The sequence below is a fragment of the Cupressus sempervirens genome, chromosome 8, assembly GCF_028749045.1.
Source record: "Cupressus sempervirens isolate cs-2001-9-10 chromosome 8, ASM2874904v1, whole genome shotgun sequence".
Classification (NCBI taxonomy): Eukaryota; Viridiplantae; Streptophyta; class Pinopsida; order Cupressales; family Cupressaceae; genus Cupressus; species Cupressus sempervirens.
The window spans coordinates 399,130,439-399,202,527 of record NC_143125.1 but is presented as its reverse complement, the minus strand read 5'-3'; the positions used below and the strand labels follow the sequence as shown (position 1 = coordinate 399,202,527).

The window sequence follows — 72,089 nt, the reverse complement described above, 5'->3', positions numbered from 1 at the left end:
TTAACTAAACTAAGTACATCGATTTTAAAGAATTATTTGAAAGAAAAAGTTAAATATCTTAAAATTTTATAAACTTCAGAAACTTTAAGAAAGTTATAACTATTATTTCGCAATCATTTAAATAAACTGATAAAATATTTAAATTTTGAGATCTCTTCAACCAATTCCATTTCTATCTTAGAATTAATATTTTTAGAAGAGAATGGTGTTCTCATAATGTATTGCAACAATACTTCAATTCATTTTTGTTCTTTTTAGTGGTGCTTAATAAGCTCATCATAACTTTTACACATAAAAACTATTTCCCCTAGTTTAGGAGGAAAGTTAATATTTTTCTAACTCAAATTTGATGTCTAAATATGAATTGTAAAAATATTATTAATTAATTGAATACTAAATTACTTAATTTTTAAATAAACATAATTTTAATATAATTTAAAAAAATATAATTATCTCTTTTTACATAATTATAAATTTACTTATCCACTTAATATTATAATATATTTTTAAAATAATATAAATCTACTTTGAAAATAGTAATTAATTATTATATATACATACACTACTGTTCATTATTTTTTATTAAGTTTTATAAATCTGATATAATATTTCCAATATATTTGTGATTACTTACCTTCATTTTTTACAACAAGGATAAAAAAGAAAATTAAAATCGAACTAAAAAGGATAAAATTTCAAAAGAAACGTAATATGAGTAAGTGTAGGCGGGCCTGTCAAATCACATGTAAGTACAGGCAAGTCAAATGATCATGTTTGCTACAAATTCAAAACTGACAGAAAATGAAAATAACGGTACTAACAACACTGACTATAAGCCAATGCAAATATTCGACTATTTAGCCGGTGCCTAATAAATGAGTTCCCACTACCATATGTTTCGAGATCGAATGCAAGCTATAGATGAGAGAGTATTTATTCTGAGGAATTTATAATATTTAATAATGACTGAGGTATAAAAATGTATATACATTTTTTACACTTAAATGTATTCTAGTACAACATTTTGAACGTGTCCAGGCCAACCACATTGTTTTTCTCAAAACCATCTCCTCTTTCTTTCACACTTTTTGCCGCTTAACATAAAGTTGTGAATTCAAATGGCATTTGGAGTTTCACTAAATTCTATGGTGGACAAGCTAGGGGAGAGGACCCAATACCCGAGCATGTTCCAATGGTTGTTATAGGAGTTCTTAACTAAATACCTACACTTGCTGATTTAATATCCAATATTTTTTACAAGATTGTATCAATAGTTGTGACTTTAAATTTGTTCTTGTTAATGAGACTACCCATAATTGAATGAATGTGTCCCTTTTCCCAAAAACAACCAATAGTGTGATGCCACATTAGCTGCACAAGTATGGGGGTCTCTAATGCACTACGATTGGTCTCAAAAAATTTTGGGGCTGTTTTGGACATCTTGGCAAAAAGCATGTTGATGTGGCATCATATTTGATGATGTGGCTCTAAAATCTTAGTTATAAGTAGGGGACTTGCCAAGTAAGCTACTATAAAAAAATGGAAGTGATTTGAAATTTCCACATAGGATTTTGAGAAGCGTGAAGCTAGGGTGCTCAACTACTGGGTCCTCTCGCCTACCATTGATTTTTTAAAGTAGACTTCTAAGGGCTAGACTGGATTGTCCCCTCCACAATAGAAAATGGTTACCTATTATAGGCCTTGGATTGTTTAGAGTCTTCCCAGGCTACAACCCTAGCTTCAAGAACGCTTCTCTTACAATCACCAATGTCAAAATGCCTCAAGCTTTTCGAGACTTCTTCCTCAAACTCCAATTGGAAATGATTTTATCAACAAAAGTATATTGAATACATGACGGCAGGCCTTGAAGCTCTAATTTAGCAAAATGACATTTTTCTACTTCCCTAATGTCAATACCAGAACCATGTAAAAGTCGAGAATGAATGGAAGGTGAATTATGACAACTACCACGAGCATCCTGCTGATGCTAAGCATGAGTGATCAGTGATAATTTACTGGCGTCAATTTTAGCGAAAAAGTTCTTGTTTGAAAGAAGCTGCATAGGAAATTTCAATGGGCTCTTATTCAGGTGAAAGCCTATGGGCTAACTAATTAAAATATGGTGTCTTATTCTAAAATACTATGAAAGGATAGTCACATCGGAAGCAGTTTGATTTTAAGTCTGGAAGATTTTGTATGTCAAACTACATCTTCTTGTAATAATTCATATTTTGTCTTTACTAGAGTAAGCTACCTATTTGGTACTCAACACCATAAGTGCCGATTTTGAGAAAATAAAATTCAAAAGTTGTGATACATATAAAACAATATTGTCATTTGTCTCCTAATATTTATTCTTTCAAATAAAAAGTATGTGAAATGTGCACATTGATATGTATGTAGATAAAATGTGGAGTGAAGATTGAAGAATGTATTATTGTGAAATATTTGAGAAAATAAAGGTATGAAATAGATAGATATATTGAACATATTTTCCATTGAGATGTTTGAAGGTGGAATTGTTAGTTTGCAAAACAAATAGAAACTTGTTGAAAGATAAATGTTTAGCGAATTATCTCTAAATACTAAAGAAGGTAATAATAACCAATTGACATTTGATATTTGTTGGTCATTGTTAACACAAAAGTTTGCATCCCTGCTTGAGGTATGACCCTAAAATGACCTCGTGTAACATGAAAACAACCTCCAAGTGTGGGACTTGCGCTCTGAGGTTGAATCTTAGGAGAAGGCCGACTTTCTTACAATGAGGATGCACCTAAACTAACATTTTTGAGGAAAAGGGAGAAGGAGATGCTGAAAATTAAATTTCTCAAAGGAAAAGGTGATGCATTGGATTTAAATTTGGCTACAATTTTTGCCTACAGAAGCACAACACATGAAAGAGATACCCAAATACAAAGATCTCAACTCTCTTCTATTTCCTAGGAATCCACATGCAGGTTTGGAATTGATTAAATGCTGAAAGGAAGGGTATTTTCACAATACAAAAATTATCAATATATTAAACACAACTTATAACTCTAAGAAGGAGGAAAGAAACATTCAAAACAAGGGAAAAGACATGCACAAATCATGAATGGCAAGACAAAGTAAAAATAATAATTTCATTATTGGAAGGCAAAAGGAATACAGTTGCAAAGCTTAAGGCTATTGCAAAAATACCCACTGAGAAGAACTCTACAAAGCTGCCTTTTAAAGAGATCAGGCATACCTCAATTAAAACAATGAAATCCAAACTTTAACTACACTGGAGTTATAATTACAGAGTGTGAATCAAGAAAGAAATCAAATAAAATAAAATTATGTACACAAATCTTCTTATGAAGTGACAGAAAATGAGCCAATAAATGTTCATACAATCAATAAAATCATGCCCATACCCTCTACAAGTGGATACACAACAAGGAGAGGCCTTTATGTCACGTGAAAAAACTCCAAAAGGTAGCTTGACCATAAATACCAGACTCCCAGGTTGTAAAATAGTTAGCAAAGAAGTTTAACTCTGGCACAAAACTGGCAAACAGTTTCAACATGTGTACCATCACAGCACACATATCCTCTCTGCACAAAAGACTTGCAAAGAGCATGAAATTGTACTGATTGCAAGGTTGCAACATGAAACCTCACAATAGAAAGTGGCCCTGCGACCACATGAAACAAGGATATCGCAACATCACAAGGCTACAACTTCGCACTATCGAAAGAGAAAAAAATTGTTCATTCAATGATAAATTCATTTAACATGCAACTCTTTCAACAAACAAAATTGGAGCGATCGCAAGATTGCGACTTGAAAACTCCCTTCATAAATCTGCCCTAAGATTTTGCATGGGCACAAAACTGCACTGCAGTTTTTGACTTGCGAATGTTGAATGAGTAGATATACGTTCATTCGAGATTGGACTCATTCAAGATAGCTCCTACGACGCCCAAAATTCTACTATATTTTTGTTCACTTGGAAATGCCCAAAATTGCACAACTATTTCTGGCCAAAAATTGTAGAACTTATCCCATGAAAGATGTCTCTGATTGGTTATCCGTAATAGGATAAATGGTGACAAAAATGTCAGCATTTTTGGTGACTCAGGGGGATTCTTTTTTACTAAGCATTTTATTAGTGGCCTTGAAGCAATCCACCGGGCATGGAGTCATAACATTAAAAAAGCATGCACATCTCTATTACACATAAAATTAGCAACTCTGTAACTTGGCAAAGCTACAAAATTTTTTTCATCTCCATAAGGGATATAGTTGTGCTCATGCACTTCTTGGAAAGATGGAAACATCTAATCTACTATGTACAAGTATTTAAAAATTAGAAATTAAACGAAGCTATTAACTGACTTGTTGAAGTAGTTGCCCTTCCTTGCAAGTTGCTTTTTTCTTTCACGCATGTGGGCAGCTGAAAATAGCACCAAGCATGACAAGCATACTGTTGCAATTTGGAACACCTTCCCAATGCTAAAATAATGATGCTTTCCAACATTGGGACATTGTCATTTTGAGCTACACTTACTTGCTCCTTTTTGAACTCACCTTCAGGCTCAAAAGTAAGCATGATCAGGGGCAACATGTTGATTTGTTGTACAACTAGATGCCTTATGGGGCATCCTCTTGATGGCTTCAAGTCTAGGAAATCATCCTTGACCATGTTGTTGTGCTATGTAATGGTGGTAACCTGCTAGTTTGGAAGTGGCTTAGCTTTAGCTTGTGAAGATAAAATCTCCACCTATTCCTCGTGTTGCTCATGAGTCACCTCCTTTAGAGCTACCGGTATAGTTTGAGTCTCCACTTGTTGCTGCAACTCATAATTATTTGATGAAAGAGCATATCACCTTATGTCCAAGGATGAACAAAATATTTCCAGCTCATCCCAAAAGTTGTCTCCATCAGAATCCTCTTGCTCTGTTGCAGTAATATGCATACGATGAAAGGAAACCTCATGCATATTAGGATGTTCTTCCTTAATGACGAGACTATCCTTGAGGCTCTCTTTTCCATCCTCCACATCATGGAGGATTATTTTTTGCAACAAATGATTTTCTTCTTTCTCTAGCAGCAAATCCTCATCTTCCTCTAAAGGCTCAAAAGCCAACATATGCTCCTCAAGAAAAGGAAAAACCTTATCTTCTTCTTCTTCCTCAATAAAAAGAGGGAAGCTCTTCAAATAAGAGGATGGAATCCTCTTCCTTATGCTCTACCTCCACCTCTTTTTCCTCCTCAACAGGCTGCAACTCCTCCCATGATAGCTTTGTTTCCTTTGTTTTACTCTCCCAAAATGACATATTAGGACCATCAGGAGTACATACAACCAGTCTACCCTCAAAAAGTGAAATGGTAATAGGTATAGAAGGATAATGAGGCCATTTCTTTTGTATAGGGAGTGGAGAAGTAACATCAACATGCTCTTGTAATGGAGGGGGCATCTTAAAGCTAGGAATGCCATATTTTGGAGAGGGAGTTGCCTCTACTTCTTTGATTTGAAAATAAGCTAATTAGAACCTCATTTCCGCTTCTTTTTTTAGCAACAACTTGCCTTGAAAGTTTCTCCTTAATGTGTCTCTATTATCTCTCCCTCTCTTCTTCTTGTTCCTGTTGGAGATAGTCTCGGTATGCCATCTCCTCATGTTGTCTCTCTAGCTCTTATCACCTCTCAATCTCATCAAGTTTTCTATTTTAGGCCAAAAATTGCTCATCCCGATCATGAAACCACATGTCCATTCACCTACTTCATTCATGAAACTTCATGTCTATTTTTTTTTGGAACTCCAACATCATGTCTTCAATCCTTTTATATGGGGATGTTAGGACTGGTGTAGCAGAGGTAGGAGAGTAAAATTTTTGTACCTACTGGCTATAACCAACTTAAGGCTAATATTGGAATTGATGGTATGAGTGATAAGGAATACAATTTTCATGATATGGGGGAAAATAGTAGTCATTTCAATGAAATGGGTCCGTGATTAAAACTTCATAAAAGCTGTAAATTCATAGAAAATATTGGAAATCACAAAAGATCAAAATGATCTTCACATACCAGCATTGTTTCCTTTTGAAACTAGTAGATGTGCAATAGAGTCACCACGGTGTTTGATGAAATGCCTTCAAAGGTTGTTGGCACTAAGAGTAACATCCAAACTCTTAGTGAATAAAGATTGCAATGGCTATAAGCAGACTTATGTAGTTGAATTTGTGTGTCCCACCGGGCGGTGCCAAAAATTGTTGATGCAAAAGTTTGCATCCCTGCTTGAGGTATGACCTTTGAAAAATCTTGTGTAACATGGAAATAGCCTCCAAGTGTGAGACTCACACTTTGAGGTTGAATCTCCACAGAAGGTCGGCTTCCTTACAATCAGGATGCACCTAAACTAAACACTTTTGAGGGAAATGGAAAATGAGATGCTGAAAATTAAATTGCTGAAAGAGAAAGGTAATGCACTAGATTGAAATTTGGTTACAATCTCTGCTTACAGATGCACAACACATGAATGAGATACCCAAATACACATATCTCAACTCTCTTCTATTTCATAAGAATACACATGCAGGTTTGGAATTGATTAAATGCTAAAAGGAAGGATATTTTCACAATGCAACACTTATCAATAGATTAAACACAACATATAACTCTAAGAAGTACGAAAGAAACATTCAAAATAAGGCAAAAGACATGCACAAATCATGAATAACAAGAAGAAGTAAAAAGAAGAATTTCATTAATGGAAGACAAAAAGAATATTGTTACAGAGCATAAGGCTATTGCAAAAATACCACCAAGAAGAACTGTACAAAGATGCCTCTTAAAGAGATCAGATATTACTCAATTACAACAATGAAGTTCAAACTCCAACTACATAGGAGTTAATATTACAAAGTGTGAATTAAGAAAGAAATCTGATAAAATATGATTGTGTACACAAATTTTCTCATGAAGTGACAAAAAAAGGGCCAATATATATTCATACAATAAAGAAAATCATGCCCATACCCTCTACAAGTGGCTACATAGCAAGGACAGGCCTTTACGGTGCGTGAAAAAATTCCAAAAAGTAGCTCGGCCATAAATACTGGCTCTCGGGTTGCAAAATAGTCAGTAGAAAAATGTAACTCTAACACGAAACGGTAAAATAATTAGGACATGTGCATCATCGCAGCACACAACTCCTCTCTGCACAAAAGACTTGAGATGTTGTAAAGAGCACAAAACTGTACTGATTGCAAGGTCGCAACATGAAACCTCACGACAAAAAATGGCCCCATGACCATGCAAAACAAGGATACTGCAACATCGCAAGGGTGCAACTTCGTATCGTCAAAAGAGTAAAAACATGCTCATTCAATGAGAAACTCATTCAACATGCAACTCCTTTGATACATGAAACTGCACTGATCAAAGGATTGCAACTTGAAAGCTTGCTTCATAAATTTGCCCTACGATTTTGCGCGGGCACAAAACTACAACATAGTTTTCGACCTGTGAATGTCGAATGAGAACATTTTTGTTCATTTGAGATTAGACTCATTCAATATAGCATAAATGGCGACAAAAATGTCAACAATCGTCTTGTTGGGTCAGTTGAAGCTTGCCAATTATATGCACTGTGGATATGTTGCGCTCATGTTGAATTAGATGTGATGTTGATGTGGGCGTTTGGATGCTACTTAGTTGACATCCAATATTGCTCTCTGAGTTTGTAATGTTTGCAAGAGCCTTTGCATGATGTAATGATTTTGATGGGTTTAGGAATGTAAAGCTTAATGGTCATATGACTTATTGGCTTCTCATGAATCTCCATTTGAAAGTTTTATGTGAATGTATAAATGGATGTATGCAGTTATGTAATGTATTATATTGTATCAGATGCTAAATAATAAAGTTATTTCCTAATGGAGTGTGGACGTAGGTAAATTTTTTTAAACCACAATAAGTATTGCATCTCTTGTTTTGTTACTTTTTTTGTTTTTATTCAATTTCTCTGCTCAATTTAAATTTACAATTGGCATGAGCCATGGTGAAGTACATTGAGCTAAGATCAAGATGTCGTGTCCATTGGTGAATGATGTCTTTCACCTCTTGATGCAATTGTTGCTACAATTGGTGAAGAGATGGAAGAAAATAGAGAGGCCAAGAATCAAGAGGAATGTCTTAAAAAAGAAATTTTTATTCTAAAAGAAGAGGTTTTGATGCTAAAAGAGTTGATTTCCTATATGGAGAAGGAAACAAAGAAATTTGTGAAAGTGTGAAAGTTTTCTAAAAAGAGAAGAAACAAAGAACTAAAGATGGAATTAGTTGAGCTCCATATAATTCTTACTAAGTTGGGAATTGATGAGGAAAAATGTGAAATTGAAGAGTCCATAAGAGATGGAGCAGTTGGAATTGAAGATAAAGCTACCGAGAGAATTGAGCCAATGGAAATGCCTATGCTTATTTAGGTTGCCAAGTATAATGGTGGTGGTGAGAAATCATGTGATGTCAACTGGAATGGTGGTATTGTAACAACCGAGGAAAATGGAAAGGTGGATAGCCTAGAGGCTTTGCATAACCTCATTGATTTGGGGATCTTATATGATGCACTAACAAATTATTATGGCATGGATTTCATGCAGAAAGAGGAGATTATTTTCAGTTTTGAAGTTGAAGATGTTATGTTGCTAAGCATTATTAGTTCTTATTTACTTTGGAGAAGATTGATTTGAAGTGTTCATGAACAAAGCTTGGTGAAATTGAAATCTTCAATGGACCTAATTGTGTTGTAAAGAACTGGAAACACAAGGAATGTTGTAAAGCATGGTTATGCCCATTGGCTTCAAGTGGGAGATTGTGCAATGTGAAGCCCAATGGTCACATGATTGTTTGGTTTCACATGACCCTTCACTTGAAGGTTGTATGTAATGTATAAATGGATCTCTGCAGTCATGTAATGTAATGTAATGTATTGGTTATTAAATAAAATAGGGATTCCCTATTGGAGTGTGGGCATGGGCAAATTTGCCAAACTATGATAAATATTGTGTCTCTTGCTTTTTTTAAAAATTACTATTCAATTTCTTAGCTCGGTTTAAATTTACACTGATAATGTGTGTTCCAAGTCAGTGTGGAGAATTAAAATGCCACATCAATTGAAGTCCCTCCAAACAAATATAAAGTCCTTGCAGTGTCAAACAATGCTTGTACATCATTTGGCTTGATCCAACAATGCTTTTGCAGAATGTGTCAATACAATGTGTTCAAGTTAGCTTGGACCAATAGTGTCTATACAATGCAATTTCTCCAATTTTCACATATTTGATAAGTGGATAGAGGAATTCTCAATAAGTGTGCAATAAGCACTAACTAAATTGACAAAGGCTTGTGACATCATGCACATCCTTCATAACTAGGTGGAAAGTCCTTGATTGAAGCAACTTGCATCAGGAGGGTTGTTGACTTGCATTTGCTCCCGAATAATGAGAAAAGTGTTTTCTATTATTATCACTTGAGAATTATTTTTATTTTCTTATTGTAGTCACTCTCTTATATATGTATCTATGTATGTGCTATAAGAGTTATTTCCTTTGTCTTTTCATTTTTCTCTTGGGATGTTCTTGAAGGAAAGAAGAATGGTGCATTAGGTATGCTAATGAGGCATTTTGCAGTGATCCTAATGCAATAGATACAAAGTGGTCTTGTATCTAGGACTTTTAGTTGTATGTTAATCATGCTAGATGATGAGTCTATTGGAGCCAGATACGTTCTATGATTGAGATCATGTAAGAAGGACATCATTTTGTGACAGAGGGAACAACTAGAGGTTTTTCTTCAATTGACTTCTAAGGATCTTGTTCGTGGTGACTAAGAGGGAGTAGACTATTTTAAAATGACTTTTCTAAAGAATAGGGAATTGTAGCACTCATTGAACTATGATTCACATGATGAAGTTCCATTTGTGTAAGCCAGATGGCCTTTATGTGGATATCTTGGTCATGATATTTGTAGATATATGGATACTTGTTGGATAAAGAAATAGTCAAGAAAAGAGCTTGATGCAAGCTAAAAAATAAAGATACAACTTTTTGTCATGGGGTTAAAAGGTTGATATTAGATTCATGGACAGTCTAATAGTTCATCAGAAGAAACCTTGAACAAAGAGGTCAAAAGCTAGGTATTTGTTTAATAGTTTATTCTATGTGAGAGAGAAGTTTGAGGTGAAAGCCCTTATTCCACACTCTAATATGGTTCATGGTGGATGTCATGTGAGTGACACCATTATAACACTACATGAGATAATTTGTAATGATTTTCCTTGTGTCTATGATATGAATATCATTGTGAGGTAATGATATCACAATGATAAGACACATGTACAATAATGATATGATTTTAGGATCTAGACAATTATATGCTACGTGCAATTGCATAAAGGTGTACAAATACTTAATGTCTAATGTATAACTAAAAAGACATTAGAAAAAAAAAAGCATGATCAATAGAAAGAGAGATTTATATCACCAGAGATAGAGAAAAGAGAGAGGAGGGAACCAATTTGATTATGGAGTTCATCTGATCTATGCGGAACACGTCTCCATGTCTACCTTAACTAAGTGATTGATGTATTATTGATGCTCCCAAAGTTGATTTACAACATATTGTAGTCCATCGGCAAAGCCATTATACAATTCCTGACTTGAACCACCTTGCATACAAGCCCTCAAAGGTGCAAGACTAGTTTCTAAAGAGCAAGAAAGACTTTGCTTTAAAAGGCTTTACTACAAAGAAAAAGCATCATTACATCACATTCTCCTTATTTCTCCTACAAGAATTCTTCTCCTAAGAATTCTTTACAAGAAATATAATACTTCTCTTTTTTCTAGCAAACTCGGGCCTCTTGGATTACCTTTGGATCCTCTCTCTAAATGGTTTTATAAAAGCCATAAGGCCCATTTTATACATAAAAAATTTCCATAATAGGATTAACAGTTATAACAACAAAATAATCCTATCTTGGTATATGAAATTTCATTCATAACTTCCTTTTTTATGGTCAATTTGTAACCATCCATGAACAATTGTTTGTTCCTTCATTTTTGGCTTGGTTGTTAATCAAACTCGGCCAAGCATTGTTTAAATAATAGACCGCCCACTTGTATAATAACTACCATGCATGGTGTAGTGGTCAACATTAATTTTAGCTAGATGGAGGTCACAAGTTCAACCCCCACCAACCATTTATTAACATTGCTTCTTTTCTATTAACAAAGTGGAGTATAATATTAGCAAATTGGTATGAGTGGTGGAGTGGTGCAGGTTCAACCCCCACCAACCATTCATTAACATTGCTTCTTTTCTATTAACAAAGTGGAGTATAATATTAGCAAATTGGTATGAGTGGTGGAGTAGTGATCTTGGCAGATTTCAATGAGGAGGTTAAAGTTTTGAATCCCTTAACCTTTTTTGCTATAAAATCACCTACCCATGTGCAATTTGTGAGTGCCACGTGTCAAAGCCACATTGTTTTTTACATTTATGAGCATGCCACGTGTCCAAATGTGACTGGTGAAATGTGCCACGCCACTTTCTCTATCACATCATCATGATGACATCAATGCTAACGACATCAGAGTCACATTTTTTTTTATCTCAAGCTTCAAATTGCCATAACTTCCACATATGATCTTTGTTTTTGACGAAACGAATGTCAGTGGAAAGCTCTCGATGAGATCTTAAATTTGAAACCCATTGTTGACCACTTTTGAGATGGTCAAATTTTCACCTTTTTGATGGCCTTTGTACTCGATTTGACCAAAACTTTGACGGGCTATAACTTGAGCAAACGAACTCCTTTCAAGCCCATTCAAGTTGCATCAAGTTCATGTTGACGAGTTCTTTAATTTGACACTACTTCTGAGAGACTTTGGAACACTTTAATTTTTAGTGGTGGATCCACTTGGATCAACTATTACTTTCTTTGTGAGGTGATGATCTCACAATAATGGTTGAGAAATTTAGTATGGTAGGTAGCGCATGTAGTGGTACTTGAGGACATTGCATAATGGTAGATATCATAAATCCACCATAAAGGATAGTGCATGCAATGGTATCCAAGGACATGATGGTATATAGAACTCTATAAGGTGGATAATGCATGCAGTGATATCCAAGTTGGCACTAAAGGTAAAGATGTTAAATCCCTTGAGGTGGATATCGCATATGACAATATCCAAGTTGTGCCCTAAATGTAAATATGTTAAATCCTTTAAGGTGGATAGCGCATATGACAATATCCAAGTTGTACTCTAAAGGTAAATATGTTACATATGTTAAGGTGGATAGTGCATATGACAATATCCAAGCTCTACCCTGAAGGTAAATATTTTAAATCCATTTTAGAGGATATTGTATACGGTTTATGGTGGATGGCATAAATGGTGTATCCAAGGACATGCCCTAAAAGTAACTTTCTAAATCCACTATGGTGGATATTGCACATAACGAATATCCAAAATTCAATGTGTTATTTATAATGAACCATAAGGATTCATTTATTATGATCGAGGGAGTGTTGAAGGTAGCTTCAAGAGGCTTACATATTTGATTCACAATAATGTTTCAAATAATCCGAAGTATTATTTGAAACATTAATAAGTCAATTATTTAATTATGACTTATCCAATCTCTCTCTCTCTCTCTCTCTCTCTCTCTCTCTCTCTCTCTCTATCTCTCTCTCTCTCTCTCTCTCTCTCTCTCTCTCTCTCTCTATTATTAAAAAAAATACATTTAATATGTCTATTAAAGGATAGTAGTAGTGAGAACCTAAATAGATTTCTTCCTAGCTAAGAGGGAGTGTTGATGTTATTGTAACCGTGGTTAAATTTCTTCAAGATCGCCTAGAGTTTGCGAATTATAATTTGATAATTATTGTAATACAATAATTATATTATTGTACTATATAATATAATATATTTATTATTGATTAATAAAATTATTATATCAATAATTACATTATATTATATTATATTATATATAGTAACTATTATATTGCAATTTATAATTATATAACTAATAATTATTATGTAATACTAATAATAAAGCCGATAGGCTTATATGTGGGATCTTTGCTCCCAGTTTTTACAAATTTCACTACAAAATTGTCATCCCCATTCAGATTTTTTTTTGGTTATTTTGAGTTGCTTTCCAGTTAATTATTTCTTGGATTACCAAGAATGAAAATTTCCATTTTTTAGATGATTTTTATATTGACCAGTTTCTAATTGTGATTGACTAGTTTCTAATTCTCGCGAATATTGTCTATCTTGTTAATCCTCATCGATGTTTTTTTCCTTCTAATTCAGGTTTTTTTAGAGCTTTGTTTGTAAAAATATCAACTTTCTCTAAGGCTAAAGAACAAGAAGAATCTAGCAAAAAGCTAGAGGAGTAGCTTAAGAGGATTAAGAATCTTGAGAAAACAAGAAATAAGTTGTTGGAGTTATATACCAAAAGACTAGTGGGAAAAGCGGTGGAGTTGTTGAAGAGGACTAAACAACAAGTGCAAGCTAATAAAGGAAAAGAATCTAGCAAAAAGCTAGAAGAGGGGCTCAAAAGGGCTAGAAAAGGAGAAGAATCCATCAGAAGAGATCTTGAGAAAACAAGAAATAAGTTGCAGGAGTTGTGTAATATGTTCGTTGTAGTGAAAGAAGAGTGTGATCAAGTATGTGATCAACTAGGACCGGCTCCTCTAGCTGCGTTAAATAAGAGAAAATATGTTCTCAAGGTTTTCGAGGTTAATGATTTGTTGAATTGCTCAATTTGTTTAGAACCATGGACATTGTCTGCTATGTTGTTGATGCAAATAGTCTCATTAAAAGCAGTTCCTTTATTTCTTTTTCTAATATTCTTAAGTGTGAAACTGCAGCTCTCTTTTTTCTATGGCCATTTCTTCGGTAAATCATGTATAACAAAATGGATTTTACAAGATGCAACTCATGGTTCTTCCACTAGAAGTGGTAAATGGTTTTTATTTGTTTTCTTACTGTCTTATTTTGCTTGATACCTTTTAATATGTTTAATTTCTATATAAATGATTACAATGTCCGACATGTTTTGGTGAGTCACTCTAAGTGATATTAGATATCACTATGTATTGCAAGTTTATGAAGAGTGAACATACAATTCAGTTGATTCTATTGATGTACTTACCAGAACATTGCTGACATTGTCTCTTTAAGGGAGGCTCCTCCCTTATATCAGACTCATTCAATTTCAATTTTGAAAATGTGAAATTGTGTTGCATAAATGGATATTTGGAGTTTATTAAGGATTTAATTTTTGAATTTCTCAAAAAATTGTTTAAACTTGACAAAAATTCTCTATTACACAAAAAACTTTTGAAATACAACGATGGATAATTAGTAGAGGAGCATGTGTGTGTATACATACATATACATATATATGGATATATGTATATGTAAATGTATTTATGTACCTGTGTAATTATGTATATATTATATATATACACATTTACATAGATACATATATACATATACATACATACATACATATATCTATGTCAGCCTAGTCAAGGTTGCCTGAATGGGTCGCTAGCCAGGGTCGCCCACCGAGGTCTCCCGCCTGGGTTGCTTGATTGGGTTGACTCACCTGGGTTGCCCGATTGGATTGACCCATCTAGGTCGCCAACCTATGTCGGCACTGCTTGGGTCACCCCAGTCTACAATATATACATATATACATACATATGTATATATACCTTTATATATACATAAATAAATAAATATATGTATGTATATGTGTGTATATATATGTATATGTATGTATCTATAAATATACATATACATGTGTGTGTGTGTGTGTGTGCGCGCGAGCGGAGGGGAGCGGGGTGAGGGGTCGAGAGGTGGGGAAGGAAAATAATTAATTTTATTTTAGAATTTAATATAATTGGGTTGGGAAATTTGTTTAATTTGGTAATAGAAAATTGATGTTGAATGGATAAGAATTGTTGACCCTATGGCAAGACATATTGTCAATTAGTGACAAAACTTAAGTCATCCAGGAAGGTCGGTTAATATTGCAACCAGGCTTTCCTTTAGTCAGCATGCTTCAGTGTAGCTCGAGCATATCCTGTGTGAACTGAGTTCACAGTATTCGTCGATCTCTTAGTATGAACCAAGCATCCAATTCAAGTCAGACATGCTTTAGTGTCACCTAAGTGCCAGAGTATTACCCAAGCATCTAGTGTTACTCGAGTGTCAGAGTATCACCAGAGCTCACTCTATTGCCTGAGCATCAACATAACAATAAAGTGCACAACACGACTCGAGCATCAATAGTTGACTAACTTGAAGGTATAATTTGATTATTGTAAAGACATATCTTGCTTGAGATGACTTGGAATGAGATGTTTGATGGATATATAAGAAAGGAAATTTGTTTTGCCTAATCACGAGAAGCGAATATGGAATACAAGAAGAAGATTGAGTAGATTGAGTAAGTAGGCTACCAAGCAGTATAAAGAGCATAACAAAGTCATATCTATCATAGTCAGGTGATTACAACCTTCAAAGGATCTATATTAGTAAATTAGTTGCAAACAAGGATCATCCTACTGATTGCATCCTAACAGTTGCATAAGGTAAATCCTCTAACAAGGGGGACCTAACAATCCTTTGTAAGATCTCTTAACAGAGTACATACTTCATTGTATTGTAAAATCCTTTCGCAAGGTGGACCTAACATTCATTCATACTCTTAACAGGGTAGATCACCAGAAGTGATCAATTGTAAGCCCTAATAGGCCAACTTTATTATTGCAGTAGTGAAGTATTGTGGGTGTCATCCCCACCCCAGTTTTACCTTCTCCTTGGAGGATTTCGTGGTTACCAAATATTGTGTCAAAGTGTTGTGTTGATTTATTTATTGCTTTATGTTCATGCATGACAGTAGATTAGCCAATCTAATAAAGTAAAGCAAAAATATTCAAACTGAAAAGATTTAAGTGTTTCCTGATCCCCCCCCTCCTCTCAGTCGCTTGTATGTCATTACATTTCCAACAAAGAATATGTAGTTTATGACATAGAATTATGTGTTGTTGAAACTATTTAGATTTTTTCATTGTAGAAGATAAGTTTTAAGGCTTAAAATTAATTTGTGATTGGACAATAGATATCTTTTAATGCGATTCATTTGTTGTTCAAATAATGGTAATCAATTTTGTTGCAAAAAGTTCAATCAATGATTAACAACAAGCCTTGCAACAAGTTCTAAAAGAAAATTCACAATATTGTGATATTATTGCTCACAACTAACGAATTTAGGTTTTCCATTTTGTATGTCTTTCAAAATGCCAATATAGTTGTAATTCATCAAATATTTAGTATTTAATTTGTTTAGACCTTTTGAAATTTAGGAACATAATAAGAAAGAATAATCACATTTGAATTCATAAATTTATTTAAGTTTTCATATGATATATTTAATTAATTTTACATATTGAATACATTCTTATAATGTACTTGGCTTCAAAGTCTTCAATGATATGTTCAAGTATAAAGTGTAAACTAGTATTTTTGAAATCTCTATTTCTTGTTGCAGCTTGACATAGATATTGGAACTAGATACCACAACTTGAACTATGATTGAGGTTTTTGCACTTTATTGGCATTTTCACCAAGATGTGAAACTATTGACCAAAATTATGTGTATAGTGTTGCTATTAATTATGTGTTTTGGCAAGACATTATAAAGTTGTACTTCTTTACCTTTTGTGCACACTGGAAGACATACGGTTTAAGGCCGTATGAATTATTATATCCTTATTTTGCAAGAGAGGATTGAAAAGTGATGACATCTTTGATTGTTATTCATGTGGAGTTTATGCAATTACTTACCCCTATCCTCCATGGAAAAAAAAACATTTATTATTGTTTATATAGAATTTTGTCTTAGAAATTATGTTTTCTAAAAATGTAAACTTTTTTTAATATTTTCACAGTTCTATTATTTTTATTTTTAAATTTGTAAGAATTTTTTAATTTCTTAATTGGCTATTCATATTTTTGCCAACAATTTTTTCATTTTCTCATTGACAAATTTTAAATTTATGTTAATTTCAATCTTACTTTTTTTAAAGCATTAGGCCAGACTCGTTGTAATACATCTCTTCTTTACTGGGGTAATTGTTATCATTCTCCATCATTCTTACCCATTCCACAAAGCATTCACTTCTATCAGCTTACTAATGCACGTACAAAGACACACAACTACTAGTATATATCATATTGAAAAAAATGTTGTACCTTGGTGATAGCGCACCACCCACATATATTAAGAAAGAATGAATATCCCTCTAGTTAACAATTTGAAATAGAAATATACATACTCTAGAGTAAAAAAACAAAAACATTGGTGACCTCCCCAAACCATGTGAAAATCACCTAGATACAATGATGCCCAATAAACATATACCAGTGAATTTAACTTCACTTGATAACACAATTTGATTTGCTATGAAAAATTCCAATTTGATTTGCTATGAAAAATTCCTCTTAGTGCATCTAGCTTAGAAAGGGAACACCCCAAGCATTGTTTACAATACCACCTAGATCATTACAAGATAGTAATCGCATTGCATTTGGGACTTGGATGGGATATCACCTTCATCAATACTGAAGAGCCCGCTCCATTTCATGCTTCCAATATTTAATATATTGAAAAATTCTTGCCGGATTTTTTTTTAATAATAAAAATGGTCATAAAATCTAATATGAAGAGGATTTTCATTGCACCATACTGCGTTGGATTTATTTTTTTGCAATATAAGCTGTTTTTCAGTTTGTTTGAATTAGTTTTTAAAGACACCCCCTGCCGTTCACAAAACTCTTTGGAAAAGTTCCATCCACATCCCTATCGTGAAAACGCGCAGAAACACTAAACATTGATTGAGCGATAAAATATCCTAGCAAAGCTTCCAATACCAGCAGAGCCAATTTCATGTTGAGAGTGAGGTGAGATGAGCAAAACCATTAGTTAACCCAAACTTCAACATTGGATTTGAATTGTTCGAACTACATTCTACATCAGTACGCTTGTTATTTCAATCAATGGAAGAAAAACGCCTTTCTACACTCAGTGACGATATAGACACTACATATTCAGTAATTACATCATTTAATCTTTTTATGATAGGTTTTTTTTCCTCCCGAGATTGCAGACGTACATACATCACGCAAAATAACCCAAGCGCCTTATATTCTATTATGAATAACCTTCAATCCTCTCTTTTTAGCTTTATGTTGTGAAATTTTAAAAAATTAGGTGCAAAATCGCCACCAGACAGAGATCTAGATCATCATAGACATTAATCCAAATTTCTGAACAAAGCACATGCCTGATACAGTACAGTTTAACAACCAATGCCAATGCCTGCTATTATACAGGCCAGTGCCAAATTGTTCGTAGCTTTCTGTAAAGTGCAAGGAAAAACATGCAAACCTCATAAAGAGGAGATTAATTTCTCGATGAAATCAACTGCCACTCTAATATAACCTGCACCACGCCAAACTGATTTAGATTAGTGCATGGATTTTGTAAGTTGAGAAGAGAATTAATGATCGATAGCAAGTGGGACAGAAAATATCAAGCCTGCAAAGACCATGTACCAGAATACTAATTAAGCAAAGACCGTACAGCAGCAATAGCATCGCCCTTGTGCTCTCTGAGTTTCATTTCTGCTACCTTCTTGTCCAACTGGACCCACACAAGTCAGAGATTAATTGATATATTTCTAGTGTTGAACAAATTTACTAAAATAAATTCCATAAAACTCCATACTACGATAGAAAATTCCTCGTAAATTTAAAGTCAACAATCGAACCTCGAGTTCATTTGCAATTATGTCCACATCAGCTGCATTAATCTTAACTGCTGCCAATTCTTTCTCTCTGAAAGAACAATACCATTTTGCTAATTTCAACTTTGAGTTGACAAAATTTTCAAAATTCATTTCATAACACCACCCTAATTCCTTATCAATTCAAGGGACAAAACAAAATGTAACTGAAACCCAACTTTATTACACAGCCAATTTCATTTCAAATTTCCTTTAACAGTAAAAGAAACTTGCAAGAACTTTTGGATTAGCAGGACGGAAAATGATTGTCAAAACTCAGTAGCTAGTTTGGACTGAACTGGCTGAACAACAGAGAGGAAAAAAACAGCATTAAAATGACGTTACCCCACAAGAATACAGAATAGATGTACTTACAACAAATATTTATATGCTTTCTAAATCATACATCACCATTAAGTTAGAAAATTTCATTCAACCTAACTTCTCTCCTCTTAAACTGAAACATTACCATTATTACCATGTCAGGTCAACTTGTGGCCATTAATAGAAGATTATTGTATCTAGAACTGTGAAAAGTGTAAGATCCCTAAATATCATGAGTGTATTAAACCCTATAATTTTTTTGTCATAGCTTCCCTGGGATTATTTTCCAATATCTTATACTCTGGCTGTGGGAAGGCCTTTTTGAAGCCTTAATTTGTTCCACGGTCCTTGATAGAAATACAATTCCCAGAAGTTCCTACATTATTTTGTATAGATGTAGAAGATTTTGACAAAGAGCAGGACAACAATAAAAGTTTCAGAACGTTTCTTAAGACAAATTTTCCTGATCTAGCAGTCCCTAGATGATTTCATCTTGGGAATGGGGGGGTTTCTCTGGATTTCAAAAGTGCATATACTGACCTCAGTAAGGCTATCAATGTATTTACTTCTGGGTTCCAAAAAATTAAAGAGCAATGTTGTACAAAATTCTTAAATTTCATTGGTTATCAAATCTCCTAGGAACTTCACAAGATTATTGTATCTAGAACTGTGAAAAGTGTAAAATCCCTAAATATCATGAGTGTATTAAACCCTATAATTTATTTTCCATAGCTTCCCTGGGATAATTTTCCAATATCTTATACTCTAAAGGCTGTGGGAAGGCCTTTTTGAAGCCTTAATTTGTTCCACAGTCCTTAATAGAAACACAATTCCCAAAAGTTCCTACATAATTTTGTATAGATGTAGAAGATTTTGACAAAGAGCAGGACAACAATAAAAGTTTCAGAACATTTCTTAAGACAAATTTTCCTGATCTTGTAGTCCCTAGATGATTTCATCTTGGGGATGGGGGTATCTCTGTGCTAAAGTATGTAGCTTTGGTCAGAGAATATCTGTGATCAATGATATATACATATGTATATGTATATATATTCCAGTATGATTACATACTGATACACACACACACACACATAATCCAATTGAATAGTATTCTGCATATGACCACTGCATCTAAACCGATGTTCATATATATATTTTCATCTGAGATCGTATCTCAGTAATGATTGAGATATATTCTGATCCCTATTTGTTTAGATCATTATTGATCTACATAATTATCATTATCGGGCTGTGATTGAAAAGAGTTCATTATGGTCAATGATACAAATTTAGACTTTTGTTATATCTAACTAAACTCAGAATGGGTATGATAGTAAAACACCGAACAGGTGTGACAGTGAATGGTCATGTGCCCATTCACTCTCACCCCCTTCCTTGATATATATACTTGATCTGCCAGATCTTGTCAGGGATCGAAATCTATTAATGCAAGCATATCCGAAGGAAATAAGCATCACAATTTTAAGAACATCTCTGTTATATTACTGTAGAGTAATATGTATATTCTGAAGTAAATCAGATCCATTGCCATTAGAGTTTGAACCTGCAAATAAAATCGTGCATCCATCAGCATTATTCTGAAATCTGATAGAAACTTTACATGGTATCAGAGCCAGGTTAAGGAAAGATCTTATTAAGTTTAAGAGATCGGATTTTCAGATTGAGTTGCAGTCTCTTACTATTCTTCAAAAATGACAAACATGTTAAGATTTGAACACCATCTTACAAGTTCTGACAACTTTGAATCTTGGAAACTTCGAATCTTGGAAACTTCAAATAATGATGCTATTAAAAGAGAACAAATTAGAATCCTTTGTAAAAGAAGAAAAGGAAGAACCAAAAGATGATCCAGAGAAAACTTTATGGATTGAGAATAATGAGAAAGCCATGAAAATAATAGTGGATGCTGTTCGAGATCATATAGTACCTATTGTGGCAAAACATGTAACAGCATATCACATGTTTCAAGCCCTTGAAAACGCACTTACAGTAAATAACACTGGCAGAAAACTTGCTCTTAAAAGACAAATGAATAATATTAGCATGAATAAAGGAGAATCAATAAATGCCTTCTTCATGAGAATCACTGAATTGAGAGATCAATTATCTTCGGTCAGTTATGAGATTGACAATCAAGAGTTATCCCTAATAGCATTAGGAGGGCTACCAAATTCTTGGGAGTCATTTGTACAAGGTATAAGTGCAAGATCTAAACTTCCAAAATTAGATTGATTAAGATCCGATTGTCTTCAAGAGAGTTGAGACTAATGACTAAAGGAAAACAAAAGACTATAGATGAAGACATTCATGTTCTTAACACCAACTCTCATAAGAAGGGTAAGAAGAAGAACTCCAAAAGGAAAAGAAACTTTCATGGAAAAGGACCTTCAAAATATAAGAAAGACCTATCTAAAATTCAATGTTTCAAACGTGATCAATATGGACATTATGCATCATTTGAAAAAACTGATAAATCAATCGAAGGTCAAGATTCTGAGAAGTATGCCTTCTACTCAGCGGTTGTTAATGTTTGTGGCCTTTACGGAAAAGATCAACAATAAATAATTAAATATGCAAAAGTAAGCCAAGAGTGGCTACATATTTAATTGCAATATAATAATAATAATATGAAATATATTATTTTATTATATGATCAATCAATTAAGTGGGAAAGCTTGATTGGCCCCATTTGAAGTGTCATGTCTTTTGGAAGATGCACCTCTTCATCTCGTGTGTGTGTGTGTGTGTGTGTGTGTGTGTGTGTGTGTGTTGGGTGGTGAATAAGGAACACACCAAAAACATAATTTGCAAGCAATTATTCACCACGGTTGCACTATACCTCCTCTGCCCTAAAAATCTGAAATCTTAACAGCCTTGTCTAGTCAAATATCAACCAAGTCCAACACTTGGATAGTTGACAGTGGATCTTCAAGACACATCATTGGATATCAAGATAATCTATAGAGCATGCAAATAGAAATAGATGAAGAAGTTACAATTGGGGATGATTCTGCACATTCCGTAAGAGGAATTGGGATCTGCATCATCAAATTAAAATCAGTAAAATCTATTCAGCTTTCTGGAGTTCTATATGTACCAGCTATTAAAAGGAACTTAATATCTATATCAGCACTTGAAGATGATAGTTATAGAGTTACATTCATGGAAGGTAAAGTACTAGCATGGGCAAAGAATTCAACTATAAAGAAGGTTCAAACGATAGGAGTAAGACAAGGACTACTATATGAGCTTTGCACTAAGAAAAACCATGCACATGTTCATGAGACCTCAGATTCAAATGAAATCTGGCATCAAAGATTAGGTCATATCAACTTTCGTGCCCTAACATCTATGGGGAAGTTGGTAACTAGAATGCCCAAATTAAGTCAAATTCAAAATGAATCTTGCAAAGGTTGTGCCTTGGGGAAAAACACAAAAAAATCATTTCCTCATAGTTTGAGCAAAACTAAAGATGTGTTAGAAATAGTACACTATGACGTATGTGGACCCATGCCAACACCATCCTTAGGAGATTTTTTGTACTATGTGATATTTGTTGATGACTTTTTGAGGAAGACATGGATATACTACCTTACGTGCAAAGAATCTAAAGAGATTCTTTCTAAATTTAAAGAATTCAAAACTATCACTGAAAACTCCTCAGTAAAGAAAATTAAAATTCTAAGGATAGATAATGGGAAAGAATGCACTTCTGAAATATTTAAAGAATTCTTCAAACTTGCTGGGATTAGGAGGGAGTTTACAATTCCCTACAACCAACAACAGAATGGAGTTGCTGAAAGGAAATATAGAACTATTGTAAAAGCTGCTAGGGCTATAATATATGATCAAAACTTGAGCATGTAATTTTGGGCTAAAGCATCTAATACAGTAGTCTATATTGAAAACAGATGTCCTCACTCACATCTAGACAACAAAACACCTGAAGAAGCCTTTTCAGGTATGAAACCTGACATTGGTCATTTGAGGATATTTGGATGTCCCGTGTATGTTCATGTACCTAAGGAGAAAAGTACAAAATTAGAACCTATTGGAAGGAAAGGAATCCTTATTGGTTTTAGTGAAACAACAAAGGGTTACAGAATCTACATACCTGGACAAAACAAATAGAACTTAGTAGAGATGTTATCTTTAAAGAAGACATTGCTTTCAAAAGAGCCAAAATTTCTGATGAAATAGATATGGATGATTCACCCTGTTCCCTAAAAGAGGTTCCTATTCCTAAGAGAGAGGGAACGAGGGATAGGGAGAGAGGCGAGGCAATTAGGGGGGAGGAGAGAGAGACGCTAAAGGATAACAAGAGGGAGAAGGAAACAAGAGGAGGGGAGAGCAAGAGAGGGAAGAACCAAACCCTAAGAGGGAACAAGAGAGAATGAGGGGCTAGTAGACAAACAAGAGAGAAGAAAGGGGATGTAGTAGGAGGGGCTAGGTAGAAGGGTCAAGATTTGAAGAATGTCTCAAGCAAGACAACAAAAGATGCCAAGAATTACTTAAGGTCCATCCATCATCTATGTTAAGGTTAGAGGTGTTATTACTGATTTTGATGGCCTCCATGAGCTTCCTTTTGAAGAACTTGAGTGTTCTCCAAGAAGAGGTGGTGCTTGGTAGAAGAGGAATGCTCAGCCAAAGGGCTGACTTAAGAATGTGTTCATGCTTGATATCTGTCAGATGCTCCTTGATCCTAGTGTTGAAGAAGCGATATGTTTCACCAATGTAAGGAGCACCACATGAACACACGACTTTATAGACGCTAGACTCCAAGCGGATATCCCTGGAGTCTTTGAGAGGGGAAATGCAATGCTTTAAGGTGAACAATGGCTTGAAGGCCACTTTGACACCTTTTTTTATCAAAATCTTACAGATCTTGTGGAAGATGCCAGTCACATAAGGTAGGGAGATGAATGAGCCAACATCTAGAAGAGAAGGCGAGGGTGTGGAGGAAGAAAGAAGGAAAGATCTAGCTTGGCTGAAGGCTCTAGAGATTTGCTTATTAGAATAGCCATTACACTTGAAAACCTAATAAAGATAGGAGAGCTCAAGATCTAAATTATCTTCATCACACATTCGATAGGTTCTCAAAGCAAGGGTTTTGAGGATACCCATTTTTTGGCTAGGGTGGTGGTGAGATGAAGCATAAGATAAAGGAACGTGTGTGTGGCTTTGCCCAAAATCCCACGACCTAGAGAGCCATCAAGATTTTTGTGGATCGTGATATCAAGGAAAGGCAAACAATTATCAAATTCAATCTCTTTGGTAAAGGAGACGCAAGGAGCAACACTATTAAGGAGGGCATGAACTTCTTCGAGGCTAACACAACCATGAGGCTAGTACACATTGGTATCATCCATATAACACTTCCACCACTTGGGCTTAAGAGGGAAAGAGCACAATGTGATTTCCTCAGATTGCTCCATGTATGACTTCGCAATAAGGGGGGAGAGGGGTGAACAAGTTGATGGCATCAAGGAAAGGCAAGCAGTTATATTCAATCTCTTTGCTAAAGGAGATGCAAGGAGCAACACTATTAAGTGGGCATGAAATTCTCCGAGGCTGACACGACCATGAGGCCAACAGACATTGGTATCATCCACAGAAGGTAGATAGATGACCGGGCCAATGTCATCTCAAATGATATAATACCCTAATGCAAATACGCTCATGCAAATAAGTATATACATTATATATTATGTATGTTTGATTTTTTAGATTTTTCTTCTTTTATTTATTTATTTAATTAATTTGTGATTATTTGAATATAGTTTTATATATACACACACACATGCACAAATATTTTTGTATACTATTTTAAATGCTTTTATTTATTTATATTTATTTGCTGTATGCATATTATATATATATATTTTTTATTTATTTATTTCTATGTATTTATTTATACTATTTTTATTTATTCGTTTATATTTTGTATTTTTTGATATTTTGTTATGCATATATACTATTTATATATATATATATATATTTTTTTTGATATTTTGTTTATATATACACATATTTTACTTATTTTCAATTTGTCTTATGCATTTTTTACGTATATTTGTATTTATATCTTTGTTTTAGTTTTTCCTTTTCTATCCCATTTGCTTTCCAACCTTGTGGGTTATTTATTTTAAATTTACTTACTTTTTTGCTCTTGCTGGTCTTGTCATCCTTAATTTTTGTGTCTGCTTCCTCTCTCTTCCCTTCTCCTCTGTTATTCCTTCACCTGTCTGCAATCTTCATTTTCATATGTGCCCTTGCTCTCTTGCATCCTGATGATGGATCATGTAGTATGGTCCGAAACGTTGGTGCTAAAAATATTCACACAATCGATCCTAGAAAAAACAATTACAAGTTCTAGTTTGTTTTCTTTGTTGAAGTCTTCTGGTTTTTGTGGAAACAGGGGAAAGATGAGGTTTTCCAAGACAAGATGAGGAGGCTTAGTGAGTTTAGCCATAAACTCACCCATTATATAATTATGATGCAGGTCTCAACTGTGTGGGAGATTCCTAAGAGTAGAATTGATGTAGGAGCATCCTAGGGCACTCAGAAATCTTGTATGCCGAGGCTTCAAGCTCACATTTGTGGAGTTATGGTTCGCGTGGTTGGGGTCGTGTTCCTGACATATTGGGTAACCTTGTCCTAAGTGCACATAGAGTTTGGAGTTATTGTCTTGGAGTAGAGTCGTTTTGGCAACTATTGGTCGTGTGTTCCTGATCTATTGGCAGACTTTTGAAGATTGTATTCGCGAGCTTCAATCCAAGGGTGTTGGCATGTGCACTCATGGATTTGGATAGTTGGATGGAACATGGACTTATGCCTAAAGGCATGTATTCTTATGTGGCCTTTTGATTTAGTTATGCTCTAAAAACTTGGGGCTTGTTTTAAGTATTTAATTATTTAATGTTTGTTGCCAAGCTGACTTGTGGCTTGAGGGTGTATTTAATGTGAGTGCTTATTTAATGTCTATTATGCTAGGTCGACTTGTGGCTTGGTTTAGCATAAGTAGAGGGTCTTGTGGAGTCTAGAGTCATTATTCATTCAGCATGGAGAAGAAGAGCAGCTGAGAGGAGTAATGTTTAGCGGAGCTAGTAGCTAAGTGTGGGCTTGGGAAATAAAAAGGTTACTTGGTGGCCTACGAGCACAAGGTTAGATTCTTCTTGGAGTTTCTAACAAATCGTGGGTTTGGGCTAGCTAGTGGTCAGATCTTACGAGGTCTTGAAGAATTACTATTGTAATTGCTTGTGTATTTGGTCGTAACCCAAAAGGCCTTACAGCCGAGCATCTTGAATGAAAATCTTATGAATCTAATCTGCAATTGGTGTTATTTTGGATCTAAATCTTTGTGTTATTGTTTATATTCTGCTGTGTGGTTAATTGCTGGGGGTTAGGACATCTCTTCTGGGGATTCTCCTGCCTTGTACTGTGTCAAGAATCATGATACTGGTACAAGGAGCGCTTATTATATACAAATTTGACTTTCGATCTGCTCATTATTTCACAGGGATATGCTGGACCAATAGGAAGTTGATGCTCTGAACTAGGTAATGAAAGACAAAGGTATTTCTAAGGAATATATCAAAGCCATGAGCAAAACTCCTAAAGCTCCGGATGTCCTAAGGTGGGATACCACCATTATTGATCTTGCAACTGATCCCCCCTGGGGATATTTAACACTGATGCAGCCAAGTGTATTATTGGGTCATGGGATACATGATGACCTCTAGTCTCCTCCTGTCTTTTTTATGTTTATAAATTCTCGTAGTTACTTTTTGCTTTGCTGTAGTCTATGATATAGAGACTGCTGGTTAAGTTGTAATACATTTGATGATCTACTTTCAGTGATATTGTTCGATAAATTAACCAGTGACTGATAGAGTGTAAAGGATGTAATCTTCTTGAACTATCTTTAATATATTAAAAATAGAAAAATAAAAAATCCTTGATTAAACAAAAAAAGATCCTTCAAGGATGGCACTTAGAAGCTAAGAAAGGACAGGTCTTCTGCAAATATTGCCGCATTGAGTTTCAAGGAGGCAGCATTAATCACCTCAAATACTGCCTCACCCACATACCTATATGTGACATCACACTATCAAAAAAAAGCTGACCCAAAGCTTAGAGTTTTCAAGTAAGGCCCAGACAGCAAGGCAAAACAAACATATAGCTGCCAATTTTGTTCCTCCCCCAATTTCTAGATTTTATTCTATTGAGCCTAGATTTCATCATTCAAAATGATTTGATACGAAATACACATTCAAAATTTCCCCACTTAAAATTCATAATTGTTTTCTTTAATTACGAAAAATTTCACCAGGTCTGCATCTGATTCAAAGACTAAATTGAAAAGAAAATTTCCAATAATATATCAAGCCAAGTCTCACCTCTATTGAAGAGAGTTCATAATGTCACAGTTAAGAAAAGCTATAACCTGGAACAAGTCAGGGACCATCAGGAACCATAGTGACAAGAACAAACTGTATCAAATTTATGCTTCATACCTCTAAAATGCAATGACTTTGAATTCATCTTAAAGATATAACTCACTTCTATAATAAGCAGCTAATATGCACCTATTAAATTGTACTGTGTATCCCTTGGTTGTGGCCTCTTAAATTGAACAATATACATCATTACATACCCATTCAAGCAAGGAATAGACAAATGATATCTCTTACTGTACTACAAATTTATATGTTTACCTTATCCAACAAAATATAAATCTAGTGATCTCTTATGTAGCAATCAATAATAAAAGCACAGTTACCAATCTGACCAGACAGGCACTAATTTGATCAAATCCAAAATTCTAAGTTCAGTTTCAAAAAATATATAGATTATAAAAATTAAATGTAAAACTGTGCCACACATGTTTGCCCTGCCCCTGTGCATCCAGTCTAGATGTGTACTGGTTTGGATGCATCATCTGCATGTGTGTGGATGCGTCCAGGCTATGCTTCCTGGACTGTATATTTGTATACTGTATATTTCTTTAATGTTTTTGTATATTTGGCATTGATCAATAATGAAGTATCATACTATCAAATGATTTAGTTATACAAACCTGTAAATATATATATATATATATATATATATATATATATATATATATATATATATATATATATATATATTTTTTTTTTTCTTGTATATAAACAATAATACATATATATACACATATCCAAACACATCCAAACCCCCAAAAAAACATCCCATGCATCTACATACCAGGTTCTTGTAACTGCACCTGAACCAGTAACTAAGGGAATCCCCAGCCCTCAAACCCCCAGATCCATCCCTTGGGGCATTTCAGGGATGGCAGGACATTAGAGGATGTCTACTAGCCGTACCCCCAACTGAGAAAATGCAGAATGTCCCAGAACACATCCCTAAAATTGGAAGCAGCAGGAAACAAATAAGGGAAGCCAGCCTATCCCTCAATAGCCAAGCGTCCCTTGTGAAAATGAATAATTTTTAGTGTTTAAAAAGAAAATTGTCATCACATTAAAACAAGTCTCTAAAATGTATCATAACAGAGCAATAAATATATCATGACAGCAGCGACACCAACACTTGTAGTATAATAGCAAAAAATATATCATGATTCAAAATTCATAGTTAATGGTAGAATTTATATAAAAGCAACAATTTGCATTTCTGATTTTATTGTTCAAAAGAATCTCAGACTTCAAGAAATTTGATATGGGACTGTCAGTTGCAAAAGAGATTAGAGGTGCATTTGCTATGGTCTTGTACTGTGTGGAATTATGTCTAATAACGTGTGGTATTCTATGAGAAGTACAAACAAATATTTTCTTTTATAATGTGGTTGTCATGCAGGCTTCTGCAGACATCATTAAACATCATAATTGTCATGTTATAATGCTTCTAATAAATTGCTGTTTGTTAACTTGTAGAAATCTCTCTCTCTGTCTCTCTCTCTCTCACACACACACACACACACAGAGTCTGTCTATATATGTATATAGTCATCCCCAAATATGACCCTTGGACTGCTGTCACCAAAACACAACCCCACCATGCCGCCATCTCCATCCAGGGTAGGTCATAAGTGGAAACAGAGATTAACCAAAATCCAAAAACTAAATTTCCCCCTAAAATAAGCCAAATATTTGTTTTCTCAGAGTTCCAACTTCCAAATATATATTATATTGTCGTTCCAATACCAACCCTTTTGTATCTGATACGTATTACGAGAAAAGGTCACACATATGACAAAAAGCACCTTATGTAATTTATATTTTTCAGCCAATTTTTTCTTCAACGGTAGGTACCTTGAAAACACTCAGCTCAGAACTGCACACAATTCTGTGTTATAAGTTATAAATTTATAATTTACCTCATCCTCATTGCATTTCGATCTGCCTCTGCTGCTGCTGCTATTGATGCCATTGCCTGCATCAAATTCAAGTTATTAATATCTTCTGCATTGTAATCCAATGTACATTCTTCTAAAACAGCCAAAATATTTTCATTATAAAATTATCTTAAGAGTCAATATATCTACTTCTAAATTATAAGTGTTTTGTTGTTAAAGGAACATATCATCCCAAAACTAGTAAGAATGATAAAGAGATGCAAATGACAGTTAAATAAGCCAGGATCATACTAATTGACTGCAAAGCATATGTAGCAATCATATGTATGATTACAGAGAAGATTGACTGGCAGGTTAAAAAAAGGCATTGTTGCACAAAAATGTATGACTACTTTCTACTGATATGTCCTTCAAATGATGCAAAAAAGAAACCCAAACATCAAGGAGGCCTGTGAGAGATATTAAGAAACCATCTTACAAAACATGCATTTCAGGATAGCAGAAGAAAAGAATAAGGTGTGTAATCACCAATTGCAAAGCACCCTACCTCAGAAAAAATAATTCATAAAGCGACACGTAGAACTTCCACAACTCCCTTTTTAGCTAGTAAAGCGTAGAAGAAAGAAAACAATAGTGAAGAGAACTTCTTCCTTTCACAAGAGAAGTGAATTAAACATCATTATAGTTTAAAAGCATACATATAGTGTCCTTCCCCGAACTTATAATTCCTTTTTAGCAAGTAAGCATAGGAGGACGAAATAATGGTGAAAAGAACTTCTTCCTTTCATAAGATAAGTGAATTAAACATCATTATACTTAAAAAGCATATATATAGCGTCCTAGATCCTTCTATGCCTGTGATGTCTGCTATTATCAAAACTTTAAACTCTGTAAACTTCCATTCTTGAAATGTTATGTTATTCATTAGATACGTGATAAATTTATATACAAACTGGGAGGTTCTTGTGCCTTTATTATAAAAATCCATTTCAGTAGATAGCCAAAGATTCTAAAGACATAATCCATGAGCACGAATTTTATGACTGGTCCACCCCCGCCTGTAAAACAAGTCGCAATCTGCAGCAATCAATTAAGACAAACAAATACTCCAGATAAATTAACAGTGGTCTCCACATCCATACCTCAAAGACCTAGAGCATTCAAGCTTTTAATTAGTTAAATAGATCAGGCCTGTAACCCCACAAGTATGAAATCAACTACTGAACTCCAAAGCAGCAATATGTAAAGTTTTGACAGAGTCTACAGAATATAATGAAGAAAAGGAGACTTGCTCAAAATGACTAGGTTTCTGGGGAAAAACTCCAATATTTAACTTCAATGTGTTGGTGAGAAGTTGATTTTGAGCAGACGATGCATGTAACTTGCTTCCACATTCCAAGACAAGATGGGTTATTGAATTATTGATTTTTACCACGCTTGTTGAAAAGAAAACTCTAAGCATAACCTTGTCAATTCGATATGAGAAAAATTCATCTTTTGATGTACAGGGATTCTTGAAGGTATTCACAACAGCAACCACAAGCATGTCCCTTTCCAGAAGAATTCTAGGCTGGCCATTCTAATGAAGCCAAAGTCCAAAGAAAAAAAAACAAGATGACCTTAGAAAAAAATTGAGACCTTCAATTTGAAGAAGACTTCCTGAGGAAGTCACTTATGTTGGTGTTGTTGTGAGTTTTGTGACCACTCTAATGTGCAGAAAAAATATACTATCCTCTCCTCTCTTGAACAAGGAAACTTCAAATGCTAAACAGTTTAGCAAATGTGTGATCAAATAAAGCAACCCCAGGGGCTTACAATGTGTACATGGCACTTTATGTTGGATATAACTCAATTTATACGATGTGATATTGCTGATGATCAATTTCATGAGTCTACAACTTTCTTCAAAAGCAAATAATTTTGCAATATAGGCTCTTCAACTAATCCTAACAAAGATTTTGAAATAAAGTGCAATACGGATTGAGTTTAGAGATCCAAACTACCTCTACCCATGTAAGAGACTATTGATAACTTAGTGAAACAAAACCAATCCTTGCTTCATCAAATCAGACTACACTAAGGATGACACAATCTTCTAAGGGGTGTGTGAATGAATTTCAAATTACTTCCACACATCAACAACAGTAGATATGTGAATTGATGCATATAAAAAAATTCAAGTTGAATGTTGAGATGAATTGAAATTAACCATGCATTGCAATTTGCATTCAAATAATTACAAATGGTATGAACATAAGAGTTTTAACCATCAATCAGCAACAATTGCTTCCATTCAATACTCAAACAAATTCCAACTAAGCTAGAAATGGAAAACCATGCTAACACCCAAAATAATACAAGTCTTCGCCAAGATTCAATGAGTGCAATTATTCTGGTGGTATTTTGGCAACAATTTCACAAAAGTCTCCCCTACAAATGAAATGAGCAGGCCTTTACATAGGGCTCTCAATTACAACCAATGGCTTAGATTGATTCAAGATCAATGACCAAGACAATTCAAAGTAACCCTACTTAGGGTTTTCTATAACTACCACCTACAATCATTAAATGCTAGTCAATGAAAAATAGAGCATCCTCTATGGGCAAATAGGAAAATTCCTCACCACATTGGATCATAACAAATTTTCTTCTGTAAGCAGGTTCCCCTTATCCTCTTCCTCGAAGGCAAATTAAATGCATCTAGACATGTTGATGATGTAGAATCATTTGATTGATTGAAAATGGGTGTATGCTACAGCTTATTGCTTGTCTTGAAATCTTCCTTTGCATTTCAAATAATATCAAACATAACAAAAAGTTGAAAATTTAATTTTTTTAAATCATTTTTCCAATAGGATTCTGTTCAAATCCTAAAAAGTGGTGGGTCCCATTTTGGGCACTATAAGCTTACATGAGCCTCTCTAAACTTCATATTTTTTCTCACATTTGGATTTCAACTTGTTTGCTACAGCTGAGAGAGAAGAGTGAAAAAGAGTGCAAATAGTAATTGGAGGAGTTCAAGAGAAGTGATTGCTAGTGAAAAAGAATCAAGAAGAAGAAGAGCAAGATTCTACATCTTGCTTGAAGAGATTCATCAAGCACAAGGTAGGCTCTTCTGAAATTTTTTGTTTTATTTTCTAATTTTTATTTCTGGAACTAAAAGTAAACTTTAAATTTCAAGCTCTTTGAAATGTTGAATGCATTTTTGTTTCTTTTTCATTGTTTCTTGTTGAAAGCATTTTCATTTTTATTATTTGAAATTTCTTGTGTTCTCAATTTTGTAACTTCTTGTTTTTTGTTATTTGGATTTCTAAATTAGGGCCTAGGCTGAAACTAGTTTCTTAATAAATTTTTTTTTAATTTTTAAAAATACTATTTACGTTGAAAATTCTCATTTTGTGAAATGCAGTGTCAAAATGAAATATCCCAAACGGATATTTGCTCTGCTGCTGCTATAATGTTTAATTATATAAATTATATTTTCTTGTAGATTTTCTTTGATCTTGGAGAGCTAGACAGAAGTTGTAGAAGAATGTTGTTTCTTTTTGCATTTTTCAGAATATAGGTATTACAATGGATAAATAACAGTAACTGATAAAATAGAAGTGATAGATATCATAAGCAGCAATACATACTAATCTAAAAATAATTCTAAAACCGTACCAGCAGAGTCTGATTTGTTTCAGAATAGTACCAATACAAATGTACTTCAAACAAGGTTGATGCCAGTTGAAGATGTGAACCAGCTACAACCAAACAAGTTTAAATGATAAAGCCCAAACTGTTGCAATAAAACAACTCCAGTCTGCTGCAAATAAACACCCTGGAATTCCTCATGTGAGTTGCTGCAAGGAAACGCCAGGCTGAACCAAAGTGGCCGTCTTCCCTAAAAATCCACTGCCTGCAAAGTGTGACTGCAATACTAAAAATCGATCCCCTGCCTTGATCAAACTGCATGCATAAGAACCTTCAAATCTGATCTTGTTGAGGGCTACGTCCCAACAAATCTGCTCTCAACATTCGGGTTTGTGTACTAGGTGAGGAATGCTCTTCCAAAGCAATGGTGTCCAAAACAAGTTGACAAAATGATAAAAGATACTCACCTTTAGGTTGCCTTCTCCTTAAATCCCCTCTCCAAGACAATTCAAACCCTAAAAGAACACTAAAGTGGATTTCATTTGAACTTTATAATATAACATTATTTTCCCAATAAAGGTGTCCAAACAGAAAGAATTCATTATTTTATTAATAACAAATAGCTCCAAGTATTAACTAAGTCCCAATAAGTGATAATCAAATAGTAGAGACTGAGCTCTTTCCAACGAGCTATCACACATAGGCAAATTGATCCAAATGGAGCTATAAAACTCCTTATTACTCCAAAATGGCTAAACACTTAGCCTTATTAAAATTATTAAAATGCTAACTTAGGAGAATATTTAAATATATTAAAATATTCCCCAAGTAGCCAAGAAACAACCCAAACACCTTTAAAACATGAAATTGAATTTGTCACCTGCCTATGACTGGTGTAGGACAATCTGGGCCAATTGGCAATTTCACCTTCAAATCTAGGGATACTCCTAAAAACAGGGAACACACCCAAATCTTTTGAAATTGAGACCAAGGGGTAATCTCATAGAACCTCAACTTTGGAAAACGTTACCACCTCCTAAAAGGTAGGAATCTCCTCCTACAATCAAGGAACTACCTCTTAAAATCAAGGAAATGCTCTCAATTGATTTACTACTGCCTGTAATACCAAATCCAGATGCTGAAAACCCTGACTAAGTCCTTGATCACCACTGCCAACCTACAAGACTCCATAATAGGCTAACTCTCATGTCACTGCTAGACAAAGCTACAGAGGGAACATGACACAAAATGGCCTCTCTATTAAAGTATGAACCTGAGCATGAGGGCATGAGGCAAGTGACCATGGGACTGATCCAGAAGCCCAATTTAGCTATATTGCTAGTGGGTCTGCTTCTACAGATTGCCCCTCTCAGATTTTGAGAGATTTTGTTGGGTGTCCATATGATTAGAAGTCTCCTCTCAAACAATTTGCAATAAGAGTAACAACCCCAACACCAACAAGTGGTGGCACAAGAAAGTGGAAATGCAATTTTTGTGTTACAAAATGGTTTGGAAGCATCACTATAGATAATGCACATTTACTCTTTTCGACAGGATATGGTGTAAGGGCATGTAAAATTTCTATGAATGCTAAAAATGAGAAGTATAGAATTGAGATAAGAAAGCTTTGAGGTAGTCTTGATGATAGTGCAATTCTAGTGCCTACTACTTTGTCTACTAGGCAATAGATTCAGGCAATACAACAGTCATAGTGGCGGCAAGATACTTCTACTTGTGTCATGCATCTAAGAGCAAGAACAATGTTAGAGTCTACTTCAAGACCTTTACCCCTTCAGAGTTCAACAAGGGAGAGCAACAACAAGGGGAAGAAACGCATGGCAAGGACTTCATGTAGCTTTGTAGTTGATTTGTTTAATGTGCACATGAAGGACCAAATAGAGGATTTCATTGGCCGGTTCTTCTTTGCCAATGACATATCATTGCATGAAGCTTGATCTCATTAATATAAGGAGGTGATGTTCATGGTGGCAAAGGGGGGGGGGGGGGGGAGAGGTCCACCATTTTGCCACTAGGGGAGCACAATTTGAGGACCATGATCTTGAATAACCAATATAGCAAGCTTAATGTTTTAATAGAGCACATGAAGGCGTACAAAATAGAGTCTAGATGCAACATAGTTATGGATGGTCGGATAGACATTAGCCATCGTCCACTCATTAACATCAGGCTACATGCACAAAGGACCCATACTTTTTTAGGGTAGATGATTATCCAGGGCATCGCAACGATGTTAATTTTCAATTTCACATCCTTAGGGAGGCAATTGAGGATGTTGGGCCACAAAACATGGTCTAAGTAATGACATATGCAACACATGTGCGCAAAGCTGCAAGAAAGCTTGTTAAGGCAGATTATAGACATATTTGGTGGACTCCATGTTGTGTGCATACCATGAACAATACACTCAAGGACATTGTAATATCTCAACCAGATATTTTTTCCCAAATTTTCTCCAAATGTAATTAATAAATTAAAACAATAGATATGCATGCAATTCATTCCAATTTATCTAGCTGAAATATGATTTCTCAAAAATGAATATAACAATCAACTCTTCAGCAAAATAATAATCATATCCAATCGTAAACACAAAATTAACAGTCTGATTGGATAATAAGAGATAAAGTTTCAAGCACAAGTGAGAGACCTGATATGATGTCTCCCACGGACAACAGGTTTCCATTCACTATCTTCCAACTCAAGGGTTTCCGTCTTCAAACTGGCTCAAGTTGAACTTCAAGGTCTTCAATAGAAGAAATTAGAAATCAAAACATATCCAAACATGTCGAAATGAAACTAGCTTTCCTTTTTTAATGGCCATGGTGACTCTTTAATTCTCCTTTTTGTCTTTCATCTTCTTCCTCTTTGTTGCCTATTTCCCTTTTTTAGATTAAATGCCTTACTAATTTGCGTCAACTCTTAATAAGTCACTTTTATTCATAATTACACCGCCCTGGGGGACAAGGGGACGTCAGAACAAGGGGACAAATTATCGAGTAGAGGGGACAATGGGGGGAGGACAGTGGGGTATTGGGGGGGTGTATACTATATACTATACATGTGGTACTTAAAATGCTAGCTACAAAAAGATGCATAACAACATAAGACACAAAAATGTAAATTGTAAAATAGTAAATTAGAATCACTAAATACTTGAACATTGAACATTGAACAATAAAATTTTGCATAGTCGAAGGAGAAAATGGAAGAGTTTTATTTAGTATTATATAATAGATATCAAAAGCATGAGTATCTAATCATAAAGATGACTACATTGAGTAGCATGATACCAAAACAAGTACAACCTACAAGAAATGGACCCCACGTACCCCTAGGGCAAGAATAGAACCCATAAAACAAATAAAAATGTTCTAAAAAAATACACTTTATCTATCTAATGTGATAGATCCCTAAGCGGACTTTTGGGCATCCCCCTGTCCTCACATAGCATGTTGAGATGTCTACACATCTCTAACAAAACCGTAGTGATTTGGTGGCATCGCCTAGGATGTCGGAACGTCATACCCAAGTCCATCCATAGTATGTCCCAATTCTCAAGACGCTAGGGAATTTTCTTTTTGTTCTTTTTTTGGCTTGTGTAGGGACATGTTCCCAAGGTACACTACTTTAAATATTTTTTATGAATTTGGCTTGTAATTTTCTAATGTCCCAAAAAGGGGATATTATAATCCTCCCTCCTTGAGATTGCTTGTCCTCAAGCAATCATGAACCTTTAAATCAATAACAAGATCCCATGTCAACCTACAAGTTGCTCTATAGCTAATTTTGGAGTCTCGGTATTCAGGGCATGCCATACTGTAAAACCAAATTTTAGGATGCCACTCATCCATCCATAAGATCTCTGAATCCCAAGTCAGTCTGGAAAACATAGCTTCACCTTTCTACTAGATTACTTTGAAGATAACAATACTATGCCTCAAGTTGTGAACTCACTCATTATGATCTATGAAAAGCAAAGCACCTATCATGTCAGCACCTAGATCCCAAAATAGTCCATCAATCTAATCATGGGAGTAGAAATAGATGTGTATCATTCTACCATCTTCTTGTAACAACCATCTAAATGAGTGATCCACCCAACATATGCCAAACACACCTCTAATATGCACAAGAATCATCCCAATAGGCCACCAAATGTCACTGCTATAATTTGCTAGTATTTAGGATGATGTTGAAGGTGTGTTACCATTCCAATGTATAAGGAAGAAATCCATCTAATGTGCAATATCTAACACATAGTCATGTCTCTGCAAATGTTCATGCGACTCAATACCTACTATAGGCCAAGCCAAACCTCAAAATGCAATTGTAGACCAGATAGTGTAGCTACTAATAACATTAGTATGGATGAGGATAAAACCACCAACCAATAGATAAGTTGGGATTAGTTGGCCTCATTATGTATCAAAGACAACTCTAGACTTTTTGATTCACCACAAGAGTCATCAATCAAACCAACCTCTTCAGCAAGGAAATGAGCATCATCACATGATATTTCAGAACTAATATCACTTAGTTTGTCCTCATCCTCATGTAGATAGATTGTTACCTCATGATATTGTGAAGGCATATGATTGTTGTAGTAAATATCAGAATTCTTGTAGTTTCTTTTTGTCATGCCTTCATCCCTGATTTTCACAACTTCTTATAACCTTGAAAGACTCGTGATCATCTCAGTCTCTTGGCTGAAACTACCTTGGAATCTGCCCATGGATTATACTAGATCAACTCTAATTTCACTGCTGCATAACAGAGCATCATTGATTCATGGTTCATCAAAACTCTTGAGTTTGACTTCTTGCTGGTCCTTTTGATCTTCTTTAGCATATTGTGTCTGATTTGAATAGGGAAAAGTGGAGATGCTATGCTCACTTTCATTTTTACAAATGGCATTGATTCCTTCAACAATTTGTATGAACTCTTTGATTTTGAATTAAGACCATTTTCCTTTTGAGTGACTGCCATAGAAATCTGACTTTCAGCCTTGTACAATGAGTAATGTGTCATACTCAATTGAAGACAATTAATCTACCTTCTCTTTGTCATCTGCAAACTTGATGGCCATATTGTAAGGAACTTGCAAAAAAAAATCACTGTTTCTGCATGACCCATAATAAATCTGAAATAAATAATCACTAAAAATCCACATGCAAGAGAATAGACAACATACCCACAAAATGTGACACAAGATATATCCTGGGAAACCCTCATTGAGGAAAAAACCCAACCTCCAAAAGATCCATCACCGTGTATTATTCAGCAAAAATACCATTACAATACAACCATAGAAGCCTTCAAAGCCATAGCCACAACCAAGCAATCTATGTGAACAAGCATGAATCCACACATCCCATGCCATGCTTCTAACCTTCACTAATACTACCTTGGCTGATCTACCTCGCCTCTTCTTACTATGTATTACTTTTTCTTGCATCAACAACTACCCTTGTGGTTGCATTTATAGCAGCAAGCTCCCACAAAACCAGCAAGTGGTATTTTACAAAAACCATGTGCTACCAAACCCCCACTGACCCACAATTTAATACTAGGCAATTAATTTATTTTTCCCCAATATTACATTTTTACATCATATATTATCACAATGTGTCAATACTAGTCCTTAAAAATATTCCGTTGAAATCTTTACATATTGCACATCCAAGGTGCTCCTAGGAGCAACATTACATAATAAAATAAAATAATACAATATAAACAATATTATGCAAGGTGTTGGAGTTTAATCAAATGGGAATCTGTATGTAGACTACAATATGCAGGAGGGCTTGGGCTTTGATCTTTATCCCTGGTTTGTCAGGCCTTGGCTACTAAGTTGTATTGGAGATGGTGTATATCTCAAGAGCATGATTGGGCCAAGGTTCTTTCCCATAAGTACCTTCCTAGCGTTACTGGTCCAAAAGTGCCTCGCTCTGATCTAGTTGGTAAGGGCTATTATATTTAGGACACTCCAAAAAAGGGATCTAACTCATTAGGGAGGGCCTATTTTGGATCTGCAATGGGGGAATTGAGGCGTTGCTTTGGGTGGACTCTTGGGATGGTCATCCTCCTATCATCTCTAAGTATCTACAACTCCAAGATCTTTGCAACACCTTCACAAAGGTTGGTTGGAGAAAAGTGGAAGATTTTAGAACTACCAGGCGTATAGGCCAGCTCGAGGTGTCTTGCTGGAAGGACCCTCTACAGTGGTCCCCCGATGGCTCAGAAGAGGATCAAGCCACGTTAAACAATATCTTAAGAAACAGGTCTCGTAGCTCCCTTAATAGGCAAGATGTGTTGGTTTGGTCATAACCCAAAAGGTAAATTCACTGTTGTTGATGGTTATGCTAAGTTGGATAGACAAGTGAATGGTGAGATTATTGTCCCCTAGCGGAAGAAGGTATGGAGTAGTTTCTCATGGCCCAAGTGTATTTTTTCCTTTTGCTTGGTGGTTCAGAGACGTGTCTTACTTGGGATAATCTTTGTAAGAGGGTATTTCATGGCCCATTTGTTTGCTCTTTCTGTTGGAAGAGTGAGGAATGCAGCTCTCACTTGTTCTTTTCGTGCCCTTCCTCTAGGAAGATCTAGCAAAGATGGTCGGAGGTCTAGCAACAAGCTTGTCCCTGTGCCTCCTCCCTTATTGAGTTTTGGGAGAGTCAAGGGCGACCTTCAGTAAGGACTTCTTTTCTTTAAGTGTCTTGGTCTATTGGGCCTTCCCATATTATTTGGAACCTTTGGCTTGAGAGGGACAAGTGGATTTTTTATGCTTCCCAACTTGGCAACCTTCAAATATGGCAGAGGGTCGCTCACAAGCTTCAAGAGACTATCATTGCAAAATGTGATTTGTCAAAAAATGTGTCTCCTGGCAAATTAATCTTTGTCCGAAACTTGCAGCTGATTCATATTGATGAGGCGAGGACTAGAAGTAGTAGATCTTGTCAAGCAAAGAAGCGTGTTAATAAAATGGGAAGGTGGATGCCTCCCCTTGCAGGGATTCTCAAAGTTAATACTGATGTTTCTTCTTGGGGCAATCCTAGTCATGTTGGTATTGGTGTGATAGGGAGAAACGAGAATAGCCATGCTATTTTCTTATTCTCTACTTATAAGGATCGTCATTCCAATGACTTGATGGAGGCCCTTTCTATTAAGGAAGTTATTGATTGTAGATGTTCCTTACGATGGAAGAGAGTTATGGTGGAATTTGACTCTCAAATTTTGGTGGATATGTTGAACACTCATAAATTTGTTGGTGCCAGTTGGATTTTAGCCTCAGAGGTTAAACAGATTGTTCAATTATGTGAGGCTCTGGAGTTCTTCTCTTTCCATCATAATCCTACGGAGTGGAATGGAGTTGTTGATTGAATGGCAAAGTGGACGTCCAAAAACATTGGAGAATGCAACATTAAGGGGAGGGATGAGCTCCCTCCTTATTATATTGCAATCTTAGATAATCTCTTGTTTATTGATAACAATATGTAATTGATTGGCTTAGGCCTGTTTTGAATAAAAATTTATCCCTTTTTTCAAAAAAATAAAAAATCATGCAATGTGTGCAACACACATAATCTCAACGCATATCTCTATCTTTAAGCAATTTCAAATAATCTGATTTCGTCTTTATCAACGCTCTTTTAGTTGTGTGAAGGTATGCACAATTATTTAGTATTTACTCTTACTATCACTTTTTCCTTTTCCTCAACTTGTATTTCCCACATGGTTTCCTTAATGTTTTATGGGTATTGTCAAAATGCACCAAGGCTGCAACAACCATGTCATTATGTTGGAGCCACATTGTTGGATTCTTATCTTCTTCAATGCCGATCTGAACTTCTTGGGCTGACTCTTCTTCCTTGTTTCCACACGTGATCAAGTGCCCAAGTATGCTAGCAAGTGAAACAAAGCTGCTATTTCCTCATTTGTTTCTTGTTCATTTCGGAGATCCCTGTATGCCCATTGATATTAGCTTACTTTCACTCGTGTTCCTAGAATATTTCAATTTTACGCTCAATCTATTCCTATGTGAGCAGGTGAAATCCCATGTTTCCCTCTCCAAATTGCCAACAAATTTGATTGTAATTGCTTACATATGTCATCATCCTCATCTAAGTTTAAGGACATGATAGTGCACATGCAAGACTTCACATTGTCAAGATGATAATTCCTAAATTCCCTTAAGAAACATTGAAACATTAAAGAATCATTCCTTCACAATTGAGATCTAACATGATAATGAAAATTCTGGCTTTTCCATTAGTTCCAAGATCTAGGTCCACTTACCAAAGAAAGGGCTTTTGGCATCATGAAATCTACATATGCTGTCCACATTTAGTTGTAGAATCTTCTTCAAGATGCTACCATTATGACGTGCAATAGGAGTTGTTATTCTAATGATTTCACTAAGACAAGAAGAAACCATTAGTCTCACACCTTCACAAGGATGCTCCATTAACCTATGCTGCAAAACAGCAACCATTGAGGGCTGCAAAGCCCAATTCAGTAACCTCCAATCAGACTGGTCCACTTTGGATAAATATGAATCTAATTCTTCCAACCTTGAAAGAACACCATCCATAATTTTCATAGACTCCAATTACAATCCAATGATATACTATAAGTCTTGTAGCTGATTACCATTGAGCATATCATTAAATTCCCTTGAGAAAACTATGCTTTCAGTTTTCATATTGTTTTAATTATGTTTTGTTTCCACCAAATCTGATGCACTGACGATTACACATGATTCCACAGAAAATTTCTGCACTTACACGGCTCTACTTTGTCTTCTTTATCTCATAGGAAAATTGTCAAACAGTCTGCATACAATCTCTTCAGTTGCTGCTTCTCCAGCATTTACTCAATGCAGATTTCCTAAGTGCTCAGACTTCCATATGTTAATGTTTTACCCTTGGTGCCTCATATAATAACAGGGCAATGAGTCTTCTCGAACTACACTGTTTAAGAGGGACTCCTACACAATAGATGTTGAGACTCATATTGCTGCTATTTGCTAGTGAAGAATGACAATGGAAACCAGTGGTGTACCTCCAAGTTGTTTTTCTTGTTCCAGCTTGTCTATTTGTCAAGAAAATGCTTAATAACTTCTGACCTGCACATATTGTGGGTTGAAGTCTTACAAATGCCCTCAGATGGATCAAGAAGAACGTCTCATATTTCCAGCAATGAAACAAATCAATCTTTCAGTCCCAAGTGTCTCATTCCTTGAAAATCTGACCCTAAAGATGGCTGACTACTAGTTTATTAGTTCTACAATGTCCAACCGTATGGCTCAAAAGGCTCACTTGACTTCTAAGACTATGATAGCAGGGATGTGAATGGACATGGCAAGGCCCGACTGTTCTAGCTCCCACTAATTTCCTGATTATGTTGGCTGCATTTGCACTCATTGTATGAGCTGTGTGCTTGTGTAAACAATCAATGATAAGTGCCAAAGCTTCCAACATCAAGCATTCAAATAAGCATTTTGCACATGGTCGCTTAAGCATTGAATGCTAAATGGTACGTATTGAGCTTTTTAACCAAAATAGCATAAATAAATAACAGATATACATACACAATCAACACCAAAGATACCCTAGGAAAACCCTCCTGCTCGAGGAAAAAATCCAGCGACACTAAAAATACTTCTTTATTAATTATAAGGACTAAATCTCAAAACAAAGCTCACAACTTTTCAGCCTTCACCAGACTATAAACATTTCATTGTGTCCTCTAACTACAATATAGAACCATTAACAACATCAAGAAAAACAATCCTCAAATAACCCTGCTTCAGTATACTTAGAACAAAATATTGAGACAATTTAAATCAAATAATAGAATTTGATATAAGACTGTGAAAACAATAAACTTTTGAGAATATAATCCAACTACAGAAAGATTTAGAGAGATAGACACTACTGTGGCTCAGAGCATTCTTACAGTCACCAGCATCAACAACTATATCCACTGAACTCATCATGCTCTCTAATAAGGGAACATGGATAGGTGATGTAGATACAAGTATCCCACTAGGTATCCCACTCCATGCTAGATGCCAGAGGTGTCTACCACTTGGGGCTAAGAGGGTGAGTGTCCACTCTTGGGCTTAGTGTGAAGATTGCTTCAAGCCAATACCATTATGCTTTGTCATTCAGATGCTATTCTAATTGGACCTATCAAATGAAATATGATAATTATGTGTATTTTTATTTATATGCGTGATAACTAATCCTAATGGAGATATTTGAGATACACACACACACATGTATAGATATATATACACATATATAGTTATGTACATATTAAATACACACACACACACACACATATATATACACACACATACACACAAACATATATATTTATACAAATGTGTGTAATGGGACTTAAATCAGGGTTTCTCTTGTAAAGAGGCATTTTTAAAATGGTAAATCTATGCCTCTAACTATCCTACATTTCCTATTGGAATGGAATTTGTGATTTTATGACGACATTTGGAGAGGGGAGAATAAATGGTGTATATGCATCCTGCCTATCCATAGGTCTTGAAAAATGATGGTATCCATATCCATGTCTATGGCCATGCAACTTTGACAAACAGCACAAGCTAGTCCACAATAAAGTAAATCAATAAGAAAAACAAATCAACCATAAAATGAATTAATCAAGTACCATAAATTGGTCACCTAAAAGCATAATTCAAAGATACCATGTGTGAAATAGTTATAAGTTAATTGCTAATCAATAGATCAGTTTACTCAATCTAATCATGAGGTCAAGAGTTGAAGTGTCAATGAGTGGATTACTTTACTTAATCTAAATAAATTAAAAGTGACTTAATTGAATAGAACTGGCACCTAACCATACCATCAATCAAGGATTGATAATGTAGTGATGGCACTTGTGTGCTTCAAGATAAAGTGTACACACGTCAATCTTAGCTACCTAGATGAGGAAAATTAAGTATTCCTAATATTTTTAGTTAAATTATTTAACAGGTGACATAGATAAGCCAAAGTAAAATTTCCCTCAAATTTTGGTGTCAAATTTAGGTTTAAGCAATTTAAGTTGTCCAAAATAAGGTGTAAACATTTGAAGCCATTCGACATACCATATAAAATTTTATGCAAACTTAACCCTAACCGTTACAATGTCTCTCCCCTAGTGCTCCGCATAGCAAAATAGGGGAAGAACAACTATTTGGATCAGTGGAAGTATTTATACTTCAATGACTTTTTGCTGAGTGCTTAAGTATTTGTACTTAACCCCGCTCCAGTTTATACTTAACTGACTTTTTTCTGAGTGTTTTCTTCTTATTGTCGGTATTGCGATATGTGATAATGTAAGGTAAGTTAGTCTAAGGTTTAACGATAAATTGGGGAGCACTAATAAGTAGATGAAAGAGGCAAACAAATTTGGTGCAGAAAGCTGTTTGTGGTGACAAAATACCTGGTGGACTCGAATGGAATCGAGCTGGCGATCTTCGACATGGTCAGTGAGAGAATCGAGAGCTTTGCTCTGCTGCATTAAATCTTTGGAGTCCGCCACAACGCCCACTCCCTCTCCCTCCTCCGCCGCAGTTGCTCCTGCCATTTTCCCCGACTCCGTTCCCCGTCTATTGCTTGCTCACGATTCTGTGATGCCACTTTAATCGTGTTTGCAGGCGTTTTCTGGCTGCAGAGGAATCTAGGTTTTTTTTTCCATTAATCTTCTAATTGCAAATCTCAATCTCTCTCTCCCAAGGTTAAGAAACAGAGAACATGACAGACAGTATTATGTACCGAAAATATATATTTTTAATTTTTATTTATTGTAAATCACTTTTGTATATAGAATTGTGTTTTTTAAGTATAAGTGTTTAAGACTTAATAGAAATGTATGGCTATTTAATAATGATATGAAATATTAACACATTATTCTATAATATATGAAATTTAAAAATAATTCATTATATCAGTTTGTTTTTCAAAGTTAATTTTCTATATGCGATTTAGAAATAAGAAAAGTCAAATGGTAAATGCTTGTAGTATTATCTTATTTAGTAAATATTTAATTTTTTTGGTCAAAATGGTTGAATATTTATTTTCATCATTTGTCTATGAGGTTTTGCATGATCAATGCTATTAAGTGCTCAACAATAACTTGATAGAAAACATGTATCCCTTGCAATGTATTGATAATCTCTTGGTCTAGTTTTATGGGACTTGTTACTTTACCAAAATTGATCTTAATTTGGGATATTACCAAGTTCTAGCGTAATATAGTAGAATCTATAAACATGCATTAAATTTTTAAAAAGGACTCTATAAGTGGATAGATTATCCATTTGTTCTTTTATAACATTTATACACCTAATTAATAGTTCACCTAATGCGCATTGGTCAAACCCTTCATCACTGCCTACTTGGATGACAAGCTACAAGCAAGCCTTAACAATTTCACTTTTGACTCCACTTTAATTTAGTACCATAGTTTTTCATCAACCAATTCAATGTTCATACTAACCTAAAGAAGATCAAGGTAATCTATGAGTAGTTAGTTCCACACAATCTCACAAATTATCTAGATTAATCATACTCGCCAAATATTATGCAAGTTCATCCTTGAGTTCTCACATGTTTCTTTGGTCCCTTATCTAGATTATGTACACAAAAGTAACATTCCAATAAATTATTATGTGAAAATGTGCCTTTATTTTGTACATGTTATTGCTTTGCTAGATGTTGTACACTCTTTGACAATCAATTGTGTCTAATTACATGACCTTATGTTGTTGCAATATGATCATATTATCATTTATCACTTGTAGGTATTTAATGATATTGTTTGGTGTCATTCCCCTTATGAATGTTGGTGTCAATAAGTTATTTAACCTAACAAGTTTAGTAGTGGGTCCTTGCTAACTTAATCTAAAATATTAATATTTAGAGTGATAGGTTATACAATAAGTGTCAAGTCGTCTGTCTTATAACATAAGATTACAACAAAATCTCATAATATTTTCTAAATATATTCTAATTTCTTGCCTTAATAAGAAAGGCATCCTATATACATTTCATAATCAAAAAATTATTCAAGTGCCCATAATCAAACAAGTTGTTCTTGCCATTTCTCTCTTGTCGTAGGTTGTTTTATCTTGTAGGTGATTCTAGGGGGGAGGAGATTACAATCCAACTTTGACATGGTATTTGCAAAGACCTTCCATATATGAGGGAGCTCGTGAGACTTGAAGAATTTTGTCATTGCATCCTTGGGTTTTGATGCCCTTGTGATTGAATTTAGAGCATTCGAGAGAATCAATATCGGTTCTTATTTTTTCAAAATCCATCGTATTGTGCCAAATCCACAAGGGCTTCAAGTTTGATGAAGGTTGTCTTGTCCAAGAGGTAGCTAGATTTTTTTAGCACTTTCTACCAAAAAACCCTTATGTTTCATTTCAAAGGTTGCAAAACCTAATGATCATTTGTTAAATCAGTGAAACTAGTAACTACCTTGAGGTGATATATATTTATTTTTGGCATCTTCAACAAAATCCATGTGGATATTCCTTTGCAGTGATGTTGGCATTACTTTATTATTATTGACAAAAAGACAAACCCTTGGGTTGAATGTTTTTATGGAATTTAGCATATACCCTACATAAGAAAGCATAATTAACATGTCTTATACATACTTGGTCAAATTTGTACATGCATCATACTTTGGTTGTTATATTTTCTTCATAGGTGGTACATAGAGCATTTAAAGTCATTTATTATAATTAAAATTTTGGGCTCAAAAATTTGGACATTGTCGGTATAGTTTATCCCTACATGCTTGGTCATATTGAATCTCTTGTGCACGATCATGTCCAAGTGGAGGGGGATTCAAGTCTTAGGCAATGCAAGCAATTACATCCCCTCCATTGCCCCACCTCAACAACATCATTATTGCTAGTGATAGGGTCCTATTTTCCCTAGACATCAATAAAGGTCATATATTTGCCCAAGGCTAGCCCCCTAGATGTTTTTAAAAAAGTTTAACCCTAATTGGAGAAATCATCATAATATTTTTTCATATTGTCTATTTCTTTTAACGAGATATCATAAAAAAATACTACTGTGAACTTTCCAATTGAGCAAGTTATTATTCTAGATTGTATTGTCTGGTGTTATTGCTTTCTAATTGAAGTTCTATCTCCATTTGTTGTTCTTGAACTCATACTTTTTTGTCACAATCTTCTAGTTTTATGATTTTTGCGGTGTTGGAAAGGCATTATGAAGTTCTATATGGTCATCCGTGTACATTTTCTAATTTCAACCTTGGTATATGTTATTTTAATGCTTACCTTATAGGTATTCTAGAGGATAACTTCAACATTTTATCACTTGGGTAGATGACATTTTGATCCATACACTTCATTTCATTTTTAGACCATCCATCAATCTAATGTTGTTTAATTAGATTCTAGGGTGGCTTCATCAAAGATTTTTATAATGCTCCTTAGCAAAAAAGATCACCAATCATTCCTCTTTCATTGTCATATTGTAATATTTCGGAGTTTCATTTTTTTTGTCTTTGTTGCTACAATTAAGGTTTTAGAGTTTAATGTGCTTGTAATGTTCTTTTCCACTAGTTTATCTCATTATGGGAAGAATTCAGTCTTACTTATTTCCTTCTTATAAAGGGATAACTCATTGTAATTTTGTGATAGATGTAATTCTTGGGGCATCATTGAGTCATTCATATCTCATCACTTTCTTATATTCCTTCTCTTTTGAAGGGGATTTTTTTCCTACTAGGTTAACTTCTTTTATATATGCACAAGATATCATTTGTACCTAACATGGCCTAATTGTTGGGACCCATAATATTCTACACTTTTGAATCATTTATATAATAGTCAACTACTCTTTAAGTTGCAATTATGTGGTGGTGTTGATAGGGAGATAAATGTGTCTAAATCGTATGGTGTCAATTATAGTGCAATATAAGATGATGTCATGTGTTTAAGTTGTATATTTACAATTAATAGGCATGAACCTGTGTTGCAAACATAACATGTCAAATCCATATAGTGTGAAACTTATAGGTTGGTAAATATGTGTACACTTGTGTGCAAGGCCACATTATGCTTGCAAGTAATTTTACATAAAAACACATTAGAATGGCACATGGAGTTGTGTTTCATGATAAGATTATGCATATAGTTATAGTATGACTCTATGAAACATGTTGATATGAGTATATAAACTTAAAAAAGTAGGAATTTGAGGTATTGCATACAATTACACTTGAGTCATTTGGCCTTCTTGAGAAATGATGTCCTTCATTGTGATAGTCAAATAATTGGTACCATAAACTTTTAATACATATTAAAGTGCCAAACAACTAGTATCATACAAATTAAATACATAGTGTTGGATCATCCAATATTGCACTATAATTGCCACGATACAAGTTCAGTTGTCCCCCCTTAAGTGATAGCCACATGTATAAATTCGAATTATACAAGGTACAAGAAAAAAATGCCTAACAAACCACATCATTATGCATAACATGTTATATATGTTTTCCTTTTATACAATCCATTTTGTATCGTAGTCTTCCACTTCTATTGAATGTTTGATAGTTGTTCAATGCATGTATAATTGTAAATATTCTACAAACATTGTAGGTTACAAGATAATTAGCACATTTTACATTTAAAATTATATATATAAAAGATCAAATAATCTACTTGCCATTAGAAATTTGAATTTGTACCCATTAGATTTTGAATGTAAAGGAATGCTAGAGAAAATCTAGTTCAGATGAATGAGTCAGTAGGATTTTAGGAATTGTATCTAAGCATTCACATTCAGAAATTTGCTTATCTACTATAAAGATGTCAATAAAAACTTTAGCAATACAACCCTACCTCCATTTACCAATTCATCAAACTAAAGAATCCTTCAAAAATGTGTTATTAAATTATGAATCTTCCAAAAACTTATAACACCCCTTGAAAAAAAGAGAGAGAACAAAAATAAAAATATAACTTATAGTTTGCATTTCATCCATTTTTTTAGGTGAATAAAGCACTAAGAAATTTCACCAAAGGGTAAATATATTTTTCATTAAGGCCAAGTCAAAACATAGATATGATGCATAAGTAGTTCACAGAGATGAACACATAATTGCTTAGGGTGAACTATTAACACACAAAATTGGATAATGTGCATCAAGAGGGGAGTTGCCCCATTGGCAGAAAAAGGCTAAAAAGTATGCAAGGGAAATGTAAAAGAATGTGATTCCTACATATTTCTTAACTTACAAAGATCATTTTAATTACACCTAGCTTAAATTTTTTTAGCTATAGTAATAAAATTTAAAAAACACAAAAAACTAGAATATAAAGGGTTTTTGTGAGTAATGTGTACTTATAATTATGTTCAAGTTGTAAAAATTGTCATCTTTGTTATTATCATTCCCAGATTGCTCCATAAGGTACTTAAGTATTATAAAACATCAATATTTACCCTAAACACAAAATATCCTATTATTAAAAGATTTCATTTATAAAACTTCTAAATTTCTAGCTCTCAAATTTGTGACTAGATCAGAGCTTCCAAGCTTTCAATATCATTCTTTTATAGATGCATTGAAAATTGTTCGATCTTCCATCCATAAGATGATCAAGCTTCTTTGACATCACTCATATCAACTTATAGAATTTTCCTATTACCATCATAAGAGTTAATTCTAGAAGTTGAAAGAAGAAAACCTTGATATTTATTACTAAAAACTTTATCCAACCACTGAACCTCTTTAAAACTTATATACATTTAGTCCCAAATATGTCTATTTTAATTGGATTTTAAAATAATTAGTGGCATATTTACTTTAAAAATATATATATTTTACTACATTTGAAAGAGATCTAAAATGTTAGAGTTGGTTTAGGTTAGGAACTATACTTCTATTGAGCTTAATTATGGGAAATTTAGAATCATTTCGTTGATATGAAAGTTAGGGAAATATCTTCACCAACTTTTGTTCATTTATAACTTACTAAATAGTTATTTTGTTCTTCAAATATCACCAAGAATTGTGAACTAAAGAATTCATTCATTATCACATAAAAGGAGTTTCATATTTATACATCCAAAATTATTAGAACTTAAACATAAGTTAAACACAAAGAAATTGAAGGACATGGAAAATTTTATATAATTTCATCATAAAATATAAAGAAAGGATGAATTCAAAATTAAACTAATTTCACGTCATTGATATTGTAAGGTTAACATGGTGGGAAATAATTTTATGCATATTCATTCCATTGATCTCTACTTTTGGAGTCATTTGACGAGTTGCCAAGAAAAATTGTAAAACCTCCAAAAAGGTCATAACATCACCTCCAGCTTCTACACCTAGTGGTTTGAAGGCCTAGGATCTATAACACTCTTCCCTACATCAAGTCATATGATCATTGAGAGTACCTTTCTCTTTACTAGGTTCCCATGTGTGGTCTCCATATTAATCCTAGCTTTGGCTAGGATCTAAGTTATCCTCTCTCCAGAATCTCTTCACAGTCTTTTCTCCTCTACTCCTTCTATGAGTTCCAAGTTTTTGGTCCCCTGCATTATGGTATGGTGATCTCTAGTAGTTTGAAAGCTTGAATTTAAGCCTGATAATGTCAAATTTTCCTCACCTTTGCCTCAAATTTATGAAATTTTCTCAGTCATCTTTATAGTCACACAAGACCCTCCACATTCATTGGACATGTTCCCTTTGGCTTTATCAATTGTTGTCATTTTGTAGAGAATAAAAGGATGCACATGAAATGGGTATCCCAAAATCTCTTTCTAGTCCCCACTGTTGCACAAAAACCTCTTCCTAGTACCTCTATAAATGATAAAGTCTCAAGGCCCACCCTCCACTCGACTCTTACACATCTAATAACTACTCAATGCACCTCCACCTTTGAACTAAATTGTAGCCCTTATGCACAAAAGAGCAAACAAATGTCTATGTTGGCTTTAAACTTATAGTCAACTGACAAAAAGTCATAACCCAAGAGCCCACGCACCATTATTATGAACCACGGGTCATCCATAGTAAATTTTTTAAGTCTCTCCACTAAGACCTCTCTCCTTAAAAACAATTATGTTGTTTTGAACATTGCATGTCAAAATTTGATTTCATAATCATAGGTCACCACTTTCCTTCTCTCTACTTTGATAGCAAGCAATGAAAAATTAAAATTAGAATTGATATCATCTGCATGAAATTTTTACACCATATTTTGCTTGAATAGCCATCCAATTAACTTTACATTTGTGTAGATTTGGATCAATGTCCTTCATCATTTATTGTTGCATTAAATGCTTATCCTTTCATATGCTTTGTTAGATTTTATAATTTGTCACCGTTTGTCACTGGGGTACCTTATCTCAAACCTAAGTCACCGAAAATCCCTACTTGGTTGTCTATCTCCAAAAAAATTTCCACCTTGTCCACCCTTCTTTTAGTGTCTATCTCTAATGTTTGAAATATTGTCTCATCCTTTTTATATTTTGGACCGGTAAATGAACTTGTATGTTTAATCACTTACAAGTTTGTATTTGGATATTAAAATGAATGTTACATCTAGTGATAATATGGATAATGGAATGAATTTCGCATGATTAATCACCTAGATGGAAATGCATGTCTTTTGTGGATAATGAACACTTGGAGATCTTTGGTTAATTTTTTGTCTTTCTTTGCAATCTTTATGGTTGTTATATGCATGTATTCATGCTTTATTTTTAATTAAATATGTTTGTGTATGTTATATCCTTTTTTCCAAGGATCTCTAGATGGTGCAAGGGAGTATTTCATAAACATTGTTGTCTTCATGGTGTTTGGCTTGGAGTTCCTTCTTAATGACAATAGATACTATGTGAACATGAACATTACATCTTGATTCTTGGCATCCTTCTAAGCCTCAAAAGAGACATGGTGAACATGTTGGTGTTGTTGAGGAGGGTTTTTTAAGAATGGTTTTTGGTGAACGAAATTCATGTCACTATTTTTACACATGGGGGTGGGGATCCTTTGGACTAATGAAATAACCAAGCTTCACCAGTGAGACAATAATATGGAAAGAAAACCCTTTCTTCTGAATATGAATGCACATCAACTAATGCATCATAGTGGGCACGTATTGGGAGGGACTTTCTATGGAAATGGTTTCTTCTCAAAGATTTGGTGGACGTGAACTACAAATGGCTCACAGAATTCCTTGAGGTTATTTGCTCTAGATGATTCTTCTTAGATGGATTCATAGAGGAAGACCCTTAGTGATCCATTAATCTTCATGACTTATCGCCTTGTGTTATGCTATTGATTTCTTCTAATGGAGAGTTTCCATATTTTTTCAATTTTTTTTTATATCGTCATACGATTATTGTCCTAGTGGTAATAAAATATTCTTTTTTGGGCTAGTGTCTCTTATTCCCCTCATTTTGGCTTTAGAGTTTTGGAAGGGGTCTTGCTAATACTAGTGTGACTTTTAAAATGAATTGATGAAAATTTACTAATTCAACCAATCAACATTCATTTTAGCTTTCCTTTTTATGAATTAGAAAATGGCTTCCATTTCATTATTTTCCACTTTGCATCCATCAATTTGATATGAAATGGCCAAATTTGTGCAAAATATTTTGTGGCAAAAAATAAATTATAATCACTATCAAGTAACAAGTTTACAAAATTTCAATCTAAAAATGAATTCAAACAATTGTAAGTGCATGATAATTTAATTTTGCAAATCTTTAACATGAATTTTTAATATGGTATGATAAAAAAATTATGATCACCCTAATCTAAAATTAGTGAATTTTAGTGTTGTGAATCATCAAGGTTATATTAGTGTTTTATAGTCTCAAATCAGGGTGTCTTTCTTATAGAATTTGTGGAGACATTGTATTACTATCAATGTCTTACAAGTTTTGTTTGCTATGCTTTCATAGTTACTCTTGTTGAAAGCCCAAGTGTTAGGGTAATTAAAATTTATATTAAATCTTGGTTTTGTCTTTGAGTTAAGAATTTATGTTCTTCTTTATTAGACTATCTAATAAATCATTCTTTGTTAAGGGCTTGAAATTAATTTGTGAAAAGAGAAGTTAGCATGGAATTTGAAAATTTACTCATATGATCGAATTCCATGGCAATTTGGTTTCAGTTCCTTTGTAAGGAACACTATATGTGTTTTATCTTGAAAGATTTATTGTTCTATAAAGAAAGAGATTGTGAAATCATTTGGATTGGAAAGATTCATTATACTTGTACTATATTGTGCATATTATGTTTGGCTTTATCTCTAACTAAGATAAACTTGTCACATAGTCACAAACTAAAAAATAAAAGTATGTTTAATAAGTATTTATTAAACTCTTTTAAAATCTTACAAAATAATATTAAAATTCTAATATATTAAGAAATTATTAATTTATATTTTATGTAAATGTGGACTACTAGTTATAACTGAAATAATTAAATATTGAATATATACCAGTGTTTGTTGGATGAGAAAAGATCAATGATTCAAGGTGTATTTTGGGCCAAATTTGAGATTGATGGGACTTTTTTGCAAACTCCTCTAGAAATGAGACATGTGTCACTATTAGTTTTATTGAACAATGGATGTCCATCTATTAGAATGTCATATTGATTATTTAATTAAGTTCCATTTAATTACACAATTTTGTGATGAATTGTAATGTATTAATATATTATATATTTTATAAATGTGGAATTATGATTATAAATTTATAATAGAAATAATTATCATTGATTTAAATCTAAGATTCATAGTTAAACATCACTCAATTTATAATTAATTGTTAATTTTAAATATCTATATAATTTTGAGTAATTAAATGATTTAATTTCAGCCTATCAAATTTTCAAAGATCAAATATATTATCGTTTGTTGGATGACCAAAGATCAATGGTCTTAGGTGTATTCTGGGTTGAAGGTGGGAATGATAGGCTTTTCTTTGCAAACTTCCTTGAGAAATGAGATATGTGTTAGTTTGCTAGTACCATTGAACAATGAGCATCCATCTATCAAACTATTAGATTTATCATTTAGTTAAGTTTAGTTTATTTGTAATTTTGTAATGAACTAATATATTAATAAATTTTATGTCATATAAATGTGGAATCCAGGTTATAAATTTATAATAGAAATAATTAACATTTTTTTAAAATCTAAAATTCATATTGTTCAACATTACTCAATAAATAAATTATTATTATTTTTCAAATATTTATAAAATTTGAAGTAATTAAACAATATAATTTTAGCCTATCAAATTGTCAAAGATGAAAGATATCATCGTCCGTTGGATGACCAGAGATAATGGTTTCAAGTATATTCTAGGTTGAAAGTGGAAATGATAGGCTTTTTTTGTAAACTCGCTCTGGAAATGAGAACCATGTTAGTTTGTCAATGCCATTGAACAATGAAGATCAATCAATCACACTATTAGATTTATTTGTAATCACCCAAAATGGTCATCTAGACTATGAGCCCTATTTCTAGCATTTATGCATAATTTGTCTAATGTTTATCCTTGGCCGAATCTCCAAAGATCCATTTATTTGATTTTATCCTATAGTTTGACCACTTTATCCTAAGTTCATATTTAATTAAAAGAACATGTCCCCCTTTTAATTAAATAAAATTCCACATGCATCTCTTAACCTAAGTTGCACGCACAACAAGATTTCCCTTATTTAATAATAAAAGAGAAGACATTTTTGTCCCATATGGGGGATCAAAGTCAACTCTTCATCACGATTGGTGGAAATGCTTGTGCACATGGATCACTCCCACTTTCAAACTCCACCCTTGATCACACACATCTTACCTCATGATCTCTATTATCCATTTCTCTTTAAAAGGGAGAGCTCTCTCCTCACTCCAAAGAACTCCTCTCTTTTACTAACATTATGCTTTAGGATTGAAGATCTCATACTTGTGGAGCTCTTCTTCTTCTATCTTCTATTCTTCACTCTTGATTCTCATTCATTCTAGTTTCTCTCCATGCTTATATCTTAAATCATCTAGTCTAAATAGAGGTTGTAATACTTTTTTTCTACTTTATCTTGCATTCTACTTTCTCTCATTTTAGCTTTCATTTGCATTACATTCATTCTAGATTCTTGGATACTAGCATTCTTGCTCCCATCTTTGAATCTCTCATTCTATGGTGCACCTTGCAAGGGTTGTACATAGTTTGGTTCATTTTAGAGCCACCATCTCATAGCCTTTGCATGTCATAGATAGATATCTCTAAGCTGCCTCTTGAGATGCCCTCTTTTATGGGTATTCTCAAGAATCATGGTTTATAGAAGTGAGACACTTTTTATACACCAAAAATATGTGTATAAAAAGTGTCTCACTTCTATAAACCATTATTCTTTAGAATACCCATAAAAGAGAGCATCTCAAGAGGTGGCTTATAGCTTCCTATCTATGAGATGAAAGAGCTATGAGATGGTGGCTCTCAAATTAACCTAGCTTATGTGTACCATAGGATGGAAGATTCAAAGAGTAGAGGCAAGAGTGCCAATATCCAACAATCTAGAATGGATATAATGGAAATGAAAGCTAAAAGAGAGAAAGTAGAATGCAAGCTAAACTAGAAAAAAAGTATTACAACCTCTATTTAGACTAGATGATTCAAGCTATAAGCATGGAAAGAAACTAGAATGAATGAGAATCATGAAGAATGAAAAATAGAAGATAGAAGAAGAGGAGCTCCACAAGTATGATATCTTCAATCCTGCAACATAACATTAGTAAAAGAGTGGAGTTCTTTGAATTGAGGAGAGAGCTCTCCCTTTTGAAGAGAAATGGATGATAGAGATTGTGAGGTAGGATGTATGTGATCAAGGGTGGAGTTTGAAAGTGGTAGTGATCCATGTGCACAAGCATTTCCACCAATCGTGATGAAGAGTTGAATTTTGTCCCCTGTGTGGGACAAAGATGTCTTTTCTTTTATTTTTAAATAAGGAAAATGCTTCTGTGTGTGCAACTTAGGATAAGAGATGAGTGGGGAATTTTATTTAATTAAAATGGGGGCATGTTCTTTTAATTAAATATGAACTTAGAATAAAGTGGTCAAACCATAGGATAAAATTAAATAAGTGGATTTTTGGAGATTTGATCAAGGATAAGCATTAGATAATTATGCAAAAATGCTAGAAAGGGGGTTCATAGTCTAGATGACCATTTTTGGGTGATTACATTTTCCCCTCTTTGACTAATGTGTGATCGATTCAACTTAAAGGCCTCATCCTTGTCTATTTTGCAAGTGCATGCTTATGGCCATCTCGACTTTCGTGTGTCTCGATGCAAGAACAATCTCTCTACACTAAACCTAGGGAATCTAATTGCATTAGTCATCTTAACCTATATGTGTTTGATGCATAGGCTGGATTTCCACATTCTACCTGATATAGATCATATTCCTATCCTCATAGTTATACTAGTGTTGATCGTATGATCTTTCGATATCCCTAATAAGGCTTGATGATAAAAAATAGGACCTACTTATGTAACCCTTTCAATTGCACCTTTTCAAACTAGCTTGCATTATAGGATTCATTCTAGCTTAGTTTTGCATTTTGCATGTTGAGAGAGCTCTCTTCTTTATCTTGCATGGACATGTCAACTAATTGTGTTCATCCTTCTCTTGCCTCTTCACGATCTTATCTTATCTCTTCTTTCCTATTTCTCACTTTGTTTCTATCTTACTATCTCATTTATCCTTTTGACCTATCTTTTCTAACCTCAACATCTTGGATCCATTTTTGGGATCAAAATCCAAATTCGGGTTCATCTTGCTAGTCAAAATTTCTTCTTTCTTCTATGTATTTGGATGACCTATTAAGGCTTAATCTTTGAATTTTCTTGGGGCAATCATCATTTCTTCAATTCTTCATTATTTTTACTCACTTCCACTCTTCACTTTCATTTCTATTTCATCTCATTTCATCTTTCTTCTTTCTTTAAACTAATTCTTATGTTTTATCTTTCTTGGTCTTAGTCAAACTAGGGAATATCTTCATTGCTCGATGGTCACTCTTTGGTATTAATCTCTTATCTATCATCATGAACTTTTCTTTGTTCTAATTTGATCAAATCTAGCTTATTTTTGCATCTCCTCTATCTCATTTTGATTTCAATCCTGAGGGGGCAAGAATATTCTACCATTGTTGCAAATTGCTTTCTACTCCAATTATCTATTTTCTTTTGATCTATCTGCTTTATTTTCTTAACATATCAGTGCTTGTGTTGAGTACTAATATTGTCTCTTCTCTCTCCAAATGTTAAATATTGCTGCTAATAGATTATGCATTTAGGATCTGCGATCTCTTTGTGCTTCGTTCTTTAGAGTCAAATCTCTCTATCATCTTGGCTTCTTCATTCTTTAACATAATGTGTTCTGAGACTGATCACACATTAGTCAAAGTGGGGAAAATGTAATCACCCAAAATGGTCATCTAGACTATGAGCCCCCTTTCTAGCATTTTTGCATAATTTATCTAATGCTTATCCATGATTAAACCTCCAAAAATCCATTTATTTGATTTTATCCTATAGTTTGACCACTTTATCCTAAGTTCATATTTAATTAAAAGAACATATCCCCCTTTTAATTAAATAAAATTCCCCACTTATCGCTTATACTAAGTTGCACACACAAAAGCATTTCCCTTATTTAAAAATAAAAGAAAAGACATTTTTGTTCCACATGGGGGACAAAATTCAACTCTTCATCACAATTAGTGGGAATGCTTGTGCGCATGGATCACTCCCACTTTTAAACTCCACCCTTTATCACATGCATCTTGCCTCATGATCTTTATCATCCATTCTCTTTAAAAGGGAGAGCTCTCTCCTCACTACAAAGAACTCCACTCTTTTACTAACATTATGTTGCAGGATTGAAGATCGCATACTCATGGAGCTCCTCTTCTACTGTCTTCTATTCTTCATTCTTCATGATTCTCACTCATTCTAGTTTCTCTCCATGCTTATGGCTTAAATTATCTAGTCTAAATAGAGGTTGTAATTCTTTTTTTCTAGTTTACCTTGCATTCTAATTTCTCTCATTTTAGCTTTCATTTTCATTACATTCATTCTATATTCTTGGATGCTAGCACTCTTGCTCTCATCTTTGAATCTCTCTTTCTATGGTGCACCTTGAAAGGGTTGCATAGTTTGGTTCATTTGAGAGCCACCATCTCATAGCCTTTGTACATCATAGATAGAGAGCTATAAGCCGCCTCTTGAGATGCCCTCTTTCATGGGTATTCTCAAGAATAATGGTTTATAGAAGTGTGACACTTTTTGTACACACATTATCATTCAATTAAGTTCAGTTGAATTGTAATTTTATAATAAATGATAATATAATATATCATAGTCATATAAATGTGAATTCTGATTATAATTTTATAATTTAAATAATTAACATTGATTTAAATCTAAAAGTCATAGTTAAACATTACTCAATATACAACTAATTGTTAATTTTAAAATATTTAATAATAGTTATGAGTAATTAAACAATGTAATTTCAGCCTATCAAATTGCCAAAGGAATAGGATAAAGATATCGCCATTCATTGGATAACCAAAGATCAATAGTTCTAGGTGTATTTTAGGCCAAATGTGGGAACACTAACCTTATTTATAAACTTCCTCCAAAAATGTGACACATGTTAGTGCCACTGAATTAAGTGTAATTTAATTTTGTACACTTAATTAAGTGTAATCAGATTGATTTGTGGTTATCATCAATTGGGTGATGGTGTAATAGGTGAATAGGCCCCCAAAGTGGCAAAAATCAATGGGCCCTACAATAATGATAGTGGATACCCATGATCATTATATGACCACAAATCAACAACATTAGGTGTATTTTGGGGCAAAGGTGAAACAAAACCCATTTTTTGAAACTTATTATGAAAGTGAGACATATATCCATTGTTGAAGCCATTGGATGCTCATATACTAGAATTAAGTCTCATTTAGTTAAACTATTAATTTTTGAATCTACAATTATTTAATTGTTATAAGATTATTATGGGACCATTGAATGATGATGTGTTGGGTGACTAGGTCATAAAACTATCAAAAAGCAATGAGATTTGTGATAACTGATAGCAAATACTAGAATGATAGTTGAATGAGAACAAATAAATGACCTAAGGTTTATTTTAGGTTGATTTGTGGAGTAATTTTTTTTTAACACAACTTTCCTTTGGAAACAAGGTACATACCCTAGCATGAACGATAAATAATCAACTATGTATAATTAAATTATAAATTTGGCTAAACATTTAATCAAGGGTAAATTGTAATAAACATTCAATTAAGTGTAATTATCTCAATTTTGAGAAGAAGTTGAAAGTCTTAATACCATTCTAAAAAAGTGACATATGTTAGAGTGATGCATCACATGTTAGTCATTAGAAAGAAGAAGCAAATTTATTTCCCTAACTCTTGAGATTGTGAATAGTAATTAATAGTAGTTTATAAAATTCTAACACGATTGTGTAAATGTTTTCCTTTAGGTTTTGAAATTCTTGAGAGTTTTAGATCTAAGTTTTTGAGTTCAAATTCATATTAGAAATTCAAAAATGGTTTATACATTAAGTAATGTGACAAAATCTCTCTATCCAGTCACAGTCTTATCAAATTTAACTTTTAGGAAAAATCTAGAACACCAATTTCCAATGTTTTTAAATTTTCAATATGGTGGTTTATTTTTAAGATTATAGAATTACTAGAATTAGGGTTTTACCATTCATCTTTAAAGTTGAGGGTAAAGATTTTTAGGTTTGTAAATACTATTTATATAGCAAAATTTTGAACCAATATGAGTACCAATAATGGAAAAATCAAATATTATGAGGACAAGTAAAACTAAAAGCCAAGAGAAAGAGAAAATAGACTTAACCAAATTGGTTAAAATTGCAAGTTTTACTTATGATTAGCATGATATCTATGATCTTGTTATCCATGGAAGAAAGGGAATCATGGAGATTAGGTATTTATTATCTAATAAGTGGAGAGGTCCATAGAAGGTGATAAAATATATTTTAACAAATTGATAAATGTAATGACAAATAAACTTGCACCGTGGGTCATTGGATTGGCACACATGACTTTGCTTGAAGTATTCCCTTGCCCATTAATTGTCATGGTTTGTGACCAAAATTATGATGATGATAGAAAATAAATAGTAATAAAAATACTAAAGAGGAAATTGTATCCATAATCTAGAGTGAATTTGCTTGTTTATTAGACCTAGAGTTTGAAGCACAAAACTCAAACATCTACATTGACCTGGAAAAGTTGGATGAGGATTATGAGAGAATAGAAGGTAGTTATAAAGACTTATATATACCGAAGTTCTAGTACTTCAAGTTACTATATTGGATAAAAATCATAAGCCTCCTTGTGATTGTGTTATTTTTGTGCAATTGGTTCACTATACTTTTTCCTTGCTAGTATTTTGCTTAGGGTTTGAAAATAATAGTGAAGTGGGTGTCAACATTATTGAAAAGATAGTGTGAGTCACACTAACACCATTGGATAATGTGCTCTACAATTTTTGAAATTTTTTCCCACCTGGCTTTGGCTTTGGCTTCGTCTTCGACTTCGGCTTCTGCTTCAGCCCTTGGCATTTCTAGCCTCTGCGTCTGGACCTTCATGGACTCTTAGCTATGGAGTCATTGTTTGGCTCTACAACTTTTTGATTTTATCCTGCCTGGTTCCCTGCGCCTGGCTTAGGCTTAGGCTTCGACCCCTGGCTTCGGTCCTGCCTCTGTGCCTGGATTTGACTTCGGCTCAGCTTTTGTTCCTAGATTTGGCTTTGGCTCCAACATGGATCCTGCTCTTTCTCTAGCAACTGGCTTCGGTTTGAGTTTTTTCCTATGATCAGCTTTATGGAGGTCCCTTCAGCTTCTAGGGTTTTTTTGCCTAGTGTGGGCGGTTCAGCCATTTCCTATGCTGATGTGGCTACCTTTGAGGCTAGTCTTGGTGGACTTGCTGATAAGCTAGGGCTTCATGATACCGTGCGTTCAAGGGCTCCGATTGCGGTATGTAACCCTTTAAATATTGATTTAAAATCTAATATTATTGCTGAGATCTCAAGCTGTATGGCTGACTTCTTAGCCAATGCTGTTATCTTTTATTTTAAGGGTTTTTAGCCTTCTTTGTTGGACTTGCATGCTTGGATTTCCCAATTTTGGGACCCCATAATTTTAGAGACAGCCCATATTTACCCTTTGCCTAGGGGGTTGTTCATTGTTAAATTTGAATCTATTGCTGATAGAGATGCCATCCTTCACCATGTTTTCTATTGGGAAGCGAAGTTTCTCTTGATGGCTAAACCTTGGCATAAACATTTGAACCCATTGATAGAATATTTTAATATGTTCCTTGTCTAGGTTAGGTTGTTGAATCTCCCCCTTCACCTTTGGGTAGATTCTATTTTGGAGGAGGTGGGGAGCTCCCTTGGTGCATTCTGCTTGATTGATAAGGCTTCATCCAATGTTTTTCGAACAACATATGCTTGCATACTAGTTGAAATTGATGTCTCCAAGGGACTTCCATAAATGATTTCAATGGCTTCTACATTAGGATCATGGAATATCCTTCTTGACTATGAGGGTATCCCCTTCCGCTGTAGGAAGTGCCGCAAGACTGGTCACTAGCTTCTGGCTGCTCCGCTAGTAAATCTAGACCGAAGATGCTCCCTTCTTGGTGGAAAGGGACCTCAGAGGGTCACTACATGGTCCACAAGGTCCTCTCTACAACTGATGTTGACTCTCTGCAAGATATTTTGGTGGAGGATTCTTCTACTATTCCTGGCTTTGCGACAAAGGATCATCCTTTGGCACCTTTGGTTATAGCAAATTAGTCTTTGGTTTCTGTTGTCCTGTCTTTTAGTGATTTGATGGAGGATCCTCCTTTGGCTCCTTCTGTGGATGCAACTGTTCTATCTTCTGGTGTCCTAGGGGCAACCACCTCTCTGGCTCCTTCTCAGGTTGATGTACCCTATCTTGTTTCTACTATATCTTCCTTGTTGTAGGTTTCCCCCTGGCTTTAGGGGTTTCAGGTTCTAGTTGTGGCATTGTTGTTTCTTAGAGCCTGATGGATGCTGGTTTGGTGGGGATTGGAAGGACCTCATTAAAAGGAAATATGGTCATGCCCTCCACTTCTTCTTTATTAGGGTCAAACCTTACTGTGCCTTCTTCTCTGGTTGCAGATTTTCCTATTGCGACCTCTTGCTTGGTCTCAGGGATTTTTGGGCTTGGCCCTGGTGTTGCTGATTTACGATGGCAGAAGGCTTTTGGTTTGGTGGAGGATGGATGAACCATAGTAAAAGGAAAAAAGATCAAGCCGTCCACTGCCTCTTTTGATATGACATTACATTCTCAAAAGAAGGGATCTAAAGGCAAAGCATGACTGGTCTTTTTGGCCTATCATACTTTTTTATCCCCTGGCTTTTGGCCTGTTGTATTTTGTTGTGTATCATGGATGGGGAATTTTTTCCCTTATCTTTTTTAGGTTTTAGGAGCCTAGTCAAAACCTGTGTTGGTGGTTGTTTTGTTGCCACTTTGGTCACCTTTTGTTTGGTGATCTATTGTTCTAGCCTTTTGTTTGGCCGTTGTCCTTTGGCTGGGATTTAATTGCTTATTTTCAGCCTTTTTTTTTTGGTTTCAAACTTGGGTTTTAGGATCCCTATAAAACTTGTTTATCTAATCAAAAACATTATTGAAAAGTTTTTTTTATCTCCTTTATGTAAGAGAATCAATAAGATATAATTTTATTGAGAACATTGTTCAATACATGAAAGAATAATTAGTAATGATCAAAAGAGGTTTCAATAAGACATTTATATTTATAACTTACTCATGTTATTTTCTTCTAATAAAAAATTACATAATATTTGAGACCAATAAGCTTCGCATTCAGGTCTATGAGATTGATGAGAAAACTTAGAAGAAAATAGAGTGTCTAATATATTAATGGACACCTAAGATATGTATGTTCAAGCTAAGACAAAGAACTACAACCATTTTTTAGACTTATTTTTGGCACCAATATATCATAAAATTATTATCACTATAATACCGGATTTTCCACATTGATTGCATTCAACTTGGAAGTCAAATAAAATTGGATGATTGGTACTTCATGAAAGACTACATTGAGTTAAGGTTTTATGGTTTAGTAGTAGAACCCTACAAAATTCTAGTACATGTGATAAAGAGGGTATTTGCATTGGGATATGTACAAAAAATGGAGAGGACATATGTACTCTTTAGTGGTCAGCAAAATAAAATGATATTTCCTTTGTTGCCTTTCTCATGTGAAGGGTTCACATTTGATAAAAGAGGATTTATTATGGCACATAAGTTTTTGTTAATTTGTATCTTTCATGTTCATAGTTACTAGCAATATGATCCACTCAAAACATCCACACAAGGCTTATGGAGAATGGAAACTCTATAAGAAAATTGCTATAAAAGGTTTAAAAAATGGACCCATGGGATGAGGTAAAAAAAAGGGACGGAGGAATAACTTAAATATTTCGATACAATAATTATCATCACAAATTATGACATTGCATAAACAAAGAATAATAGAGTAGCCCATAGCATCCTACAATTTTAACCAAAAAGCTTCTCAACCATCTAAAAAGACTATTACAAAAGAAATAGTGGATTAATGTAGAGATAAAAATTGAACTCAATTAAAAAGTTTGAGATGATATATTATTTTTAATTTTTTAATTTTTGGGAAATGAAGAAGAGTCTTGATGACTAAAAGACTAGTGTGGATCCTTTTGAAATTAATGAAGATCAAGAGTTTAGCAATTTGTGGAATATATAGCATTAAACTAAAGCATATGGTAAAGACAATAGTTATATTGATGATAATAAATATGAGATGCAAGTTAATTTGGATCCCATAGCCACTCCAATAACTATTGTAGTCTATTTAAGTTTTAGAGGAGTTGACGAGTTTACAAAAGAAAAATATAACAAAGGTAAAAAGATAATAGGAAAAATCAGTTATTCAAGTCATCGTGGTCTGGGTCCCATAGGACAAGGTCTTTGGTTTCCAATCAAGACACCAATTTGACCAAAATATGGTGATAAACTATTCCTTGAAGTTGTATCATCAAAATTATCACACAAAGATGTTGCTTAGTCTCATACACTTGTACCTTCATTTATCCCCCCTTCAAATCTAGTTCCATCTTTTCCAGGAACTCAGATTCAATTATAACCACTTACTGAACATGGTATTATATTTCCTATTATTATTACTATTCAATTATGTTCCACTTCCATTGGTGGGGATGACATGGGCACTAATTCTAGTTATCCTAAATAACTACAACTGCAACAATAAAACATCTCTCACAGAAGGCCAATAGTAGTAGATACTATACAGGCTCAAGGAACTATCAAGATGAAAAAGGTTGTGACAAAAATGAAAATGGTGATTATAAATTCATCTATATCAATTTCATTCCTAATATTTTGTTTGCATCTTTAGGAAAAAACCCTCAAAATAATCCAAAGACTCCACTTGCTAGTGATAATAGAACAAAATTAGGAATGGGTGTTGCTAATCTTCAAAATTTAATACTTAGAAACACAAGCATAAGTGAAGGCATGACATCAGTGCGAGTGATACTTCACCTTTTAAACATTCAAGTGTCTTAGCAACCCTATTTTTTAATTACATTGATTTCATTAGTAAATTTTGACAAACAAAAAATAGGAGTAGACAAAATAAGAAGACATTGAAGAGGGATGCAATTCTTGCAGTTCATGATGAAGAACTTGCATCAAATAAGATATTCCCCACATATGACTAGAATAAATAAATGATTGTGGTTTTTATGCCCCCAACTAAAGATAATAATCCACTAGAGAGTAAGACAAATCCCTTTGAGTTTCTTGTTATCAATGTGGAAATAGATTTTTCCAAAGTAAAAAATGTGGAGAAAATCAATGTGATTAAAAAGACCAACCAAGTGATCTACAAACTGAAAAAGAAATTGGGATAACAAGTGCAAATAAATAGATAAAAGGATTAAAAAAAAATTCCTCTACAAAATCAATTGCACAACAAGAACAAATAGAGGCAAAATTGAAAATACTACAAAAAATTTGGATGAGAGTGATAAAAAACTTGAGAAAGAAAAAGCCACCTCAATAGGTTTATATAAAAACCTAGAGTTTGTTGTTGTCGAAAAAAAAAAATTAAAGGAGGAATTAGAGTGTGAGAGGGAAAATGTTAAAAAGTGGGAAGACAAAGTAGAGGAAATAAGAAATTGTAGTGATGACTAGTTTTCAAGATTGAGACAAGAGATACATAAGGCAAATAACTATTAAAATTTCTCAAGACAACTTGAATGATAAAGTAAACAATATAGTCAAGCATATACAATAAGAAATTTAGGGTAAAAAATGTAGAGTAGTAAGAGGTTGTATGAAAGGTTTGAGTTGATTGATAGTTTCAGGGAAGCTTTTGGGAAACTCAAAGATAACCTTGTGAAGTAAAAGGAGAGGAAATTATGGAGAAAGATGGGAAAAAAGATCACCATGGTGAATAAAAAGATAATCAAATTTTTAAATTTTGGTTTATCAAATGTTGTTGAGTCACCAATGAAATTTATTGGAAAAGAATCTTACAAAAAAATCTTGGAGGGTAAAATGAAGTCTGAATTAGACAAGATTTTTGAGAAGACAATACATCAATGCTTGGTAGATTACATCAAAATATTATCAACTTTGCATGTAGTATTGGATGAAACATTGGCTTTTAGTCAATCTTCCAAGTATGGATTACTAACAAAGTTGTAGGTCTTTTACTATAGCCTAAAAAATGTTGAATTTCTATTATATGGAAATTGAAGCAACCTAAAAAAATTGTCACAAACATCTCATCATTCACAACATGTAAAATTAAGTTTAAGTCTTTGCGCTATAATGATTCTCTCTATTTTGTTTTCATGCTTTCAACAATTAAATTTTAAGTTTGAACTGTATTTTTTTAATAGGAGAAATGTAGTAGTTGCTAATTTTCTAATCTAGCTTATGATGGTCATAGATACACTCAATTTTAGGATTGTACAATTGTACTAAAGTTGTGATATTATTTTTGATGTTGAGTCTTCACATGTTACAAATTGATCCGAAGTTGTTATTGCTCCCTTATTTCTTTAAATGGAAATTCAAGGTCATTTACTAAGGGCTATGGAACTTGGGTATTAACTTTTGCATACAAAATCACACTACTAATGAATGAATTGTATCATATGTGTAAATAAATTAATGAGAATATTTATGAATTAAATTATATGATTTACTATATTTTTGAGTAATTAATGAAAATATCAAATAATTGTATCATATGAGTTGAATAATGTAGTTGAAAATCAATATTAACTGTAAAAGTTGACTCATGCATGAAATATCATCAAGTTATCAACCACATTCATGTTTTTATAATATGTATGATTGATGATGAGATACAAATAGTAGACTATAGTTATAATTCTAATAAATATCTAGGTCCTACTACTTCTTAATTAGTTCAAGTTTCCACATCATCTCATCATCAAGATCATTAGATTCCTTACCATCAAATTTCATAGATACATTAATTCTTTGTTGGTTTTCTCCAGTCTAAGTCTATATACCTCTACTTTAACACTATTAATACCATCTCAAGTTTAACACTATTAATACCAATACATGATTGACTATCATCTCAAGTTTAACACTATTAATACCATTACATGATTCACTATCATTCTTCTTGGAACTCCCACTACTGTTTGAAATTTTTTCCAACCCTCTTTTTTGATATTTATTCCTGCACACTTTTTAATTCCCTATCATAACAGTATGGACATCATACCTATATGTATGGAGCCTCAAGAAATTTTCTAAAAAAAAATCTAGTTTTTTTCTTAGCCTTGATTTTAGGGACCCAACAACACTAAAAACTCTCTTATCCTCCACTTAACCCAATATCATGATGAGACATAAATGAGCAAGCTTGAAAAATTATAATATTGAATCACTCAACTTTTCGGTCTGAGCTAGATTTTTCTAAATAAGTTTTACTAGCCCTCTTTCTAGGGGTTCTCCATAATTTTATATTATTCTCTTATTGTGTATAGAAAATGGTTTGATTTCTTTCGTGACGAGATCAATCTGAAATTCCATTAATAGTTACTTATTGAATTCTTCAATTTTGCAATTTTTCTTTATCAAAGTTAATAACTCATCTCAAAAATTATTCAAATCATTGAGACTCGATTATCAAGGAAACAAAACAAACATGGATTTGAGTAGTCTGTTCAGAGGGAATTTTATTCTAATATATGTGGAAATATAATAGGAAATGTTCTTCACAAAAGAAGCTACAAATTCAACAATCCCAGTAAAGTCTTCCCATGTAACACTTTATAGTTGCTTCTTGGGATTCTTTTATGTTTCCTTGAGCTTGACACTAGCAAAGTAGTGCATTATTATTTCAACTCCACATACATTGGCACATAACTCCCCATTTGTATTGATCTATAAAAAGTTATTAGGATTGTTCAAATCTATGATTGTCTACTAGTTGGCAAATTTTACATCACATAATGTTGGTTGCGTTTGATAGAGATTATTAAGGGCCATGCATATCATTTTATTCAACTTATCATTTATCCAATAGGCATAACCTTTTTTCGGATTTTTAATTGTATAGCTTATTTCCTCTAGCATAGGGAGAAGAGTTACTAAAGTTAAGAGTGCCCCTACATTACTTAACCTCCAAAGAAGGTCAGGAAAATTTGGTAGCCCTACTTCATCTTGAATTGAGTTCATTAGAATAAGAAACAATGGATATTCTAAGAAAAATCAATATTTTGGTGCACCCAAAGAGATCTATTTGGTATCATTATCCATAAGAAGCTTGTTCCCATTAGTTCATCCTTCCAAAAAGTGTTGAAATTACCTGAATCATTTTGTACTTTGGTAGAAGTGCTAGTAGATATGTTTTATTAAAACTTCACTTTTTTGAACTAGATAATTCTTTCTCATGACTCCAAAAGCTAGATTCATTTTTTGGGCCTTGTAGTGAATGCAAATAATGTAAGGTCCATAATAACTTTGTATCTCTACACAAAGACTTTTCATGTCATTGCATTACTAAAGCTCCATCCACTCCAACACACACCAATTTTTTGGCAATTGTCATGTCATCCATACCTCCATATTAAATTATAGAACTCTTTACTAATTTGAATAATTTTTTCATTGTTGCATTATCCTTCATTTTAGAAATATATAGTAGACGAGGTTGGTAGACAAGATTATGTATAATTTAAACATGCATACCCCAAAAGTATTATTTACCATTGTAACTTTGTCTAAAGAATATACAATAAAGTTTCTCTTTTAATTTTTCCTTCAAATATTCTTTTTCAATCTCAAATAGATAACTCACCCATTCCCATTTAATGTTTATTGATGAGTGACTGTTAGGATGGTTACAAATATTTAAAAAATGTAAGAAATAACTCATTGATGGGTAGTCTTTCATAACATGCCCTCTTCTCAAAATATAGAAGACAAAACTTAATTGAACAATGCTTTCCATTTGCTCTACTTACATTGATTTTATAAGAAAATATTTAGTAGGGCATTTAACTTCAACAAGAAATTCATCTATATTTTCTCTTGAAAATCAAATAAGTTTGCATTCCTAATATTATAGCATTCCTCTTTAGTTTTCCATCTTAACACTAATTGTTTGACTCCATATATGTTTTTTTTGTAAGCTTTACCCATATGATTTTATATGGTGTTGTTAAGGGGAAAATGTGAATCTAGGATATAAAACCCCAAGTTCATAACATAACCACGCTTACATAACTCAAAAAGGGAGTCAAGGAGATTGAACCTTTCAATTCAACTCTAAGGTAAATAGATCTAGGAAGATTAGTGCCAACTAAGTCATAAAGGAGCAATAATGCAAAATAAAATCTAGAATAGTGTTGGAGAAAGGATACAAAGGTCCTTAAAACCCTAATTTGGCAAGAGCTATGAAGAGCAACTAAGTTGATGTGCAATGTAGAACTAAGATATATAAATCAATGATAAAATCTATTGAAATGAAAGAGGGGAAAAGATATACCTTGTGAAAAACCTAAAAAATAGGCTAGCAAATGACATCTAATAGGGATAAATCCCATGCTCTGGACTGAAAATTACGTTACAAAAAAAACCTAGAAATTGTTCATCGAGATATCTAGGTCGACCTCCCGAATTAGGGTCAAAATGGATCAATCAAGGTTGACCTGGAGCCAATCAGGGGTGAATTGCACCAATCAGGGGAGAAATGCACCAATTAGGGATGAATTGTACCAATTACGGGTGAAATGTGACCATGGTGGACTATGTGTGACGTTGATTTTAATTTTGCAGTTATGAAGAAAGTCAAAAAGGGTACTTAGATCTACAATTTGTTCGTTAATACACGATCTACAACTTGTAAAAAAGGGTTTTTGTTGTTGATGGGGGGTTTTCCTTAGTCAAACCCCACTTTAGGAATGAATCTTAAATTAAAGTAATTGAATTGTAGAAATGTAAAGCAAATGTTTGAATTGACCTTACAACAGTAGGATCTCTCAAATTACGTGTTGTGTGCTCACTTCACCGATTGATTTGGATCAAGAAGATGAAGATGAATGGATGTAGAAGATGCAACAAAGGATCTTGAAGAAGATCTTGCTCGATAAACTCCTTTAATGGCTTGATGCTTGAATCCTTGATCTTCATTGGAGGAAATGCTTGAAGAATGCTCGAAGGCTTTGTACTTGAGTGCTTCATCTTGTGAATGTATGACATTGTGAATGCTTGATGTGAAAATGAAATGAGAAAGCTCCATTTTATAGAGATCTCAAAGTGAACAATGCCCCAAACTTTAAAATGAGGTAAGACCCATCTTAAAGTGGAGCAATAAATGATTGACCATAATAAGATTTCTTGGGGGAGTAAATAAAGGATTATTAATTTGAATTAATAAAGTTCTACCCCAATTTATAAAATAAGAGCAGACACATAATATTAAAGGGAAGATAAAATATTATCTAAGATAGGAGCAATTTTAAATATTAATTGAAATTCATTAATAAATGTGGACACATTATTTAAGAGAATAAGGATCCAACCCATTTGTATTTATTCTAAAATAATAAATGGTCCAATGAGATTAAATGAATTATTAAACTAGAGGAAACATAGAAAATAAATGTAAATAAATGATAGAATCACATTAAATGGGTGTCAAACCTTCACTAAATTGTAGTGCTTCCAATTTAAGATGTTAGAGGTGTCAATGTTTAGCTTCAATATATTTTCCTTCTTATTTATCCTAGTACAAATATTACACCTGCATATTAGTAGAGGTTCACATATAATTATATTGTCCACTAGTTCAATGAATGGGTACTTTGACTCCCATTCTATATGAGAATTCCTTGACTGATCCCACCTTTGATAATTTTTTATTCCCTACGCTTTTTTTAATAGGATTATCTTTTCCCTTTTTATGCACCATCATCATCTCTGGCATTCTCACCCAAGTTGCTTGTATCATTCTAAATACTCTGGGTATCTACCAGAAAATCTTCTTCAATTTCATCATGATTTGAGATATTAGGTTCATTGCCTTCTTCAATATGTCATATAGGTTGTGCTTCTTGTAAATTTACTTGTGATGATGTACCTTTCTAATTTTGACCACAAGCTTTTCTAGCACCAAAGAATAATGATAAGCTTTTTCATTTTCTTGGCCTCTCTTGTCTTTCTCCACATGTAGGGGTCCTACCCTTCTTCCTATTTGACATCTCCAACAAAATAAAAGATACCAAAAAAATATTAACTTATTGAAGAAGTGACAATAGACTATTTATAATAATTCATTGGCCCTATGACCTACAATATAAAATCCATATTTCATCATGTCCAAGGTCTCCTAGGTGACCACTAATCGATAATTGGTCCCCTCATTTAGAATGAACTAAATATTGTAGATATATAAAGGTGAAACTTTAGGTGAATTCAGAATAATATTATAATAGAAAACACTAAAAAAAAAATCACTTACCTTTATGTTAGTTACAGTTACCAATGCATTCAGCAGTTTGAAACATTCCCATCGATAAAAACTAGACCAAGTTGTGTGAAATAGTATTGATCTATGAATTTAGTGGGAATCTCATATGGTATACAAATATTTTGTGAAGCCCACATCATAATAAAACATCTTATGTAATTTTTAGGAGATTATGAGTCATCCTATAATTTTGTATGATTAATAGAGTCAAGAAAAATGACATTAATTTGAGACATGCATAAAAAAATACCAAACAAATTTTGGGTATCCTCTAAATATATCTTTTATAATATTAATGACAAATTTAGGTGGTCAATTAAGACAAGCTTTAAATATTTTAGTCAAAATCTTTGGATTTACCATGTCCAAGAATTAGATTCAATTGTAAATATCATGAAAGAAATAAAGATACTTACATAGCCAATGGGTGATGGGCCCGGGCATTCGACTTAATATTTATTAAATATTGGCAATACGTCTAAGTTTGATATATAGTTTTTATTTTCCAAAGTTTGGGTCATCGACATGAAACATTACACTAGAAATATCCTTCTATCTAATTGAAAAAAAGCTAAAATAT

General features: G+C 33.8%; 1 protein-coding gene across 1 annotated transcript; it reads right to left on the bottom strand.

Annotated features, from left to right (window-relative positions):
* Positions 1-18,034: 18,034 nt before the first annotated feature.
* On the bottom strand, positions 18,035-45,016 carry LOC149542966 (DNA-binding enhancer protein-like protein). The gene is made up of 5 exons (XM_089797896.1): positions 44,720-45,016; positions 29,621-29,676; positions 18,886-18,952; positions 18,671-18,758; positions 18,035-18,557 (listed from the first exon to the last, which is right to left on the bottom strand). Exons 1-4 carry the CDS (start codon positions 44,861-44,863, stop codon positions 18,678-18,680), a joined length of 348 nt encoding a protein of 115 aa, XP_089654022.1. The 5' UTR covers positions 44,864-45,016; the 3' UTR covers positions 18,035-18,557; positions 18,671-18,677.
* Between the last annotated feature and the right edge of the window lie 27,073 nt (positions 45,017-72,089).

Excerpts from the sequence above, each read along its gene's own strand:
- LOC149542966 (XM_089797896.1), bottom strand. The coding sequence starts at position 44,863 with ATGGCAGGAGCAACTGCGGCGGAGGAGGGAGAGGGAGTGGGCGTTGTG. Across the intron at positions 29,677-44,719 it reads ATTCCATTCGAGTCCACCAG|GCAATGGCATCAATAGCAGC; the intron begins GTATTTTGTCAC and ends AATTTGATGCAG. Across the intron at positions 18,953-29,620 it reads CGAAATGCAATGAGGATGAG|AGAGAAAGAATTGGCAGCAG; the intron begins GTAAATTATAAA and ends TTGTTCTTTCAG.